Raw genomic sequence first — 72089 nt, forward strand, 5'->3', positions numbered from 1 at the left:
CTTTCGGCAAATCTATCTTGAGGTTGTTCTAGGAGAGTTGTTGGCAATCAGAAGGACTTCGGATTGTTCAAGAAAGAGGTTTTCAAGAGGTGAGTATTTCATCAGATTCACTACTTGCTGTGCAAGCAGTCAAGCAGTCTAGTGATAATTTCAGTTACGTAGGTCTATGTGCTTCAAATATTATTACTCTAGTTTTGGACCAGAATATATTATCGATTTTTTATGTTAGGAGAACAGCCAATATGGTGGCCCACTCTTCAGCTAATTTGGTTGTTTGTCTCCTACGCCATTTTGTTGGATGTCTGAGACTTTTTTTAGTTGGCTTGTAAATCTTGTAATATATGATATTTCGCAATGAAATTACATGTTTACGTCAAAAAATGATCAAGATGGTAATTCTAATATGTTCATGCATTATTATATGGTATTAACCGATCGTGGCACACACAATGGGTGTGTTCCATAAAAAATAAAATAATGAAGTATATGTGATTATTTTGATGTAGTTTTTAATCATTATTTAGATAACAATAATGAAATTATATTAAATTTGTAATTTGCTAAGATAATGTCAATTTTTGAAACTTTAATTTGTTGAGATAATATATGAATGTTTGAACTTTTGAAAGTAGATCAGATATGGTTGTTATGATTAAATATAAATTTACAAACAAAATTATAAAATAAAATAATTAATTTTTTAAGTTGACAAGAATATTTTATTTATAAGTAGATGAGATATAGTAATAATCAGTATTTCAAATTTTTTGTCTTCGTAAAATATAATGAACAAATTATTTGAAAGTTAGAGTAGAGATGTTAAAATGAATCGACTCTTCTCAACTTGCCATGAGACTGGGTGGCATGGGTTAGGCTTCCAATTCATGAGGGGTTGAAAAAACATCAACCCAGACCAACTTATCTTTGGTTGGTGGTTAGATGGTGGTAGCAAATAATTTATTATGAAATTATATTGTAAAATTGTCTTGTCACGTACATTACTTAAATATTTGGAAATTTTTAAAATATTGTGTTTATTGATGATATACTTATTTTAAAATTGTCTTTATTGAGTGGATTACCAAAATATTTGGCAAAAGTTGGAATCATGCATTTATTTATGGTATATTAGAAACGTCTTGTGCATGCATTTCTTAAATATTTGGAAAAAGTTACACTAATACAATTATTTATGGAAACGTTTTTCTTGCTTTCAATTCTTTATCATTATTGTTTAAATTTTCGGTTGAACAAGATATTGCGACTGAACATAGAGATAACATTAACATTATTAGGTTTTAAGTTTCGTATAAGACGGTATCACAGGCTATCTAAGAGATGAGTTGATCTCACTCATATATCTATACTTATTTATTAAGTAAGAATGTCTTAGAAAAACTAACATGGTCTCTTGGTATGGACCGTATGGTACCCTAATTTTTAAATTTTAAATTATTTGAAAGAAAGAGTTGGAAATAACTAATTTTTAATCTCAATATAATTCATTATCTTTTAACTATTCCTTATAGTTAATATTTTAACCCAAAAATCATTCATTTTTTGGTCCCAAAACTTTATTAAATTTTTTTGAAATTAATTTTAATAAAAAAATCAATTTTTTCGTCACACATCACAAGTGTGTGAAAATACGCTAGTATCTATATTGATCAAAAGTAGTTTTTTGGATATAAAAAAGTAGGATTTTTTTTGTTTTCTGTCTTGTGCAATTTTGTATTTTGTTCCACTACGTTTTCAAAATTTAGTTTGCGCACATTAAATTTTATTTTTCGGACATTTTGGTCCAGTTGCTGATGCAACACCAGAAATTGCTGACGGAACATCGAAAAAATAATGACGTGGCTCCCCAAATGTTGATATGCTAATTGCTTCTTTGTTTGAGTTGATAAAGTAAGTGAGCATTTGAACAATGATTATGAGTTCGATCGATTCTCCAAACTATCATCTTCTCAAGAAGAATATCTTATTACACGTCTTACCAAATGTGGTTTACCTTTGTTATAATTAAGCTTGATTTTCATTCTACCGTATTATCCCGAACGTACCTGGTGTGCGTCGAAGGGTCATGACATATTCTCACGTGACTAAAAAAAAGGAGAAAAGAAATTATATGCTAATTTTAAGCCTTGTTAATTGAATTAACCAAATGGAACTTATATAGCTAGATTCAACAGCCGAGAGATACATTTAATTTATATATGTTAGGTTTTCTGATTAACAACATAATATATTCAAGCATATAATCCACGATGGAACAGGGACATCATTGTTTATTTGAAATTTCAATGCGAAAAATACATGGTCTTGTGTAACTCAAATAATTAACTCAGAACACCTTCATCATATATAGTAGTAATTTGGTTGTGCACGTGCTTTAAAAAGTTGTCCACGTTGAAAACATGCGTAAAATGTATGTGTCCAAATAATACAACATATATAGTTATGATGAAATGACCAAATTATTACTGATCTACCTTAAAACTATAATATGGAAAAGCGAGATCAAAATGATATGTTTGTAAGCATGAGAAACGCGCAAGAACGAGTATATCAAAAACATGCCTTTGATTCTTTAAATTACAAAGATGCACGCAGATTAATATCTCCATCTTCTTTGACTCAATAGTTGTATTTAATTCCACTATTAAAATCTATGGTTTAGCAACAGAAATATAATAACAAGAAACAAAGAATTTTAAACAATTGAATCTCCAAAATTTTTCATTGACAACCAAATTGAAGAACAAAAACGACAAATGTCACAAAGTTAAAAATTTTGATAAGTTTGATTTTCGAAAATACGTGCAAATGTGCAACAAATCGAAACTTAAAAGAGAGAAAACTCTTATATAAACTCAAAATAATCTCTAAAATTAAAAAAAAAGAAAAAACATATATGTATTGTCTTGCAATGATGCAATATACATAGACATAATTAAGGTAGATTTTAAGCTCTCTTGTTGGACTAAAACTATAAGCTTTCTTGTTGGACTAAAGTCACCTTATACAAGATAACTTGGATATTCTACTGATCAATTACTTATTAACTAGTTAATAAATCAAACTTAGGACTCAAATGACTAAAAATTCGAAATTATAAAGATCTTCTTGGGCTTGAATAATGTTCACAACTCCTTAAAAATCTCCCATATATATATATATATATATATATATATATATATATATATAATATATATATATATATATATATATATATATATATATAATATATATATAAAATATCTATTACATCTATTACATATATAAATATGTGAGTTTCATTGTGAATTTACATGGTTGCCCTTGTCTTGTGTGTTTAATAACTTTAATTAATGAGTTTTTTTATTTCTATTACATATATAAATATGTGAGTTTCATTGTAAATTTACATGATTGCCCTTGTCTTGTGTGTTTAATAACTTTAATTAATGAGTTTTTTTATTACTTTATAATGAATTTAAGTTATATAATTTATGTTTAAACATTACTTGTATAAAACATGGTGAAAAAATTATTTTAAACTATTTATTTTCCCATTTGAATTATTATTTCTTATCTCTTTATAAGTAGTAGTTGTTTGCTAAAACTTATGTTTTCAAATACCCTAGTCTTGTGTGTTTAATAACTTTAATTAATGAGTTTTTTTTATTACTTTATAATGAATTTAAGTTATATAATTTATGTTTAAACATTACTTGTATAAAACATGGTGAAAAAATTATTTTAACCTATTTATTTTCCCATTTGAATTATTATTTCTTATCTCTTTATAAGTAGTAGTTGTTTGCGAAAACTTATGTTTTCAAATATTACTTTTATTTTTACTCTTGTCTTGTGTGTTTAATAACTTTAATTAATGAGTTTTTTTTATTACTTTATAATGAATTTAAGTTATATAATTTATGTTTAAACATTACTTGTATAAAACATGGTGAAAAAATTATTTTAAGCTATTTATTTTTCCATTTGAATTATTATTTCTTATCTCTTTATAAGTAGTAGTTGTTTGCCAAAACTTATGTTTTCAAATATTACTTTTATTTTTACCCTTGTCTTGTGTGTTTAATAACTTTAATTAATGAGTTTTTTTTTATTACTTTATAATGAATTTAAGTTATATAATTTATGTTTAAACATTACTTGTATAAAACATGGTGAAAAAATTATTTTAAGCTATTTATTTTCCCATTTGAATTATTATTTCTTATCTATTTTGTTGTGTTGTTTTCTTTGCTCGCAATCGCACGGGTTAAGTTTTAATAAAGGAGAGTCACTACAACAAAAATGCACAAACACAACACTTAAAAGACAACGCTTTTAGTGAAAAGTGTTGTCTTTTTAATCGTTAGGAAAAAGCGTTGTCTATTAACGTTTTTAAAAGTGTTGTCTATTAACGTTTTTTCCTATATATTACAACACTTTTTTAAAAAGTGTTGTAGAATAACTATTATTTTTATTTAAAACTTAAAATATAATAAAAATTAATAACACTATTTGCTTCTCAGATCCCCAAAATCCCCAAACTCCTCGATTTTCTTCTCCGATCCATTTCTCATTTTTCACTCTTTCAATTCTATAGCCTCATCTCTCAGAACAAAAATCCCCATCAATCGTCGCTTCTACCTTCGCCGATGAAATCAAAGAAAATGATTGAACCCTAAGCCCTTTTAATTTCTCTGCATCATTCCACAAAAATCTGCCTCCCGCTTCTTCGAGCTTTACCTGTGTCTCCAAACCCTCCTCCTCTGCCTCCGCCTTCCATGGCATTCGGATTTCGCATTTGTGCCCATCCCACATGTCCAGCGCCTTCTATGCTTGGGTTTCTACTTTTTCAATGGTGAAGATGGCTAAAAGAGACGAGGAATTGAAGGAAATATGAAGTATAAGTCTCCCGGTATGTAGATTTGACTTCTTTGAGTATCTACTTCATTTCTCTACTTTGTGCGGTTATGTGTGTGTCTCTTTCGATCGTTCTTATTTGGATGGGATTTCTACTGTGTGTAGAGGAAGTGAACCCCTAGGTTTCTGCTATTTAACGTTTCTTGCTTGCTGGTTTTTTTTCCGTGTTGTGTAGATGTAAATCAAGATTTGAATAGGAGACCTGAGCCCTAACTCGGGACATCCTCGATTCATCAATAACAAATATAAATACAATGGTATTCTCTTGTATCATTCTTCCATCTTCCGATCGCCTACACTTTTGGAATGCAAATTTTGGTGCAGGTTCGTTTCCATGGACTTTTTTGGTTCTTCTCTTTAACTACACATTTACAATATTCTTCTGTTTACATATTTTGATTAACACATCTGTTTTCCCTTTTCTTCTCATTTGATTTTAATTTTTTTGTCCATAGGTGCTTGTCGTCTCGCGTGATAGGATTCTGATTGGGATTGTAAAGCTCGGTGCAGGTTTATTTCCATCGATTTTTTTTCTGATTTTCATTTTGTGTCCATAGGTACTTATCGTTAATCTTCCGTTTCTCACTTTCTCTTCTCTCCTTTTTGTTCGTATACATGATATACAATGTATTTTTGTTTTTATGTGTTTTCCTTTGTCCATAGGTGGTTACTGTGAATCTGGTGTTTCTTTGTTTTTAGAACTGCGTTTTTGTTAGCCTAAAATTTTCTTAGATATGTGTTCTGCCTTGTTCATGAGTGGTTAACGGCTCTTTCGGCTTCTTCTTTTACGAGTGGTCGCCTTTTTTTTTATTTCTTTATAATGAATTTAAGTTATATAATTTATTTTAAGCTATTTATTTTTCCATTTGAATTATTATTTCTTATCTCTTTATAAGTAGTAGTTGTTTGCCAAAACTTATGTTTTCAAATATTACTTTTAATTTTACCCTTGTCTTGTGTGTTTAATAACTTTAATTAATGAGTTTTTTTTTATTACTTTATAATGAATTTAAGTTATATAATTTATGTTTAAACATTACTTGTATAAAACATGGTGAAAAAATTATTTTAAGCTATTTATTTTCCCATTTGAATTATTATTTCTTATCTCTTTTGTTGCGTTGTTTTCTTTGCTCGCAATCGCACGGGTTAAGTTTTAATAAAGGAGAGTCACTACAACAAAAATGCACAAACACAACACTTAAAAGACAACGCTTTTAGTGAAAAGTGTTGTCTTTTTAATCGTTAGGAAAAAGCGTTGTAGTTATATATTTTTTATTAATCAAAGACAACGCTTTTTTTAAAAAGCGTTGTCTATAAGCGTTTTTTTGGGTCAAAGACAACGCTTTCAAAAGTGTTGTCTATTACTGTTTTTTCCTATATATTACAACACTTTTTTAAAAAGTGTTGTAGAATAACTATTATTTTTATTTAAAATTAAAATATAATAAAAATTAATAACACTATTTGCTTCTCAGATCCCCAAAATCCCCAAACTCCTCGATTTTCTTCTCCGATCCATTTCTCATTTTTCACTCTTTCAATTCTATAGCCTCATCTCTCAGAACAAAAATCCCCATCAATCGTCGCTTCTACCTTCGCCGATGAAATCAAAGAAAATGATTGAACCCTAAGCCCTTTTAATTTCTCTACATCATTCCACAAAAATCTGCCTCCCGCTTCTTCGAGCTTTACCTGTGTCTCCAAACCCTCCTCCTCTGCCTCCGCCTTCCATGGCATTCGGATTTCGCATTTGTGCCCATCCCACATGTCCAGCGCCTTCTATGCTTGGGTTTCTACTTTTTCAATGGTGAAGATGGCTAAAAGAGACGAGGAATTGAAGGAAATACGAAGTATAAGTCTCCCGGTATGTAGATTTTGACTTCTTTGAGTATCTACTTCATTTCTCTACTTTGTGCGGTTATGTGTGTGTCTCTTTCGATCGTTCTTATTTGGATGGGATTTCTACTGTGTGTAGAGGAAGTGAACCCCTAGTTTTCTGCTATTTAACGTTTCTTGCTTGCTGGTTTTTTTTTTCCGTGTTGTGTAGATGTAAATCAAGATTTGAATAGGAGACCTGAGCCCTAACTCGGGACATCCTCGATTCATCAATAACAAATATAAATACAATGGTATTCTCTTGTATCATTCTTCCATCTTCCGATCGCCTACACTTTTGGAATGCAAATTTTGGTGCAGGTTCGTTTCCATGGACTTTTTTGGTTCTTCTCTTTAACTACACATTTACAATATTCTTCTGTTTACATATTTTGATTAACACATCTGTTTTCCCTTTTCTTCTCATTTGATTTTAATTTGTTTGTCCATAGGTGCTTGCCGTCTCGCGTGATAGGATTCTGATTGGGATTGTAAAGCTCGGTGCAGGTTTATTTCCATCGATTTTTTTTTCTGATTTTCATTTTGTGTCCATAGGTACTTATCGTTAATCTTCCGTTTCTCACTTTCTCTTCTCTCCTTTTTGTTCGTATACATGATATACAATGTATTTTTGTTTTTATGTGTTTTCCTTTGTCCATAGGTGGTTACTGTGAATCTGGTGTTTCTTTGTTTTTAGATCTGCGTTTTTGTTAGCCTAAAATTTTCTTAGATATGTGTTCTGCCTTGTTCATGAGTGGTTAACGGCTCTTTCGGCTTCTGCTTTTACGAGTGGTCGCCTTTTTTTTTTATTGTTTGTTTTCACATGCTCTATCATCTTCCTTCTGTCCATGATCAGTTTTTTTTCTTCTTTTTTGTGTTCACTATCCTAGGATTTCTCCATGCTGCTAGAATTATAGACCATATGAAACATTCATTCAATCCTTGTTATTGATCTCACACACATCTCATTAATTATACAATAATGGGCTTCGGTTCTTGACTCTTACAAACCTTTCAGCATCTCAATGTGTTGCTTTTGTATGCATTGAAACTATATTCACTGTTAATATTTGTTTTAGTGAGTTTTAACTTTTAATGTATAAGTTTGTTCTGGCAGTTATTTGCATGGAGTGATTGGCCTACTGATTGAAATTTATTTACATTTCCCAGGGATCAAGACTTGGATCATTATTTGATATGGATGGTTTGGCTACTAAATTTGCCAAGGTGAGCTAGTATATAACCGAAATTTGTCTAGCCAAATAAGAAACTGAAATTGGGGGAGCTTCATGTGTGTATTGAAGGACACTCCGATCCAATTCACATATGTATGTGGTTACAAGAAAAAAGGGTGAATGGCACCTGCTATACTATTGTAGATAGATTTACTTATGTACAGACACGACTGTTAAAATAAATTCATCTTTGTTTTTCTTTTTTTAAAAAAAATTCTTGTTAACTCGTCTACAAAGCGCTGCAATATTGGGATATCTTATTCCTCTCTTTGAAGAAATTGTTATCTTCAGAAAACATTTTAAGTTCAAAACCTGGATTAGCTTTGATCTTGTGTCTCACAATTTTATAACTTGCCGATTCCATATGGCAAGCTTTTAAATCCATAGCCTCTGTCGGCTTGCTATAATCTAGTTTACCTTACCGCCCTGCTTATTTTCTTTTTTTTTGCCCCATGACAATACCTCCTTGTGCTCTCATTTGGGCTCTTCGAAATTTTAAATAAATTGTTTGGCTGTCGTTATTATTTACTTCATGCTCATTTTTTGTTGAATCTAGCCACTTCTTCCTAAAATATTATGTGCCATGTCCTTGAGATACTTCATCTTAACTTTATTTGATGCTTCGTAAATGAGAACGGTAGTAACACTTAGTCTCTGGTCTTCCATTGCTTCTCGATTCAACTTTGAACCTTAATTGGTACTCTTATTACTGAATACAAAGAGGCAGCTAACAGTGCCATTCTACTTAATATAATACGCTATGGTGATTACTTGATTTGATATGAATGTGATGCAATTGAACTATAATCTGCATATGATAGTAAAAAAGGTTTTCAATCACCTTGTATCTTGCTGATATCTCACCTTCCATTTTCATGAATTAATATAGAAATGTCAAATCAGGAGCTTATCGATGCTGGCACACAGAGAATGGATGAAACTGACCAAGCCATTGAACGCTCCAAACAGGTAGATGAAAGTACATGGAGAATTCTTAAATATGGGTTGAAAGTCCTCTAAACTCTATGATTATTTAGGTTGTTCATCAAACAATCGAAGTGGAAACACAAACTGCTACTACTTTGAAGGGCCAAGTGAGTGAAGTTTTGTGCTTTCTCTATTTTATTGTCCTCAAGTATTTCATTGCCAAATCATATCTATCTTGTTGAATATTTGCAGAATGAACAAAGGGGCTGCATTGTCAATGAACTGGACACTATCCAGTTCTCTGTCAAAAAGGCATCCCAGCTAGTTAAGGAGATTAATTGGTAGGCAGGTACAATAGCTGGAATCATCAACCCTTTTTTCCTTTGACCATGTCACTTTTATACGACGTTATATGGTAACACTTTGGAAAATTTTATATAAAATGAAGCTGCCTGTCGGCCTGTGTCCACATGAGAGTCTATGGGTAGCTGCTATATGTGCAAAACTTTCTGGTCAAATCTAAGAAAATTGAAATTACTTTGAGATGCTGATTGGAAATTTTTAAAATATGGTGGTCTAGTTTTAGTTTTTCTCACGTGTGTAGTTCATTAGATTTCTCATTTTTATTGACTTTATTAATATCAAGTTTACTTGCTTTCCAGGTGGCAAGTGATAAATGCATCATGCTATTTCTATTTTTGATTGTATGTAGGGTTATTGCCATAATCGTCGTGAAGGTATTTTAATCTTTTCATTTTAAATTTGACATGAACATGATATTCATTTTTTCACCAGCAATACAAGTAGGTCTCCATTTATGCTACCCGTGTCACGTGGACATTTTAAATTATGTTTTTGCTTCTCTGCACGCTAACAATTCTTGAATCAGAATGCATCTGTGTAAGCCCTTTTCACCTGAGCTCAAATTGATATATAAATTTCTCTACTCCAATGTTGGGGTAAAATGTCTGAAGAATTGCTTCATATCGTGTTTTGAGCAGCACTTTCAACTGGTCTTTCTCTTTGTCGCAGAAAGGTGATCAGGACACTTATATTTACAGTGGATGGTGGTCTGTTTGGTGGACTAGTACATACAGTATGATTCTCTCAAACGCTGCCTTCTTACATAAGAAATATATCAACATGTACACTTACGAGATGCCATCTTCCATTCGAGAATATGTGACCAAGAACAGGTACTTATCAAACCATATATTTATTTAAAAACATTTTTCAGCTTCTCGTTTTTCAAATCTAACAGCTTTTAATCAATCACTACAAGGTGATCTTTGCATTGTTGTTCAGTCGTTTAGATGCCAACTTAAACTTTGGTTTCAAACAGTTGATATATATTTTCATTCTAGTTTTCATAACCAGTAGTATTCTTTGTACCATAGAAATTAGGTGGGTTCATAAATTGAAATGAGTTAAAATGATTTCCATAGCAGTATGTTCCATGTTAATGAGATTCATCCTTTTTCCTCCTTTTTTTAACAAGTAACTTGAATATTTACACTGCTAATTAAGCACCACAGTGATTTCTAATTCTAAAAATATGATTATTTTATGTGCTTATTTGAATTAATTAGAGAGTTTGGTAAATAAATAATCAGATTTTGGTTGTTTGTGGCAAATTATAATATCATTTATCGAACAATTTCAGCTTATATGAAATGGTGTATATTGATTTTTAGAGTTTTATATTCAATATTTGGGAGTTCCGATGCTATGGTGATATACATTGGAATCTTTAGTACGGTTCTTGGAACTGGATTGGAACTGGATTCGATGAATTATAAATTCTGTATAATTTGTGAAGTTTAAATCTTATTGGCTCTTTTTGGCACTTATGCAGGGATATGGCATTGAATATGGAACATTTGTTCCAGCTGGACAAACACGGGATCGTGAATCGAATCACTACTCTGCTTAATTTTACTCTTCTATTGTATTTAATTTTTTTATGTTATCGATATAATTTTCATTATTATGTTGTTTATGATATGATTAGGTGGCTTTCTTTCTTGACCCGGATTCCAATTGTGTGGTGGACTTCTTAAAAGATTTGCTGCAATGAATCAGCTCATTCAAGGTATGGGCAAGCATATTAAGTATCTTTTGCTGTCCTGTAATGAAAAAGTAGATGTCAAAACCAGAATTAAAATTCTTGTTTGCTCTGAAAGAGGAGGAATCCCAAATTATAAACGTGATCACCAGAAAGCTCGTGGGCTAAGTGCATGGAAACGTGGAGGTATCATCGGTGTTGTTGCACTAACTGGAGGAACCTTGATGGTTATTACTGGAGGTATACAAACTTTATCACTCATTAAATAATTGGATAACAAAGTCATGATTGTTAAATCTAGTATCTGGAAAGAAGCTATTTCCGCATTCCTTAATTAAATGGATCAAAACTTTATAATTCCAATCGCTTAGTGATAATTGCGTAATCTCTTAGTGATAGTTTCGTCATTCGTAGTTCATGTTCTTTTAGTACTGATAAATATGTCTTTGGTTTTACTTTTCATTTTAATATATTCATATTTGTTTTATGTTTGTTTTTTTAAATAATTTACAGTATGGAGATTCAAATTAAAGGAAAAGAGATTGTTGCGGATTTTATGAAAGTTTGGGACGCTAACATGTGCTGAAGGAAGAAATCAAATTTTTTCGAGATTAATGCATAGTTTTTTTCTAGTGTTCATTAATTTAGAATTCGATTATTTTTATACTTGAATGATTTATAATATTGAAAAACTTTATTAAATTTTATTCTACAAATTTTTGAATTTTGAGTGATTTATAATATTGAAATTTGTGAATTAATTTTTTTTTTGTTTTTTATTTGAACAAAGACAACGCTTTTTTAAGTGTTGTCTTTACCAGAAAAGACAACGCTTTTTTGAAGCGTTGTCTTTTTTAGATACAACGACGCTTAAAAAGCGTTGTCTTTGTCAGATACGACAACGCTTTTTATAAAAGACAACGCTTAAAAAGCGTTGTCTTTTTTAGATACGACAATGCTTAAAAAAGCGTTGTCTTTTCCAGAAATGACAACGCTTTTTCTGCGTTATCTTTGAGCATGGTCTTTTACAACACTGGCTACGACAACGCTTTTTTGGGGACATTAACAACGCGAAAAAAGCGTTGTCTTTAGCCGTTTTTCTTGTAGTGAGTAGAGTATCGTCCCACAGAGACTGAATATTTAATATTACACTGAATATTTGAAACTAGCCTGAATTAATCCTATTTAAAGCTACGAATTTTCAAGATTTATAAAACTAAAATTAATTCAATAAAATAAAGAAATAAATAGCGCAGCGAACAATTAAGGAGAGAATTCTAGAGGTGCGACTTCGTTCAACCTTCCACCATGTTTAATCTCTAAGATATCTATATTATAAATTTTTCAATTTATTAGCCTAGAACTCTACTATTATTTATCCCATTTCCCAAGTGATGACATATATTAATTATCTAATATAGATCGCAATATTCCTATTAATAATCTAATATTAAATAATATGATTTGCATAACATTCTTCAAGGCTTCGATAGAGTTATATGCTTTCCAGCAATATAAACACTAAAGATGTGTTTTTCTATGTCTTGTTTATAATTTCCTCTCCCGAGTGATGAATTTAAACACATAAAGCTATCAACCTATGGCCAGTAGAGTTGAAAGGCAATCGAATCAGAAGAACACAAATAAATTCAACGAAGAATTCAAAAAAAATAAAAAATATTCTAAACATGGTTTCCGGTATCACTACATCGTCCCTTTAGATAAAAAAATTAGTTCATGATGGAATGTAAAATAAAATAAGATATAATCAGAAAATATTTCATCCCAACAAAAATATTTAAGAAGAAAAAGAACAAAAATCTATATAGAGGATGCGTCTCCGTTCTCGGACGAAAGAAATCTCCGTCTTGTAATTTGTTCTCCAACCTTCAATCTTTTTCTCCCTTGTTCCCTCTCGTGTTCTTCCTTCAAACCTAGCCGCCCACCTTTTTCATTCCCCCTTACCAGATAATATCAATTATCCTTTTCAATGTTAAGAGTCCTAGCTTTCCAAAACTACCCCGAACAAGTAGCGTTGTGACGCCAAAAATCTGCGCAGCTGCACTTCATATTCTGATTTTTCTCTCGTTGAGCAGCGTGAAAGAATATATAAGGGTGCAGGGGCGCCTATTAAGAGTGCTGGTGCACTTATTCTTCTGTTTTCTTTCTTTGTTCAGTGCCTAATTTTTTTGGACAGGTGCAGGGGCACTAATTTCTTGCGCTGGTGCACTAGGCTTTCTGGTTCTGCGTTCATTCAATATCCAACAGTGTAGGGGCACTTCTTTTCCGTGCAAGTGCACTTGTTGGGCTGCCCAAAAACATCTCCATCTTCTATTTTCTCCTTTGTTGCACTTTTCACACCATATTTGGTCTTTTTATGCTCCATAAACATTTCATAAATATTACCTTGCCTCCTACAAACAACAAAAACAACACAAAACACATAATACCGCTCAAGAAACACAAAAATCCAAGTTAAAACTATGAAATATAAGTGCAATAACTTATCATCCTAATAAGTAGTAGTTGTTTGCTAAAACTTATGTTTTCAAATATTACTTTTATTTTTATTATTTATATATAAATATTCAAGTTTTATTTTGAATTTACAAATATCCCCTTGTTTGTTTAATGATTTTAATTAATGAGGTTTTTTTGGCTTTCTAATTAATTTAATTTATATGGTTTATGTTTATACATTACTCTTATAAAACATGGTGAAAAATTATTGTTAGCTATCTGTTTTTTTTTTCCATTCGTATTCTTATTTTTTTTCTCTTTATTTGTGGTTGTTAGCTAAAACTTATGTTTTCAAATAAAATTTTTTTGCAACCAATATTTTTTAGTTGAAATTTACAAATTAATTTAATTGTTTTTTATTTTCTCATTAATTATTTTGTGCATTGTTTGTTTGTTTTTTTTATAACACTTTATCTTTAACAAGTCCATTGATTATTTTTAAAATAATGCTATAATTAATTGTTTTGTTTTCATTTTCTCATTAATATTTTTTGGAATTGTTTGTTTGGTTTTTCATCACACTTTGTCTCTATATATGTCCATTGGTTATTTTAAAAATAAAGTTAGAACTTATGTGCTTAAATAAATTTTGTTACAACCAATCTTTTGTGGCGTCGACTACAACTATAATGTGTTTAAAAAAAATTTCTGCAACAATTGGTTGGATTACTTGTATAAAACATGGAGAAAAAATTATTGTGAAATATTTTTTTTTTTCTATTTGAATTCTTATTTCTTGTCTCTTTAGTTGTGATTTGTAACTAAAACTTATGCTTCCAAATATTAATTTTTATATATAAATATGCAAGTTCCATTGTAAATTTACAAACATGTCTTTGTTTGTTTAATGACTTTAATTAATGGGGTTTCTTTATGACTTTCTAATTAATTTAATTTATATGATTTATGTGTATACATTACTTGCATAAAATATAGTAAAAAAATTATTGTCAACTATCTTTCTCTTTTTTTTTCTTTCATTTGAATTCTTATTTTTTATCTCTTTAATTGTGATTGTTAGCTAAAACTTATGTTTTCAAATTAAAAATTTTTGGCAACCAATATTTTTTAGTTTAAATTTACAAATTAATTTAATTTTTTTATTTCTTATTAATTATTTTGTGCATTGTTTGTTTTTTTTCATAACACTTTATCTTTAACAAGTCCATTGATTATTTTTAAAATAAGAAGTCCATTGATTATTTTTAAAATAAGGCTAAAATTATTTTTTTTTTCATTTTCTCATTAATATTTTTGGCATTGTTTGTTTGGTTTTTTATTACACCTTGTCTTTATGTGCATTGATTATTTTAAAAATAAAGCTAAAACTTATGTGCTTAAATAAATTTTAGTGCAATCAATATTTTGTGGATTTGACTACGTACAACTAATGTGTTTAAAAAAAATTCTGCAACCAAAATATTTTAATTACATTTATCATTTACTTAAGAAAATATGATAAAAATATCATCTTGATATGATTTTTTTTAGATTTTATAATTTATAATCTCTTTATTTTACTTGTAGTAATTAGCCACGAATTATTTGTGTAAATATAAAAGTTATATGCTTTTTTTAGAGCTTTTAATTTTCTAAGATGATCTTTATTCTACAAGTGGTCATTAATCATAACTTATATGAATAAATTATAAATGATAATATCAACTATATGATGCTGCTTGGTTTTCGATATCTAATTTATTTTTTTTAAAATTTTATGGTTTGTATTTAAAAACTAATTAAATAAAATATCTTCAAAAAAAATAATGTGATAATTTTTTTGTTTAAAATTTTTAAATCATTTTTTACTTGTTATCCTACCGGGATCCACTACTAATAACTTGATAACCCTGTAATTAACTTAATTACAACATTAACACATAAATAACTGAAGATAACTGAAAGATCAAATTATAATAAAAGATAGAAATTTTCTTAAATTAAAACCAACAATACCCTATACTCTTAGGTCCTGATAACTGACTGAACATTGATTCACTTCCTGGACAACTTGCAAGTTGTCTCTTTGAATGAGGTGCCCTCAAATACTGACAGTAATCTTGGACAAACACTGTCATAGGTAACCGCACACGCTGCTTTATTGTCCAGTGGATGTCACACGGTTACGAGAAACAAGAGCTGAGTGATCCAACTAAACTATCTCAAGGGATATCAGACTCAACATGATTATCACATGTTCATCCATAATATGATAGGATAAAAATATATCATATGATAGATAATAATGCAATACATAAACATTCATATTCAGCTGGATACCAATGTCAATAGTTATGTTCCTCTAAAAACCTGGTTTAGGAGCACAAAGTCTAAGTACCAGCCTAAAGATAAGTGAATGTCATATCATTATTTTTTTTTACCCTAGAAGTATTTGGTAATCCAGTAGATAGTACAAATAACTATTAAGGATTCGGGACAATAATTCCATCTATTTTTAATCCGTAGAAGTTGAGAGTGCCTCAACTGGGCACAATTTCGCTACAAACTCGGTGGCACACTACTCTTTGCTAGCCCTCGATAATATGGTCAGAAACACTTAAATATAAACTAAATAACTTAGGAAACTCTGTTACACTTAGGAAGAATCTCATGTCTATTTGAACTTATGTGTTTAAATCAAAGTTTTTTGCAACTAACATTTTTTATTATTTTTATTTATAAATTACTTAAATAAAACAAAATAAAAGATCATTTTAGTATTATTTTTTAGAGTTTCTAATTTTATATTTGCAATAATTTTTTCAACCAACGCTTTCTTGTGGATTTATTTATAAATTATTTTAATAAAATATGGTGAAATACAATTGAGATAAACATATGACAAAATAAAATGATACGATAAAATCGGATATGAGAAAAAATTTGTGTATTTCAATGTTTTAATTTTTTTAAAAAAATATTTTTTTTCAAATTATTCACATATGAGTAATTAACATGAATTTTGAAATGTAATGTTATTTTCATTATCTTCCATTAAGTTAATTTAATTTTCGAGTAGATATTTTGTGAGACGGTCCCACGGATCTTTATCCTTAAGACGAGTCAATCATGTTCATACTTACAAATAAAAATAATACTTTTGACATAAAAATCAATAATTTTTCATGTGTAACTTAAATAAGAAATATATCTCATAAAATTGACTTGTGAGATTGTCTTACATGAGTTGTTCTTTTAATTTTCTTTCAAATTCTAATTACTCCAACGTATGTTCTTCATGTCCGAGATCCACTACTAATCATTCGATAAACATGTAATTAATTTAATAATTATTAGCATATAAATAACTGAATATAACAGAAAACTTGATAATTAATTATATAACCCAATCGAATTACAATAAAAGATAGAAATATCTTTAAATTAAAATCAATGGTGTCCTCTGCTCCTAGGTCCTGGTAATTTAATGAACATTGATTCACCTTCTGCCTGAACAACTTGCAAGTTGCACCATCGAATGTGAACTCCATGATAGAATCAAGTACGTGAGTGAAATTTTCAAGTACACAATGTATGAGTACACATGTTTATATGCAAGGACTCCTTTGGTTAATCAGGATTAAAAAATTGGAACTCATGCTTAGACTTTAAGAACCCCAGTATGAGCTCGATATTCCAAAAATCCATTGAATGCCACAAATATTGACCGTGATCTTAGACATACATTATCCTAGATAAGTACCGCACACTATGTTCTATACATCCAGTGGATGTCACACGGTTACAAGAAACAAGAGCTGAGCGACCCTACTCAACTAACTATCTCAAGGTATATCAGGCTCAACGTGATTAGCACATGTTCATACATACATTACAGGATAATCATGCATCATATCATAGATATCTCAGTCAATACTTATGTATCTCTAAAAAACTGGTTTAGTAGCACAAAGTCTATAAAGTCTCAGCCTAAAGATAAGTGAACATCATAACACTAATTTTTTTAATCTTAAAGTCTCTATTAATTCAATAGATAATCTCAATAACTATTAAGTATTCGGAACTATCTTTTATCTGTCGTTAGTTCACAGAAGTCGAGAGCCCCACAACTGAGCACAGTTTGGTTACGACCTCAGTAGCACACTGCCTCCTTGCTATCCCTCGATAATATGGCTAGAAACACTCAAATATAGAATGAATAACTCAGGAAACTCTGTTGCATGTATTTAGGTATGAGTATCTCACGTCTATGTTAACTTATGTGTTTAAATTAAAATTTTTTGCAACCAACATTTTGTTGTGATTTTTTTTTATAAATTACGTAAATGAAAAACAATAAAATATCATTTTGATATGATTTTTTTTTAGTTTCTAATTTTCTAATTTGTAATAAATTTTCCAACCAATGTTTTCTTCTGATTTACATTTATAAATTACGTTAATAAAACATGGTAAAAGATCATTACGATAAGAATACGACAAAATAAAATGATACAATAAAAACAGATATTTGAAAGAATTTAGTAGTTCAAATCTTTTTTAATTTTTTTTTAAAAAAACATATATTTTCCAAATTCGTTAATATGAGTAATTAACATGAATTGTTTTTTTTCGAGGGGGACTAGAACAAAACCTCTCAAGATTACTAGAATTACAATAATGAAACTAAGAACAACCAAAAAACCAAAACTAATTAAGAGTTATAAAATTTCGAGGAAGTACAAATATAAGGTAGATAAAAAATGAATTGTTGAAATTTAATACTATTGTTGTCATCTTTTGTTGAGCTAATTAATTTTAGAGTATGTCTCTTGTGAGACGGTCTCACAGATCTTTATTCTTTAGACCGCTCAATCTTGCTCGTATTTACAAATAAAAATAATACTTTAGGCATTAAATTTAATAATTTTTCATGGGTGATCTAAATAAGAAATCAATTTAACAAAGTTGGCTCGTGATATTGTCTTACTAGAGTTTTAGTTTTAATTTTGTTTCAAATTTTAATTACTCAATCACGTTTTCTAGTATATATATATATATATATATATATATATATATATATTAACTAGGGGGGATCACGGTGCGGTTTGACGGTTTTTCGTAAGAAATTCAAACCGAATTATCAATTGGAGTTCGGTTATATTTTATTTTTTTTAGTTGAGATTTTATATGTAAAATTGTTTTCGCTGTTTTCGGCGATTTTAAGCGGTTGCGGTTGGTTCGCGGTTTTTTTAATGATAAGTAAAATGAAAAAAAATTAAAACTATTCAAATTATTAGAATAACGAATGAAAACTATAATAAACAAAATAAAACTAAATAAAATAACAATCAAGCGACAAAATAAAGTTAATCAACTATAATATGTTTAGACAAGGTTGAAGATTAATATTAGTATAGAGATGTAGTGTATAGATTAACAAGAGACTCAAAGAGGGGAAATTTTTTTGAAGAAGAGTTGGGAGAGAAGAGAGTGGAGGCGGCATAAGAATCTATTGTGTATAATGTATATACAATGTGATATAAATATAACTCTAGCTAAATACAACTATATCGTGCGGGGCGGTTTGGGCTAAAAATTATAACCGAACCGTAATGGCGGGCCGGTTCCCATTTTTTTTAAAAACCGCGGTTATTTTTTAAAAAAAAGATATGGCGGTGCGGAGCGGACGGTTTTTGAAAAAAAATTGATCACCCCTAATACTAATTAACCTACATAAAGTAATTATAATGCCTTTAAATAGGGTAATTCTCGGCTCATATCAAATACTAATCAAATAAGCCTTAAAATTAACTAAATACACTAAATTGAGGCTCTTCACTTGATATATATGATTCTTGTAAGCATGACAAAAGCAAACACGAGTATATCAAACACGTGCCAATCTTCTTTGACTCCAAATTCGTATTTCCACCCCTAAACTCTATGGTAATAGATCAAATTTTAAACTTACACTTTATTAATTTACACATTACTAATAGAAATTAGAATGTATTTTAAATAACATCATTATTATATGGACTTAAAATCCATCATAATGAACATAAAATACTATATAAACATATAAAAGATGTATTTGAAGTTTATGGTCTTACTTCTCTAAACAACAAAAATACATTTGACTAGATTTGAATCAATCCATCCAAGTGCAACATGAATATTGAAAATAACATCAAGAAAATTATTATTATTGGTATTATTATTATTATTATTATTATTATTATTATTAAGTGATACGGAGTGAAAAAGATGATGTTAGAAAATAAAACAGAAAACACGAGAATGAATTCATCACTTGTGCAATTCCATAACCCAAATGCCATAAGCAGAGCAAATTTTGAAGAGTTTAGTGAAGCCAGCTTCATTGGACAAGGCTTCATATTGCCGCAGAGTCCTCTCTTTCCCACTTGGGCTGTACGCTAACATCATCACATCTGCCAAGGCTCCCACCGCATCATGACCGCTACCGCTACTGCTGCTGCTGCTGCTGCTATTGTTTAGAGTCTCGGATAATATACATTCCGCAATAATCACCTTCCCATTTTCTGGTAAAGCTTCATAGCAATTCTTCAAGATTTTTATGCTTTCTTTATCGTTCCAATCATGAAGAATCCACTATACATATTCACACATGTCCCGATTATAATTAGCTAGTGATATCATATAAATTAATAGTGAAAAAATGTGAATAATATAGCGTCACACCTTCATGAAAATGGCATCCCCTTTGGGCACACTGGCAAACATATCTCCTCCCATGTGTTGCACGCCTAATTTATTAATTGTACACACAAACACCCAAATTTTCTAAAAAAATCCAATGTGTTACTTTTCAATTTTAGAACAAATTAACAAGTACTATATATACCATACCTGGGTAAGATGGAGCAACTTGAATAACATGTGGCAAATCAAAATTGATTGCCTTGATTGAGGGGTACTTAGAGACGATCATATCGAGCGCGACTCCGATTCCGCCCCCAACATCCACCAGGGACTTGAGACCTTGGAATCCCTTGTATATTTCCACGATTTTCTTCATTATGAAAACAGAATGATTAGACATAGAGAGGTTGCAGGCGTTGTTGAACCTCGAATCTTTGGCCGCGTACTCGAATAATGTCATCCCATGTACTCTGTCGAATGGAGTTGTTGCCTCCAATATAGCATCTTTCAAGTGGTACCTGTCCTTAGTTATACCATGCATGCATTTCAAAATATTACTAAATAAAATGTCCACAAATTTATCGACTTGAGTTCCATACTGATCATATAAAAAGCTTCTATATATATAGACTTAAATAAATACCAGCTCTCCATCATGACCTTGTCTTGGATAAACAGAGACACAGGTGCCATAGAGACACCATCCTCGTTTTTGGTCAAGAACTCGCCCACCGGAGCTAAAGAGTATCGCCGCTCGAGACCGCCACAGGGCAGCGGTTCCGGCCTACTGCATTTCACGATGGCGTGCACGGCCAGAAGCAGGAGGATTCGGTCCAGCATTGTGGCTGCAAAGCCAGAGTCTTTGGTGGGAAGCTGGGATGCAAGTTCAGAAGCAGAAAGTGAAGCATTTGGGCCAGCTTTTCTGATGATTTCGAGAAGATCGAGTTCTATTGCTGCTTTAAGCACCATAGGAAGCACCGAACCACAAGCTAATTGCATGGTAAGAAAGCCAAACTCCTCTTCCGAATACTGATCATCATCATCATCCATTGAAATTCTCACTGATGATTGTAAGTATATTCAAGTAAGAAAGTATATGTATGATCAATATTGTTGTGTATATATAGCTACTATTGAAAAAAACTAGATTGGCGTATATACGTTATAATTAACACAAGCTAGCTTTAATTTGATTCAACGTGTTTAGAATCCAGAAGCCGGCTACATCTATGGCATCTATTTTGGACTATATATATTATTAAATAAAATTTGCATGTTTCTGTTGAGTATAATTACTCCAACGTCAATTAATTAAAACTGCTAATTAGTCAAACTCGAACTCCAATCAGAGCCAAACCAGGGGTTATTTTATCCAATTCTTTCTCTATAACACGGTCAAATGTTAGTTTTTCATTATCAACATATATGTCGTTTTCATAAAAATGTGAGAGACTCATGTGATCTAATCATATTGGAAGAGGGAGAGAAATATTCCTAGTGTAGCGTAAAGCGTAAATTAACCCATCAAACCAGTTGTTATTCTTAGTTTTTTTGGATTAATTACGTACACTACGTACGCTATGAAATCTCGATATTCCTAAAAACTCTCGGGACTATTAATTTTTTGTATTTTCAAATCTTGAGCATATATATTGCTTATAGGGTTTCGTGTACAACTTTGTATGCATGCGACCAATGGCTCAGGCCTTAATGGGGTGGACAATTTATTTTTTCCCAAGAAGTGGAAATGTGCTCACTCAATTAAGGAAACACTTTTCGAAATAACTACTATTTTTTAATCAGTTTTAAATGTATAAACAAATTAAAATAACCAATCGACATAAAAATTAAATTATTTAATGCTGAAATTTCCAAATTTATTTGCCTATCTAATAAATCTCATGAAACTGGGACGAAACATAGCTGGGTTTTTTTTTTGTATTAATTGTATCTTTATTATCAAATCCGAAATTCAAAATATTATCAGGATAAAGACTAGACGGTTTCTCAATTGGTTTAGCAAACTGGTAATTGAATCCATAAACAATTTATTTCACAAGGATGAATTTCAACAATTTTTACGTTCTCTAAAAATATTGGGTCTGATCTAACCCGAGCTCATGGCTTAAGGAAGATTCAAACTGATCACTACCCTTAACGGCCTCGAGGGGACTTATCTCGTAAAAGTTCAAACCTCGTATTGGTGTTAAGAAAATCCAAGTTGAAAGGAATATGACTTACCTTGCAAGACAAATTACTTGATGATTTTTTCCTAGGTAGTTTGAAAAAAATTGATTTTATAAGTTTTACCTTTCTAGATTGAATTATTTTCTAGATTCATTATTTTCTAGATTTATAAGTATCCTTGATTAATAAGATCTGATCGGTTATTCTCTTATCGAGATATGATATCTTTTATTTAAAAATATTTTATTCCTATTGTGACGTCTGGGGCTGACAAGAGGGTGGGGAGTGATCGTCGTTGTCAAGAAGTTGCACGGACAATAAGCAGCTCTTGGCAGGGGCGAAGGGAGACATGAATGAACCGATCTTATACCGGAATGAGAGAGATTCTGAGATTATGTATGTGATGAGTTATTATCCAATTTGACTTTCTCCCGGGCCCAAGCTCAGTGACTCAATCCATATGGGTCTCATATTATTTAGTTATTTATTTGGCCACTTTATCAAGGTCCATAAATTCCTAAAAGCCCATAAGAGGCTCAAGCCCATGAAAATCTCCGACTATCTATAAATAATTCAAGTTCTCTCATTCTTAAAGTACGCATTCTATAGTCACATGCTCTAGTTCTCTAAAACTTTTATTGGGCAAATACTAACTTGAGCTATTTATAGATATTCGAATAGTTTCACGGGCTTGAGCCTCTTATGGGCTTTTGTAGAATTCAGGGTCTGCTTGAATTAAATATATATAATATATAAATAAGTTTGGGCCTTAAAAATATTTGGAGTGGACTTTTATGATTGGGCTCAGGCCCAGTTGAATTTTTAGGTGTAACCCATCAGTATGTATGAGACTACACGGTTGAGGAGGGCATAAAAGATTTGATAAGTACTACTCATATCAAGAAGGTGCATATTTTTTTAGGAACTCATCATTTAAGAACTCCAATGTTAAGTGTGTTTGACTTGAGGAAATTATAGGATAGGTGAACTCTGTGAAATTTCTCACGGTGCATGTGAGTGATGATATAAGCACATTGGAAAGACTCGTCTTGATACCATGGGAGCAGTCGTCGAATCTGGGGCGTTACAGTTGTTATCAGAGTCGACCTCTCCAAGTTCGGTGTGATTTGGGGACGAACCACGCAGAAGCTGGTGGGCATGCGAGGCTCGGGGCAGACAAGAGGGCGGAGAGTGACCGTCGGTGCCAAGAGATTGCACGGACAATGAACGGCTCCTATCAGGCTTCTAGGCAAAGGGAGACATGAATGAACCAATCTTGTACCGGAATGAGAGGGATTTTGAGACTGTGTAGGTATGGGACTACACGGTTGAGGAGGGCTTAAAAGATTTGATAGGTACTACTCATATCAAGAAGGTGCACGTTTTCTTTTCGGGAGCTCATCATGTAAGAATAGGGCTGAGAAAAAATACCGATATACCAAAATTTTCGGTATCAATATCGGTATAGGATTTGCGAAATTTTGGTATTTCGGTATACTGAAAAAAATATAAAAAAAAGTCGGTATACACGGTATCGGTATGATACCATGTATACCAACATTTTTTTTAAAAATAGTTTAAAAAAAATTTAAAATTTCGGTATACACGGTATCATACTGATACCATACCAAATTTCGGTATACCAAAATTATTCGGTAAGAACAGTATGGATTTATGTCATACCAAAATTTTGGTATACCGAAACTTTTGGTATCGATATCGAAAATTTCGGTACTAAAATTTTCGGTACGGTATGCGGTATTAGTTGAATACCGCGGTATACCGTACCGAACCACCCCTATGTAAGAACTCCGATGTTAAACGTGCTTTTTGGGGCAATTTTAGGATGGGCGACCCCTGTAAAGTTCGAATCTCGGGCGTTACACCTATTAAACTCTTGTTTTCATCTTTTTTGGGAATCTAATCAAGGAATCTTCCCTAGGGTTACAAGGCTCTATAAATACATGATATGGGAAGATGGTTGTGACGGACACATAAATAAAGAGAAGACAGAAAATCGAAAAGAGCTTAACGTAGAAGAAGATTGAAGATTTTCTGAAGAAGTTTTTACAGTCGATCGTTGTTGTATTTCTGTGTTGCTATGGCGTGTTTAGAAATCTGAAGACAACACTTGCAAAATTTGTTGGAACGGTTATAGTTTTGGTGTTGACAAATGATATAGACAAAAATAATCAAGCGACTGAACTTGTCAATGACTGAACAAACTACTCAACTAGATGAGTCAACTACAACTAGCTAACTAGTCCACAAGCTAAACTAGATGAAAGGATGACTGCACTAGTCAAGCTATTCAGTCGAGTAGAGCGAGACTGAACAAATTGAAAAAGATTGATTGAAGCTCAACTGAAATTTATGAAAGCATCCCGTACAATGGATCAAAACACAGATGGCACAAGAACAGAGTATGGATTTTAGGAGCTAAAAGAAAAAGCAAAAATTGTATATTTGTTATTTTGAAGATCATGGTCGTTGCATTCCAAAGCTATTAATAACAGAAGAAAGATCGGTTGAGATAGACACGAGATACAACAACAGAAGCTGTTTGGGATCGATTCGGACTGCTCTTTAGAACTATATAGAGCAGTTCAAGATGAAAATATTCGAATGTTAGCTCAGTTGTTGTTAGCAACCAAACTCTTATCTTTCTTGTGTGTAGATGTTAATTGGTCAACAAATATATGTGCGGAAAATAGGCCAACTAACAGATTTAACTAATATATATAATGGCTGAACTGGTATGTAAATAACAAAGATATGTTTATGGATTTTCGGAAACTTAACTGCTCCTACGTCACCATTTCTTCCACGAGAGAAGGATTCACTAGAAGACTTTGGTTTATATAACGTCTTGTATACAATTTACTCCAATCGTAGGACTTATCCTTTACCTAGATCGAAACTCCTAGCACTCAACCAAGTTAAGACACCGCGTCCTAACTACGAAATACAATAGTGAATGAATCATTAGATTCAGATAGTAGATCAACTTCTTATAGACAGTTATGCAGTTGAGAGTTGATTCTTGGCTCTTGATGATCCTTAGAGATCTGATATACCAATGTGAGTGGGTGAAATGAGCATATAAAATGATCCTTTGGAATGCTCAAAAGATATTAGCAGGTTGATCTGTGTATATCTTATTGTTCTTGTATCTCTCGTATATCTTGTGTATGTTATGTATATCTTCTCTTTCGTATCTTCATTTATTTATATAAGCATACGTCTTTTCAACGTTTGACTTTGACATTAAAGCATGTCTTCTATTGCTTCTAGATCTTCAGTAAGTCTTTATGAGAGCTTTAAATAAAGTTGCACATATTTTCATAGAAGTTTCTGAATCTTGCAACGGCTCTTATATTTGAAATAACTTTGTAGATGTTTGAGCAGTTGGGTAATATCTACTTATCGAGAAGTTGGTCTTGTGCACTAGTATGTCCTATTGATTATTTTCTCGAGTAGTCTTGATTCTTGAACTGGTTTATTCAACTGGTCTTGAGCTTCATTTTTGACTGGACTGCTTAAACTTAAACTCCTTCGTCTTGACTTCTTGAATATATCTGTGTGTTTTGTCAAACACCAAAACTTATTCCAACAATTTATATCTTTTTGGTTTTTTTTACTAAACTTAGTTGTTCTTCTTTATTTTACAGATATATTTTTTTGAAAACCAAATGATTCTTTCAAACTTTCTTCAAGCAATTTCCCCTTTATGTGATATAATATATTCAACTATTTTTCTTGAAATCCTTCTTTTATTCCTTGTTTTCAAAGTATTTATTACGTCATTGGGAAAAGTCAGTATGAATGACTCTTTGTATTCTCAAAATAGATCTATAAATAGATAGAAATGCATAGATTTGATCATATCAGCAAGTACTTGGCAAAGTGATCATGGAATCAATTATCAAGGAATACGAAATAATTGTTGATCAAAAAGTGATGTATCTCGAGGCCAAAGTGGAAATATTAAAAATTCATAGAGTTACTTCTTATACACTAGTTGGAGCAGAAAGATTGGCTAGAATAGAAGCAAAATTCAAACAAAGGCTTTGTACGTCCAGTTCTGAAGACATCTTCATATCTGAAATTTTAGAGAAATTCGAGAAGACGGCGCGCCCGCGCAGCTCCTACGTGCGCCCGCGCGTTCCGGGGATTTTTGAAGAATGATTTAGCGTGAAAGAGGCGCGCCCGCGCATGTTACTGAGTGCCCGCACCGTCGCCTGTTCAGAATATAAGTGTCCGAGTTTTTATGGAAACTTTTGGGATTTTCTTGAGCTGATCTTGGACGATATTTAGGGCATATAAAAAGAGTTTTTCTGAGTGGTAAGTGTATCTCATTAGCCGACGCATAACACAATATTTTTTAGAGCACAACCTTGTGAGATTTTGGTGATCGTGACTTGAAGAATACTTGGAACAAAGACGAAGGCTTTTCAACCGGACACGGAAGAAAGACTACGGATTTTTTATTTTTTCTTTATTTATTTCTTTGACTATTGAATTATGTTTGACATCTTAAACATGATTTGGTTGTGTTTAAATTTTACTATGAACTAAAATTTTCTAGTCTAGAGGTTGACGTAGCTTGGTTGAGACGTGTTTATAAATAGTAGATTTTATTGGATTGAATTTTTCTATATTAATTGTGTTTCTAGATTTGAAAGTCTTTTCAATTTACTGGCCATAAATTGATTAGTTATATTTATTTAGAATCCGGCACTCGGGAGAGGGGATTTTGAATAGGATCGATAGAAACTACACTGTTAAATGTTTATATAGCTCGGGAGAGTATATAACTTTAATAGAACCTTGAAGGAACATCATTTTACACATATCACTGCAGTTAAATTTTAATAGGGATATTGAATTTGAACCATATTTATACACTCTATTTGTTGTTCGGGAGAGGGAAACAGAATAATTTAAGTGTTCTTGGTTATTACTTGAAAGAAATTCATGAAAATATGTTGATTAGGAATGAATATTGTCGAGAGCAGGTGAAATCAAAACCTCTAGACCATTTCTCTCTGCTTGATAATCTCTTAAGGATTGTGTATGTGTGTGCTTTACAAACTTTATTATTTATTTAATTTGTCTGCATATCTTTAAAGTTTAATTTTCTAAATAAAATTAGGACTATTTTAATTACAAGTATTGAATATTTTCATATTACTCCTCGTTGGATTGACACTTTACTCATTTTATATTAAAACTTGACAACCGTGCGCTTGCGAGCGTAAATTTCGCAACAGCATTTTTGAAAAAAATAGCTGAATAGCTACATTTTCTTCAACTTCCGAATTCCTTCTGTATTTAGTGAATAACATAATGTATTCATCTACTAAACAGATATCGTCAAATTCGAGACTATACAGAGCTTGAGTATATCTTTTTTCTTATCTGTATCTTGATTATTGAAGTAGTCCACTCTTATAAATTGTGCTTTAAATAGGGTAGTCATTCTTCCTTCAATATCACTTATGGATTCTCCTACTAAAACTGAATCCTTAGTCTCAGGCATTGTCATTTCTCACGCTATCTTAACCGATCCCATGAGACTCATTTCTAGCAGTTTAATGAATCCTTCTTTATTGAGATCTAAAGTTTCTGCTGCGATTCTCATAGCTGACGTCCAATCGTCTATAAGATCTTCTCTGTTTTTGAAATCCATAAATCGAGGTTTAACATAACCTCATAAGGATGTATTGGATCTAAAACAGTTTTTCATAAGGAGTTTGGTGGAGTTGGATTCTACTCCTTCTCGACCTAGTTCCTGCTGGATGATAATTTTCTCCAACCTGAAATTCACTATGTGGTTCTTCTGTTTTAACCACATATCTTGGAGGATTTCTTGTAGGTTGTTCACCTTCAGGAGAATTCATCTTTAAATCTACTACTTTAATATTTGCAAATGAATCTACAAGTTCTTGTAGATCCTCAAGACCTAATCTTTCTAAAGTAGTCATCAGATAGTATTTTTCTCTGATACTGCTTTTATAAGATTGATCATCATTTCTTCATCAGTCAAAAGTTTTTGTACCATTTTGGTTTTACTTTTCTGATGTAACAAAGGTTCAGTACCAAACGAGAGTGATAACCTTCCTCCTGTATTACCTTTTCTAGAACCAGAGATTTGTTCTAGAGTTTGGATTTTTGTTTGAAGATCCTTTAGAGTTGCCAGAATTTCTTCTTGCCTCTTAAGAATTTCTTCAATATGTCGAAGTATTTCATGCAGCTGATTGATGTAATATTGTACCGTCTTTTGGATTTCTCTAAGATCTCCGGAGAGTTTAGAAAAATCTGGGGTAATCTCTAGAAATTGAGAGTTAGAAATCATATTTCTTAATCCCTTCAGAGCCTACAAAAATCAGAGTCTTATTAATTAAGACATGTTGTAAAGAATCTATTTTAAATAGATTCACTTGTTTATAGGATTTCATATAATTGAAATCTCATCGGTTCAAACTTTCGTTTGAAATCATTTTTTGTTGAAAATCTCCTTCTCAACAACGAAAAGTATGATTTAAATAATAATATTATGCTTGAATAATTAACTTAAAGCTCTGATACCATTTTTACGGATAATTATTCGTACAATAATGAAGCACAAAATCTTCAGATTTTATCATAAAACCTTTAGATTTTAAGCATAAATTAGCATAAATCCAGTACAAGAATTAAACGTTTAATTATCCAAGTTTGGTGGTCGGAGTTTTTGCAAAAAATCTTTGAGTAGAGAGTTAGAACAAAGCAAAGTTTAAATTTGAGAATTTATCACCATTTTACCCTTAAAAAAATAAAAGAATATTTGAAAGAATATGGGTAAAGGCCATTTTATATGGACTAAATCCTGGGTGTTTGAACCCAGCCCATAAATACCGATCAACCCTAGAGTAGAGTAAAGATCCAATCTTTATACCTTCTTCCACGTAGCTAACTCCACCACCCAACTATCCTATCCTCTCCTGTGGCTGTATTCCAAATCCTCAACAAACCAGTCATGCCGGGACCCGTTGTTGAAGAAGTTGAATCCCAGAAAAAGATTCAGGTATCCTTTTGAAGTTTTCTGCTTTTCAATTGCATTTACTCTGAGTTTTAGGACTTGGGATGATTTTTCTTGATTTTCTTTTTCTAAGGATGAGCCGCTGGTGGAGGATGTGAAGGAAGATGATGAGAACGAAGATGAAGCTGAGGATTCTGATGATGAAGGTGATGATAAGGAAGATGGTACCCCAGGTTTGTGTTTTCTTTTCAGTGCTGTGTGAGGATTGTGTGTAAAGCTTTTGTCCAAGAATCTAGATTTGTTTGTTTGCTCAAAAGTTCTCATATTTTGTGATACTTAAATTGTATTATAGGGGTTAATTGGATTTTATTTACCTGAATTTGCCATGCTTCATGGGAACTTCTTCAGGAGACACTTGTTTTAATGTTTTGAATTATAGGCAACTAAATTGTATGGTAGAGTACAGTTTGCTTGTTTGTTTTTATTTTTGGCTTCTATGCTGCATCTATTTGTAGGCAATAGTCTATCTTGGACAATGTTGTTAGTTAGTTATTGCTTTGCTGTTACAGATCGATTTCTTTGTCATTTTTGGTCTCGAGTCTCTACTCTCTAACTAATATATTTTGTTAAGAATGAATTTCAAAACCATTCTTCATTTCGAGATACTTTTTTTACCCCAGCATTTGTTTTACCTTTTAGCTTGTTAAAAAATTTTGAGCTTCTGGTGTACTTGAGTCAAAGAGTTTCTTTGGCTGGAAAATTGAATAGGTTCTAAGCAGAGCAGGAGCGAAAAGAAGAGTCGTAAGGCCATGCTGAAACTTGGGATGAAACCTGTCACTGGAGTAAGCAGGGTCACAATCAAGAGAACCAAAAACGTAACCTCCTAGTACATTTGTTAGTTGTTCCCTTTTGTGATTTGCATTTTATGATGCTGGTATAATCGAGGCAGCCATGATGCTGCAGGTGTTATTTTTCATCTCGAAACCAGATGTATTCAAAAGCCCGAATTCTGAGACCTACGTCATTTTCGGGGAGGCTAAAATCGAGGATTTGAGCTCTCAGTTACAGTCACAGGCTGCACAACAGTTCAGGATGCCAGATATGGGCTCTGTGATGGCCAAGTCTGGAATAGGTGCAGCAACGGCTGGCCATGTTCATGCGGAGGATGAAGAGGAGGAGGTTGATGAGACGGGAGTGGAGGCTCGGGATATCGATTTGGTGATGACACAAGCAGGTGTTTCCAAGGCCAAGGCTGTGAAGGCTTTAAAGACTCACGATGGAGACATTGTGAGCGCCATCATGGAGTTGACCACCTGAAAATTCAGCCATGATTATTGTGTTTTGATACGAAGGTTGTATGCATTTTGTGGTGGTGATTTGGAGTCAATGGTACACTGTTATTTACTATATTAATTGGTTCAGTGGACTATGTCTGGCAACGGAAATCTTTTTTTATTTCCTCATTAGTTGCATCTAGAAAATGCCTCTATGCATGAAGATGACTAAGGTAGTGTTTGAGTTTGACAATGTTTTTAGAAAGCATTTTTGAGCTTTTTATTCGCAAAATAACACTATGTAATGCAACGTTTGAGATTACTTTCAAAAATAGCTTTTGACTCAAATATTTTGTGAAGCAATATCAAACACTACATCTAAGTCAACAAATCGAATCTTTGAAACTACAAGTTAGACTAAGTTAGTGATTGAGAGAATTTTTAAGAATTATTTTTCAGTTTTTTTTTAATAAAATTTTTCTAAACGTTGCTTAAATGTTTGTCATTCAGCCAATTAATAGAAATTGATACATGTAATTTCGAGTAGTGGGATCTCAGTCTCGTACAAATATGAAATAATGAAATGTTATCCAGGTGTAAGATAAAATCTCTCATTAGTATCCTACTTTCAAGCAAGTAAAATATTTGTGCAACGTGTTAATTCATTCATCACTTTAGAAAACAATACGATATATATATTTAAATGTACACTCACTTCACAACAAGGGGTGGTGGCGCAGTTGGCTAGCGCGTAGGTCTCATAGCTTACTGAGTTATCCTGAGGTCGAGAGTTCGAGCCTCTCTCACCCCAATTTTTTTTTATTCCCACGTGCAAAAACAAAAAATAATTCTCTTTTTCTTCCCACACGTAACAAAAAAAAAAAAAAAAAAAAAAAAAAAAAAAAAAACACAACATGTCATGTGGAACAAACGAAATCAAATGATATCCATCCGTTATTATACACTAGCGCAGTTGGCTAGCGCGTAGATCTCATAGCTTACTGAGTTATCCTGAACTCGAGAGTTCGAGCCTCTCTCACCCCATTATTTTTTTTTATTCCCACGTGCAAAAACCAAAAATAATTCTTTTTTTCTTCCCACACGTAAAAAACCAAAAAAAAAAAAAAAAAAAGTCAAGTGGAACAAACGAAATCAAATCATATCCATCCATTACTATACACTAACGACCGAGGTATATGCATTGCGTGTGCGATGTTTGTATAAAAATACTAAATATATCATGTGTAATAATAAGTGTGCTATCACCCCATTATTATTTTTTATTTCCACGCGCAAAAACCAAAAATAATTCTTTTTTTCTTCCCACACGTAAAAAACCAAAAAAAAAAAAAAAAGTCAAGTGGAACAAACGAAATCAAATCATATCCATCCATTACTATACACTAGCGACCGAGGCACATGCATCGCGTGTGCGATGTTTGTATAAAAATACTAAATATATCATGTGTAATAATAAGTGTGCTATGAACTAAATTGATATAATGGTTGAAAATATAAAATTGTCGAGAAAAGTGACATAGTTTTGTCATAAATTAGAATTGCAAAAAAAAATCATAACAAAAATAAACACAATGAATGTTTAATACATGCTCATAATTAGGGGTGCAAATGAACCGAACCTGTTCGTGAGCTTTTCGAGCTCGCTTGTTAAATATTTGATTTGTATTCGAGTTTATGGAACTCGAGCCGAATTCGAACATGTTCGAACTTTTTTTCGAGCCGAGCACGAGCCAAAATTACTCTGTTCGATAGTTCGCGAATAGTTCGTGAGCCTTAATATTTAATTAATATAATATAATTATATAATAATATATATACATTTCGAGCTTTTCGAACCATAATATCCGAATAGTTCACGAATAGGTTCGAATATTTCGAACCGAACTCGAACTTCATTTCGAGCCGAACTCGAGCCAAAATATTTGAAATTATCGAACTTCGAATCGAGCTCGAACTCGAATATACTCTTATCGAGCCGAATTCGAACCTTAAAATTTTATCATTATTCGGCTCGATTCGGTTCGTTTGCACCTCATAATTCCCAAAAATATTTGCAACATAACCAAGATCTACTGGGGAAAAATTCGAAGCATGTAATTCATTGAAACGTATTTGAGCTAAGATTGTAATATTTTATTTTAGATTCAAGTAATTTGAGAAGGGAAAAAAACAACGTGGATGGGACAGGGGCTATTTTGGGTTATTAGAAAACAGACCAAGACACCATCAATTTTTATATACTACCTAAACTTAATAAATAGTAAAAGATGACTGTCGTCCTAATAAAAATTATACTTCTAGCTTCCCCAGATACAAAATTCTAAAGGAAGTTAGGAAGATGAAGCTACTAATGTTCGTGCAAATCCCATCAAGTTACAATAATCCTAGAGTCATATTACAAAAAAAACGGTTCTCGTCTATGATTCATAATTTAAGATACCACAATGCCCCAACAAGTACGAGGACGAGACTCGTGGCGACGACTATCTTGGGCATATACAAATATGGTGCAATCCCAGAACGTTGTAAGCAGACAGAAGGAGCAACTTCTCCATGGCTTCTTTCGAGATTCTTGGATTTGGCTCTTACAACACTTCTGCTGAAATCATCAGATTGTTTGTTTTGATTTCTTTCATCTGATGTCGATTCCTCTGAGATATTCGAGGGATGCAGATTCATAGGATCGTCGTCCTGTAAAAAACCAATCTTGTGAACAAACATAGTTCTTATAATGGGCTTTCGTGTTAAAATTTGGTCAATTTATATGGCACGAGTCATCTCACCTCGGTCACCGCTGACTCTTCCTCGTATTTTACTTTTATGTCATTTGAATCTCCACGAAGGAGACACTGAACAGGCCCGATCTCCAATTTCGTCTGCAAATGCATTCTCTTAGGAGCAATTCCATGTTCAGCAGGATCATGGACATGCACTTGATTCGATGTTCGGCGTGTCCTTAACATGATTCCAGGTCCGAGAGAGCTATTTCTGTCCACTACAGGGCTATATACACCAGATTTTTCTACATTTGGCATGCAGCTCTGCTCCTCCGGATCATTTAAAATCGAGTCCAAGAAGATGTCAATATCAGTAGCATTTGTTCCATAGTGGAAAGGAATAGCATTTGGGTCGTCGTTGATTTCCCCAGAGAAGCTGTCGGTACACAGGTACGGGCTTCCGAGCTCCATTTGCATCTGCGAATCCATCGGCGAGAAGATTTTCCATTCCACTGGCTCCTGAACAGGAGGACACAAGCCCAATAATTTTTCCAAGTCTGGGTAGGGCTGTAGAAAAATATTATCAAAAAGCAAGCATTAAAAGAGTAGCAGTGACTCAATTATCGATCACTATCCAGCACAAGTGAGAAGTTGGGTTTCAAGTATGGTTGTTTGGCTTACTGGGAAAGACGACGAATCTGAATTTGTAATTGGAGATTTTTCATCAGGCGGAGGTCGCATTTCAGCGCTGTCGCCACAGGCTTGTATAACAGCTTCTGATTGTTCATCCTCAGCTAAAGACTTGTTGACAGTGGGAGAAGAGGCAATATCCTCAGCTTCTTCAAGATTCGAGCTTTCGGCAGCATCATCTTGCTTGAGATCATCCTTTTTATACAGACGGCAGAGTACAAAGGCACCCTGTTAAAGAAATTCATCCAACAAACCATCAAGACTTGTGACATCTATTCATCTAGAACTTCAAACTAACGAAACTTTATAACAAAGCGATTCAAGGGATATGTTGATCGAATGAAATATTCAAGATTTCATTCCCCAATAGTGAAGTGATTTTAAATCAAAAGGTAGCTAACATCTCAAATTCTCAATAACAACACCACTACTCCCCCACCATCTTGACTAATGTGACCCTCCTAAAAACACAGGAAACATTTCTATCATATCCAAACATCCAAAAAATATATCGCAAATAACGACGGTCCGAACCTGACCAGGATGGGTTCCATCCAGCGATTTATCGGTAGCACGATACTCATGAATCACCCAATGAGTCCTCTTGCCGTCCGGCGCGCGGCCGCTATAGAAGACTAGAGTCTTCTTCATCCCAATCTTTGCTCCCTTCTTAGAAACTATGTTCCTATCTTTACCAGTAGCTTTCCAGTACCCTTTCTCGGTGGCACGGTTCGATCTCTGGCTATTCTGATACTTTCGATCCTTTGGGCAGAAAAAGAACCACTCGTTGTCAATTGACGGAATCACCGACAAATCTGCAAAAATCGACAGCAACCCATATTCCTTACAACAAATTTATCTGGCATTTAAACTCCTCCTCCAGCTTCACACAAAAATTCATATTTATGTAACAATTCAAGAAAGCAAGAAAAGGTTAGGTCCCAAGAAGCTTATCTTACATAAAGTACAGAGCTTTCGATTATCATCCCAACATCAACTTCTTGAGCTAAACAAATTTAAAAAAAATAAGAGAAGGAAATTAAAGAAAGAAAAATCACCAGGTAAATCCCAAGGTTCCCATTTACAGACATCAAGCTCACGAATAGCAGAGACTTCTTTGTGACGTCCATTGATTTTATTCCTCAAATAGTAATCGATCAACTCCAAATCCGTCGGCCGGAATCTGAAGCCAACCGGTAAAGCTTTCAACGGAAGAACAGCCATTAAATCAAACTCAAAGAAAGCAAAAGGGTAAAGCAGAGAGCTTTTAATAAAGGAAAAAAGTTGAATAAATAAACCAAATACTATAAAACAGAGAGTTGGGATTCAAGGAACTTGATGACATGCATTATTTTAGTCATCCTGTGTATATACCGTGTGCCAGAGAATATAATCCGTGTGTTTTAGCCTCATCAGTTCATTTTCTAGAAAAAATTTTTTTTTAAAAAAAACATTTATATTATTAATAATTTAATATATTAAAAATACGATGTTATTACATTTTTTTAAAAAAAATTTTGCTATTTAAATTTATGAATCATGGGAACGCGTGGTCGAATGCAATAAAGTCAATCCCTTCCTGCTTAAGGCAAAGGGGGAGTCCTTTTTTGTATCCTTTTTTTGCTTCTCTCTCCTTTGTTTACATCAACTTTTGGAAATTAAGATCAGATAACTCCGTAGGATTTAATTTTGTGGGTTTTTCTTGTTCCTTGTCGAAACTTTGATTTATTTTTTTTATTTTCTTTTCGGAAATAATTAGTTCTTTTGATGATGGGAATATTTGTGATAAGCAGACAAGTTTTCTTTATTCTATTGGATTTGGTTGCATCATCTGCTACAAAAATAATGTGTTTTTTTTTCTTTTTTATTGGATACAAACAATGCCGTAAGGATATATATCTTTTAGGACAATATATCTTTTAGGACAATATTATATGTACTATGAGAGATATATTTTAAGTAATCATCATTATACATATTGCACGACTATATATTTTGACATCAACTCTTATAACAAGTGACTTGTAGGTCAGTCCCATTTTTCATACTAAAATACAAATACACACACCACATTGATTTCTTCTTAAGCAAAACGAGTTTTCTTTATTACACATCCCATACTTGATCAACCATATATGGTCCCAAGTAAAAAATCAGTTTCTTTCGCGACGTCTATCTATCAAGTTTCCAGACACACGACGTGTACTAGCTCCTGCATGAGCAGTCTTCATATACATAGTATACATACATACAACAAATATATATCAAAGAGTAGAGGACCTTCACATTCACTGCAGCAACAAGATATATATCTATATATATATATATCGACAAGGAACAAGGGCGCGCAGGAGCAAGATTTCTATTGTCTCATGTTCAGCACCACGTGCATGGTACAATACCAAATCACTGTGTCTCATGGTTTCATCTTAACCCTGGCTCATCACCACCTCGATGGAGACTTGAAGCTCATGTTGACACTTGTATATCCGCAACCCACACTTCTCTTGATACTCTCATTCATGATGTCAATCTAGAGCATGGCATTTTCACTGGTGAGAATACCACTGTGAGTCGTGCGTGATCTGAAAGCGAGTAATCTTCAGGCCATGTTCCATTTTCTACCTCAGTAGGGAAGAGAACCGCGTTTTTCACTTTAAATCCAATAGTTTGCTCCATCTCATTCACCATCTCGTCGCACACCACTTCTTCTCCTTCTTCCGAACAAGAGGTGTTCCATATTCGTTGCTGTAGTACAATCACAAGAATTATATTCCTCTTATATGTTTTTGTAAGAGAGACATTTTAGAAAGATCATAGATTTTCATTATCAAGAGTGGTGTCATCCCTTACCTTAAACTCTTTATAATCAAGAACACCATTTCCATCAATATCAGCTTGAGTCCACAGGTCCTTAATCTCATCACTACTCAGTCCATTACAGTGTCCAATTAAATTAAGCTGTTGGAGCATCGAAAGCAAATTAAAATACACGGTTATTTTCAAAGATTATCACTCCATAAATAAGAGATTTCAAATAAAAACCATCTATCCAGATTAGGCTGGTACCTGTCGCAATGCTTCGCAGAAGCCAGAATACGTTATGTAATCACCAGGGCTATCAGCCTTCAGAAAGGCAAATGCATCATCCTCGTTGAGAGAGGCTCGGCTAAGTTGGTACTGTGAAGACAAAAACAAACCGAGAATACATTACCGAAGTGAGAAAACATTCAAGCTAGAGCAGATTTTAAACATGCAAAACTAATTATTGAACTTTAGTTCCTACCTTGAACATCCCAAGCACCGCTTCACTCCAACTTGTTTTGAGTAGTTTCCTGTACCTATTTGGATTTAGAAGCCATATGAAATCTACACCACAAATGTTCCCACGATGATTACGGTGGCTCACCCACTGCGTAGAATAATATGGAATCAGAAACACAAATCTAATCGAGAAAAAAGATGATTTAAAAAACAATAGCATGAATCTATCCGTACTAAATCACCTTGTGAGCATCTGCATCCGTGTACTGATGGGCAGTGTCGTATGAGGACGTAAATCCCTGAGATCTAAGAAAGTTGTAAACATGACCCCTCTTGCTGCCATTCCAGTCACTGAAGAAAACAAATGCATACAAGATCATATCATCATGTAATTAGCATGAGAACGCTACATGCCACAGTAAAAGACTTGAAAAAAGGCATACCCACAGAGTAAGATTGGCAGGGGATTGAGTTTATTCTCTCTTTGATACGATTCCACGTGCTGCAGAATTTTGTAGACCTATCAAGCAAAACACGAAATGCGAATTTGCATGAGCAACCGATACAAAATAAAGCATTTCTACCAATGACGTGAACAAAAAACTGATCAGTTCAACTTACCTGACGTAGTCTCTCTAAGCACAAACTCGAATTATGCGGGAACAATAAGTGGGTATTCACTATTAGAATTTCTTGGCGTATATCACTGTTCCGACATTGTGAGAAGGGGGCGATCAGTTCGACGTGCAGTAGCTGTGCCACACGGTCTCCGAAATCATTGAAAAGCAACTCTCTGTGGCTAATGATCTTGAAGTAGTCCTTATGCACGGCAGTCAAGAGACCTATCAAATTTCAAGAAAGAACAACTTATTACAGAACAGGCTGAGATTAAAAAATCTTCTTCTGAACTTATTTGAATGTATTGACGCTGCTGGCAAAAGGTCTCCTACAATCTTTCTTTCCATCTTTTCAAATACTCGCGACTTCTATCTAACTCCTAACTCCACTCGCATTCGATATTATGGTGTATTGTCCAACAGGAATTGATACACAACACAAATACTCAAACCGAAAATCGGATCACACATGCATCAAACTAAAACAAGAGGACCTATTTCTAAGATCTATAATCTCTTCCAATTCATGAGACCAATAGAATGTTATCCAACAGCAATTATAACAATCAAAAAGCATAAAAATCAAGAATTTCTCATACCATCACCGCGATTATTCGTCCGAGCGAGCTTGAAGTTTACATAACCAGCATCCTCCAGCCTCTCATCATAAATTTTCACAAGCTCCTCATTCCCAACCCAGAATTCCTGCAACACCCCAAAGACCATACATCTTGAATAACATCAAATATCACATTCTATTAATTAATACAAATTAAAACCACAGCGGAGAAATTCAAAACCTGGAGGCAGATAATAGAAGATCTTTCATACATTAACCAATCCAAAATCCTCTGGTTCCTATTCAGCCAATCATCTTTAACATCGCTTTCTCTGCAACTGGGATCCTGCTTTCACCCGTCAATACACAAATTACGGGAAATAAAAAAAAGCCAGCAAAATTTCGCCCATATACAAACAATAACAAAACATATGCGTATATTTTACCTCGTGATTGAGTCTTTTGTAAATAGGAGCAAGAATGTTAAAAGTTGTGCAAGAAACACAAAGGGGGTCATTGATCGACGAGGCCACTGCGTAATTGCCAATTCTTGGAGCCTTTCCTCTGTTTATTCTCCTGTTCCTCCTTCCCATTATACGCATATATATTGTACTTACAACTCCGATAATGAAATTAGTCGATGAAGAAATCGATGAAGGGATCAATGAAAATTCAAGAAACCGCAGAAAGATTGAAACTTTTGTAGGAATTCAAAAACTTGTAATGACTAATTTATTGGCGAATGAATTTTCACTCTGCGATGCGAATACGAATACATATATCAGAATTTTGCGCGTAGTTTTGTACGTCTGTCTGGGCGCTGTTCCACATATTTTTATTCTCCTTCCACCAAAAATATCTTATTTTATTATTATGATTAAACACCATTTTTTGGAAATTAATGGGGAAAAAAATATTTTGGCCAGTTGCCTGAAGAATATACTATTGATTACATATAATATGTATTTTTATCATACTTCATGTCGGCTAATAAAATTTTTAAAAAAAATTTGTGGTTTACGTAAATACAATAAATTAGTGGAAATGCCAGCATTTGTTTGCAACAAAAGGGACCACAGATTCTTCAAATTATGTTCTATATTAAAACATTAACTGTTTCATTAGAAAACTTTTAATGTTTATTTATGTTAGATTTCTTTATTTTATACATGTTTAGTGAAAACAATAATAATGGATGTAGGAGTATCTCGATATTAAGAAGAAGCCAAAAGATATATTATGATGTAAGAAATTTTTTTTTTTTGGTTAAGAAAATGCATTTGAAGTAACTTCATTAATGATTTAGAATTTGAACCTTCCCATCTCTATGTCAAAATTTTAATCAATTTTTGTTTATTTAATGCCAGATTGTTTTTTTAAAAAAAAATTTCTCCAAAATGCAAACAATGTAATAAATATTAGCATGTGCCGCTGGGTTTTGTCTATGCTAGCACATGGGCAGTGCCCATGTACTGCATCCAAGGGCTCATATTTTTTGGGATTTAATATAATCTCATTTGAAATGAGATCATATCAAATCTCATAAAACATGGACCGTTGGATTCTCATCCAGACACTGCCCGAATGGAGTAGCATAGACAAAACCGTGCGGTTGTTGGCCTACAGATGATATTGTGCATTGAAAGTGCAATTTGCATGGGGATGACCAGTACTGTTCTTTCGGTTTTTGGTCAAGGGTTAGACGTTGGTTTATAAGTTGTATTTAAAGTTACAAAATTATAAATACAATAACCATCAAAATTGTTGAAATTAATTGTGTTGCTAGCCTTGGAATTTATATATACTAGTGATACGTTGCGTGTTTTTGTCGTATTTTTTTAATAAAATTTGTTTTTTTATTTATGGTTTGGGAGAAAAGAACGTTTTTTTGGGAGACACGTGATAGTGACGTGAGATGAAATTAAAATTATAAAAGTTGTCAAAATGTTATTTTGGCATTTGCCTTAAAAAAAAAAGGAAAAATGTGCAGCAAACTTTAAATGAACAGAGGTAAAATAAAGAAGAAAATTGGTGTCATCTTGATACATCAAAAATAGTTATTAAAGAGTGCTCATATTTTATATAATAATATAGACAAGATGTATAATTTTCCATAGAATTTAAAAAGTGCTTCACGCGAGACATGAGTGACATGACATAAATAACAACAATATATTTGGCTTGTGAATGTGACCCAACATCAGCAAAAACCATAATAAATCCACGACAAGTTACCCACCAATCCATCAAAAAGAAAAATAGATATGTTTTATATAATAAAATAAAATATATTTATTTGAAAAGTAGAGTGAGTTGTACCCACGGGCGGTGGAAGATGGAAATCCATCCAGCCGACACCCGGACAATATTTGCAACAGACAAAAGCCTATTCAGAAATGGCATGATTATAAGATCCAACGTCAAAGTACAAGGAGTCGAGCACGTCACGCGATGAAATGGGCTTCCTCGACTCCGTTGGATTTGAAGGGGCAACGAAACCACACGAGGTTCTCATGTGATGTTGTAGGTGGGCCTTTTGTGTAAAAGAATTTAATTGAGTCGAATATCACTAAAAATTTAATGTTTAGGTTAGATTCGAATTAAGCATATTTGTCATTTGAGTTCGAGTTCGATTTAAAGTTCAATAAGTTTTTATTTTTTATTTGAGTTCAACTCAAAATGAAGTTTGAGTTCGATTTTAGCTTGAGATCTCTTATTCGTGAGCTATTCAAACTATTACTTGAACATTAAGGTTCAATAATGAAAGCTCGGAGGCTCGAAATGTATATATATATATATATATATATATATATATATATATATATATTATTTTAATAAAATACAAAAGATCCGGAGCCACTCGTGAACTACTGAATTAAATAATTTTGGCTCGACTTCGGCTTGAGAAAATGTTCGAGTTCGGCTTGAGTTTGATAACTTTTGAGTACAAATCAAATATGTATATCGAGTCGGTTCAATAGATAAAAATATGCATTTCTTCAAAAATCGGTGCAATCATTGAAGAAGGAAATATGTATATTTAAGACATTTTTCATTCAACGTTTCACCATTCAATTCAATTCATATACATAATACGGTATAATCAATCGATTCTAGTTAACTAAAATTGATAAACAATCGTTCATTTTATTTTTAGTCATTTCATGTTTATATTGGTCAATATCATTTCATTTGTGAAGCATCTACCACTGTAACATTGTGACGCAACTGTCACCGTAGCTAATTTGTCTATAAGCCACATAAATTGTAATCAATTATTTTCATGTCAAAATATCAATATCATCAATCCTTTAAATGACTTTAGAGCATACTATACGCAAAATAAATGGTTGAATACTATATCCAAAGTCATTTCATGTCCTTCTACTTTGACTTGATTCAACAAGCACAATGACATGCATACGATAGCTACGTATACCTCATAATCAATCCATTTCATTCCAAATCAGTTGAAAAATATAACTCATGTAAAAAGCAAGAAGTGAACCCAACTTACACTCCAAGCATAATAACAATGGTTAGCTCAGTTTTCCTTGATCCTAGACTGTCAAATACATATACATAATAATCTCAATCAATAACACCATTCTAATCTATATTTCGAAATTATGCACATGTTTTGGTTTTCATATCAAGAACTCCTGAATTGAATGAAAATTTACCAACCTAAATTGCAATTTCTGCGTAGAACTCGATTATAACTTCGATTCGAGGTGAAGACGGATGTTTGTAGGTGATTATAGGAAGAAGTCTTGAAAAAACCTGAATTTCCTCTGTTTTTTCGAGGTTTAGAAGTTGAAAAATGAAAAGAATTCACTGCCCTCACGTTTTTAATAGTCGGCCAAAAAATCTACAGACCAGGCGCGGGTGTGCCTTGTTCCTAGCGCGGGTACGCTTTTTGTTTTGTTCTAAAGGTTATTTTCCGTTCAAAATTAGGAAAATTGGTCAACATGAAAATTTTAGCTCTATGTTTTGACTTTCATTTGGCTTTGAATTCACCCAATTGGAACATTTCAATGAAAATTTATGCTCGTTATACCAAAATATGTCAGTGCAGAATATTATAGTACACATGACAAACTTCGGGGTAGTTTTGTCCATTCTTCCTTAAGGATTTGCACAAAACTCAAAACATGAAAATTGTATCCATATGACTTAGCTTTCTAAATAAATTGGTCTTATTTCATTTGAATTAGTACACCATTCTTTTTCCTTGAAATCGTAACTGATGTCGCATGTCGCTTATCATAAAACTCACGTTTCTAACCTCTACACTCGCAACATTTCCTTATTGCTCACTATCTTACAATAATCATGTCAAATAAGTTTTAAATCATTTGTAGGAATGACCAGGCATTACAATTCTTTCGTCCTTCAATAAATTTCGTCCTCGAAATTTGACGTACCTCATAGCTTTGGATATTTATGTTTCATTTATTCCTCTCTCTTCCAAGTCGCATCCTCAATTTCATGATTGCGCCATAATACCTTTACCAATTGAATTTTTTTGTTCCTTGGTCTTTTGTTTTTCAGTCAAGTATTTGGACCGGTCGTTCTTCGTAAGTTAGGTTCGATGCAAGCTCCAATGGTTCATGACGAAAAACATGTGATGGATTGGTCAAATACTTTTGTAGCATAGAAACATGAAAGACATTGTGGACACTTGAGATATTTGGTGGCAATCCTGATAAGCTTGTTCTCCAATATTTTCCAATATCTCAAATGGGCCAATAAACCGAGAACTTTATTTTCCTTTCTTACCAAATCGTAGAATGTCTTTCAATGGTGATATCTTTACAAATACATGATCACCAATTTGAAATTCCAACTTTTGAAGTCGAAAATCCGCATAACTTTTTATGGCGACTCTGTGCAGTTTGCATTCTTTAACGTATTTTTATGACTAATTCTGTTGTCTGCTGAACCAATTATGGACCCAACAATTTTCTTTCCCCAACTTCATTCCAATGTACCAGAGATCTACATTTTCGGCCATACAGTACTTCATACGGTGCCATACCAATGGTGGACTCGTAACTGTTATTATAATTAAATTCTGCCAAAGACAATTTACTATCCCAATTACCTAGAAAATCAATAGTATATGCCCTCAACATATCTTCCAATATATAAATAATTCGCTCTGATTGTCTATATGTTTAAGGATGGAAAGCTGTACTAAAGGATAATCTTGTTCCTATGGCATTATGCAAACTTTTACAAAATGCTGAGGTGAACTTAGGAACACGATCAGATATAATGGACACGAGAATTCCATGTAATCTGAAAATTTCCTTGATGTAATCCTCTGCATATTGGTTCATATTATATGTTGACTTTATTGGAAGGAAATGAGCTGATTTGGTTAAAAATCCACAATCACCCAAATAGAATTATATCCTCTCAAAGTATTGGGAAGACTAACAACAAAATCCATTGTTATGTGTTCCCATTTCCATTTAGAAATAGAAAATGGTTTCAATAATCCCGCTAGTCTTTGATGTTCAGTCTTTATCTGTTGGCACATCAGACATTTTGCCACAAATCGAACTACCTTCATTTTCATTCTTGGCCATCAGAAATGGTGTTTCAAATCTTATACATTTTGGTGCCTCTTGGATGGATTGAATAAAGTATAATGTGAGCATCAACCAGTATGTCCCCCTGATGTTTCCCTGTTTTGGCACACATAATCTACCTCGATACATCAATATTCTTTCTCCATTATACTCAAATCAAAACCTCAATTTTCAATTTCACTTTGCCTTAGTTTGTTTAACTCTTCATCTGAACTTTGATTTGCTTTAATCCTTTATGCTAATGTAGGTCGTATCATCAAAACAAAAAGATTTACTCCAGCACTTTTAGGCACTATCTCAATCTGTAAATTCTGCAAGTCCCTCAATACCTGCTTTTGTACATTCAAATTGGCCATGGAATTTGACTTTCGACTTAATGAATCTGCCACCACATTTGCTTTCCCTGGATGATAGTTGATTATACAATCATAATCTTTCACAAGTTCCAATCATATTCGTTGCCTCATATTAAGCTCCTTATGTATGAAAAAGTATTTAAGGCTTTTGTGATCTATGTAAATCTCGCATTTTTCACCATATAAATAATGCCTCCAAATTTTTAATGCAAACACAACAACAGCCAATTCAAGATCATGTGTTGAGTAATTCTTTTCATACTCTTTCAGCTGTCATGAGGCATAGGAGATAACTTTTTCATTTTGCATTAAAACTGCACCCAGCCCATGTTTAGAAGAATCACTGTATACTACAAATCCCGTTCCTTCTAAAATTGCAAGGACGTGTGTTGATGTGAATTTCACCTTTAATTCTTGGAAACTTTGACCACATGCCTCATTCCAAACAAACTTCACATCTTTCCTGGTCAAAGTGGTTAGTAACAATGATATCTTTGAAAACCAACTATGAATCGACGATAATAACCAGCTATGAGTTACTGTATATTCCAAACAAGTTGTTAGTCGATTAATCTGTCTAAAAAAAGGATAAATGTCGTTTGAGCTTGAAGCTAGCAGTTGTGATGTTGTATACCAAGTCTCATTGGTAATGACATAGAGATGTTCAAACATACAAGATGAGTGCTCATTTGATGAGTTCGCTGAACAACCATAGGACTTACCAAGTGGTTATTATTCATCGAGTGGATAAGTCCGTGATTATGGTAGCACACCATTAGTCCTTATGACCAAATGAAAACATCTTGGGCCCAAATTTACACCATAAAATACCGATGTATTTACACAAATTAGATATTAGAAATAATTATAATTTATTAGGAAAATAGTTTGTTCGTTCAATTAAGTTGTCCATTTTTTTATTTTGGTTTATTATGTTTTCAAAGTTTGATTTTGATGCACTAACTTTTAGTTTTCGGTAATTTTGGTCAAACTGTTGTCGTTGAACCGAAAAATACTGGCATGTCAAGTTGTCACATCAGCAATTGAACCAAAATAGTCGAAAATTAAAAGTTAGTGTATCAAAATCAAAATTTGAAAAGTTAATGAACCAAAATAAAAGAACAAGTTAATAGATTAAAAAATAATAATAATTTCCCCACTTTATTTATCCCCGTATTTAAAAAAATAAAATAATAATTGTCATCGTGATATCATATACACGAAGCTGCAGCGTCAAACTAGATGTATTACAACTAGTGATGAAACCAAGATTTTTCTTATACGCTTGCAAGACTAAAGCTCCCACGAAAGAACCGAAAAATTTCGGAGTGGCTTCGGGAACCATGTTTTTGGTGAATGTATACTGATATCCTAGTAGGATACCCTGGATGGCTATACCCCCGGGTGATACCCTACAACCCGGGTGGTCGGGACAGCGGAGCAGGTCCTAGCCCAACTATCTTTAGGGAGTGTGGTGATATCCTAGTAGGATATCCCGAGTGATACCCTACAACCCGGGTGATCGGGACAGCGGAACAGGTCTGTAGTGACCCAACCCGGATCCACTACCTAATAAGAGTTATAGTAAAAGCGCACGCAATAAAAGCTTAAAGTGTAAAGTGCGGATAAATTAAAGTACAACAAATCCAATCGGCAGAATACAACCGACGCTACCACAAGTGTATAAATACTGTTATACAAACAAATCGAAGGTTCAGGGTAAATAAATCCCTACCCTCTACAACCTCGCACTCCCCAAAGCTCAATCCTGCTGAGAGCCGCCTGGACCGTCCAGCCTCAAACCTGCCCCGCCACAAGGTACACAATACCCAAACACAGGGGCGTGAGCTAGAACGCTCAATACGAAGCAATGATATAAATATAAATATGCGCACACAGATGATTTAAAACTCAAGTGAAAATACTTGCTCATGGCGCCGAGAATATACAGTACCGGCTAGAGAGCTACTCTGCGGGGTACTCGTATATTCCATATCAGGGCTGAGCCAACCCCATCCTGACCCGAATCCAAAATAGGATACAAGTCCCATATGGAAACTGTCATACCTGACTCGAGTCCAAAATGAGATCATTGTTTCCTATGGAGACTGTCAATGACTCACATCTCTGCGAATGCAGTCACACGTAAAATCATGTATGTGCTAAGATGGTAAAACATGCTAAAACATGATAAAACATATAGCACATACTCATGCAACATATAAGCAAGTATATCATGCCGGCTATCTTGGTCAGTACTTACGTACCTCTAACACTGCTGGTCAAACCTAGCTCCACTAACCTAGACTCCAAGCCTACTAGTCCAGTCTACTGCTACTACAATGCAAATATCCATGCATCAACAATTAAGCTCTAAAAGCCTTAATTAAGCTATTGCATACTCCTAAATATTTTTAGGATGCCAAAGCTATACCTGCGTCCGTCGTTAGTCCTTTGCTGTCGATAGCCTCAAAACTAGGCCATAGCTCCGTGACGACGTCTAGATCACTAAGCCACTTCCCCGTAGGATGCCTAGATCTCCCTAGATCTGAGTTAGAAGGCTTAGAAATCAGAGAGAAGAGAGGAAATTGGTGCGAGAAAATGAATTCTCGGACCCTCTATTTATAGGCAACGTTCGGAGCCTCCGAACCTGGTTCGGATCATCCGAACTCGATCGAAACCTCCGATCGCACCTTCGGAGCTTCCGATTGCTCAATATTACGTCATCCATGATGTCACCTTGCTGACGTAAGCGATGACGTGTGTCTGGCCCAGATCGGAGCGTCCGATCTCGATCGGAGCCTCCGATCCTGGCACGGAGCTTCTGATCCACTTCGGATCGTCCGAACTCCTCTTCGGATCGTCCGATCCTCCTGAACCAATTCAACTAATTCGAGTGCTCTGAATCCATTTTTGAAGTTCGTTATCCCAACAGGATCTTACTTAATCATGTTTTACTTAATCTAAATATGATCATGTGATTAATTACTCATTAATCACTAATTAGAAATGCGGGTTACTACATTCTCCCCCACTTAAGAAATTTCGTCCTCGAAATTTAAGTCTTAGAGGAAAACATAAATAGCCAACCAAATGTTCTTTATTACAACTGAACAAGTACAAACTCGATACAAAGAAGTACAAAATCTCAAAATAACTCGGGGTGCTCGGCTAACATCCGGCTCTCCAACTCCCAAGTAGCTTCCTCTGTACCTCTGCGCTGCCACTGTACCATAACCAATGGTATGCGCTTGTTACGAAGTACCTTGTCCTTCCTGTCAAGAATCCGCAGGGGTTTCTCCACATACGATAGATCTCGATCTACCTTTACCTCGGTCGTATGCAAAATATGCGACTCGTCCGCCACATACTGCCTCAACAAGGACACGTGGAACACATCGTGGATCTCCGAAAGATCGGGCGGCAAGGCCAGACGATAAGCCACATCCCCAACCTTCTCGAGAATCTCGAAAGGACCAATAAATCTAGGTGTCAGCTTACCCTTGCGACCAAACCTCATCACCTTTCGGAAAGGTGACACACGCAAGAAAACATACTCTCCTACCTCAAAATAAAGTGGCATGCGGTGGGTGTTCGCGTAGCTAGCCTGTCGATCCTGGGCTGCCTTAACCCTGCGTCGGATCAACTCTACTGCATCAATCATCTGTTGAATCATCTGAGGACCCTCAACCTGACGCTTGCCAACCTCATTCCAAAACAAAGGTGTACGACAACGGTGTCCATAAAGAGCCTCAAATGGTGCCATGCCAATGCTGCGATGAAAACTATTGTTGTAGGCGAACTCCACCAAGGGTAAATGATCATGCCACGCTGGACCAAAATCCATCACCGCCGCGCGAAGCATATCCTCTAGAGTGCGAATAGTATGCTCCGACTGTTCGTCCGTCTCTGGGTGATAAGTCGTACTCAAGCTCAAAGTAGTACCAAGGGCTCGCTGGAAACTACCCCAAAACCTCGAAGTGAATCTCGGATCTCTATCGCTGACAATGCTCAACGGAATCTCATGAAATCGAACAATCTCCCGCACATACAATTGTGTCATCCTATCAAAGGTGTAATCGCGGTTATAGGGAAGAAAATGCGCTGACTTCAACAACCGATCCACGACAACCCAAATAGCATCACAATTCCTGGAAGACATAGGCAAGTGGGTGACAAAGTCCATCGTCACATGCTCCCACTTCCATTCAGAAATCTCTAAGCTGTGAAGTAACCCTCCGGGTCGTCTAAACTCTGCCTTGACCTGCTGACACACAAGGCATCGGGATATGAATTGATAAACACTGTGCTTCATCCCTTTCCACCAAAATCGAGTGCGAAGATCCTTATAAATCTTCATGCTGCCTGGATGTACAGAGAATCAACTGCGGTGAGCTTGCGATAAGATCTCATCCCTCAAAGCAAAATTCTCGGGTACCACTACTCGACCAGAAAGACACAACATACCGTCTTCTTGCAGATGAAAACCAGAAGTATTATCACCTTGAGCCAAACGGGATAACTTCTGAGTCTTCAGGTCAAAATTCTGAGCTTCCCGAATTTGTCTGTATAGCGCTGGCTCTGCAAGCACAGAAGAGACATGAATCCCTTGTTGTTCTTTCTTATGACGGAACGTGAATCCCAAAGAACAACACTCCTCCACTGCCTTCGAAACCGAACTGGTACGAAGGGAACTCAAATAAACCTTGCGACTAAGCGCATCAGCAACGGGATTTGAAGAACCTGGATGGTACTTGATCTCACAATCGTAATCCTTCAACAGATCCATCCAACGACGCTGCCGCATGTTCAACTCAGCCTGAGTGAACATATACTCTAAACTCTTATGATCGGTGAAGATCTCAAATCGTTCTCCGTAAAAATAGTGACGCCATATCTTAAGAGCAAAGACAATGGCTGCAAGCTCTAAATCATGTACGGGATAGTTCTCCTCATGAGTCTTCAGCTGTCTGGAGGCATAAGCAATCACGTGGCCATTCTGAGTCAACACGCACCCCAAACCCTGGAGAGAAGCATCAGTGAAGACTACAAAACCTGATCCAAACGGTAAAGAAAGAACTGGAGCTGTCGTCAGACGACGTCTCAACTTACGAAAACTGTCTTCACAAGCATCAGACCAAACAAAAGAAACGTCTTTCTTTGTCAACTGAGTCAAAGGCTTAGCTATCTGAGAGAAATTCTCCACAAAACGACGATAGTATCCTGCTAAACCAAGGAAACTACGAATCTCAGAAGCTGTAGTCGAACGTGACCAATTCAAAATAGCCTCTGTCTTGCTAGGTTCAACAGATACGCCCTCCTAAGAAATGACATGACCAAGGAACACAACTCGATCAATCCAGAAGTCACACTTACTCAGCTTCGCGTACAACTGTCTTTCCCTCAAGACCTGCAGTACAGTATAGAGATGGTAGGCATGCTCATCCATGCTGCGAGAATACACCAAAATTTCATCGATGAACACCACCACAAACTTATCCAGAAAGTCGCGGAAAACTCTGTTCATCAGATCCATAAAAATAGCTGGAGCATTCATCAAACCAAACGGCATCACTAGAAACTCATAGTGTCCATACCGCGTACAAAATACTGTCTTAGGAACATCCTCTTGTCGAACTCGCAACTGATGATACCCAGACCGAAGATCAATCTTCGAGTAGACAGAAGTACTCTGTAACTGATCAAAGATATCATCTATCCGCGGAAGAGGATACTTATTCTTTACTGTCACCTGATTCAACTGACAGTAGTCGATACACAACCGCATCGAACCATCCTTCTTCTTGACAAACATTACTGGGGCTCCCCACGGCGAAACACTGGGTAGAATATAGCCCTTATCAAGAAGATCTTGTAATTGCTTCTGCAGCTCTTTCATCTCTGATGGCGCTAAACGATAAGGAGTTCTGGAAATTGGTGCAGTCCCTGGCACTAACTCAATGCCAAACTCAATCTCCCTTACTGGTGGCAAACCTGGAATCTCCTCTGAAAACACATCTGGAAAGTCACGAACCACTGGTATCTCTCGGATATCTGGCTCTCCTAAGGATGCGTCAATGGCGTAGATAAGGTAGCCTTCTCCGCCAGAATCTAAAGCACGCCGGGCCTTCAGAGCTGAAACCACTGGAATTGGGGGTCGCGCTCCCTCACCATAAAAATACCATGACTCATCATCCTCTGGACGAAACTGAACAAACCTCTTATAGCAATCCACTATCGCTCGGTAGGTAGTCAATAGATCTATCCCAATGATGCAATCGAAATCCTCCATTGCTAGAATCATCAGGTTAGCACTAAGCTGATGTCCCTCGAAATCCAAAACACAACCCACAACTAGACGCTTGGCTAAAACATCGCTCCCCATAGGAGTAGAAACCACTAGCAATACGTCTAAAGGAATAAACGGCAATCTATACTTCTTAGCAAAACGTGCTGAGACAAAAAAATGTGATGCACCGGTATCAATTAAAACATATGCAGGAAAACCACATAAACTACAGATACCTGCAATCATCCGATCGCTGTCAGCCTCCGCCTGCTCCTGGTTAAGCGCAAAGACCTGACCCTGGGTACGTGGAATGACCCCGAGAAGGAGTTTGAGTAGGCTGTCTCTGAGACTGCTGCGGCTGCTGGCGCTGCTGCGAATACTGCTGCTGGAAAGGTGGCTGCTGGTACTGAAGTGGCTGAACAGATGCCTGAGAACCTCCGGAACCACTCGCTGCCCCAATCAGCATAGGACAATCTCTCTTCATGTGACCCTCTTGGCCACACTGGAAACACGCAGTGGTCGATCGACCACACTGCCCTGGCGGATGTCTGCGTCGGCACTGACAACAATGGTTCGGCCTTTGGCCACCAAAGTTATGCACTCCACCAGATCCAGAGGAAGAAGAAGTACCTCCTAGCTTCTTGAAAGACTGCCCCCTAGGGCCCAAAGCACTAGCACTCGCTGGCCTGGAAGAAGAAGAGTAAAGTCCCCTGTTCCTCCGAATACTATCCTCGGCCTGGCGACAACGGTCCACCAAATCCTCGTAAGTCCCATCGCCGCCCACAGCAACCATCCGATGAATATCAGGGTTCAACCCCTGAAGGAAGTGATCAAACTTCGCCATAGAACTATCAGCAATATGATGACAAAAGGGTAGCAGATCAAAGAACTTTTGCTGGTACTCCTCGATCATCATCGTCCCCTGTCGCAAACTCAACAACTCACTGGCTTTCGCCTGACGAAGAGCTGGAGGAAAATACAACCTCTGATAGGTAGTACGGAACTCAACCCACGTAGCTGCGCCTCTAGCTGCTATGAACGGTGCGGAAGTAAATCTCCACCACTTCCTCGCTCTGCCCTCAAGCATAAAGGCAAGAATCTCTATCCTATCCTCAGCCGTGCAACGGAACTCCTGGAAGCACTGTTCCATCCTCTCAAGCCAATCCTCCGCCTCTTCGGCTGACTCACCACCCGTCAAAGGCTTTGGGCTAACCTCCTTGAATCTGCGCATACTCACTCGCCTGCGCTCCTTGGGCTGTCCCCGACGTCTGCGATCATCCGGATCGCCCCAATGGCTGTCGTCTATGCTACCGTGGCTCTCGTCATAATCTGCCATCAGTTGCACAAGAACAGATAATTACTTAATCCTCTTTATGATATTCCCAGTGCAATGCGTCGCTCTGATACCAAAAATATAGTGACCCAACCCGAATCCACTACCTAATCAGAGTTATAGTAAAAGCGCACGCAATAAAAGCTTAAAGCATAAAGTGCAAATAAATTAAAGTACAACAAATCTAATCGGCAGAATACAACCGACGCTACCACAAGTGTATAAATACTGTTATACAACCAAATCAAAGGTTCAGGGTAAATAAATCCCTACCCTCTACAATCTTGCACTCCCCAAAGCTCAATCCTACTGAGAGCCGCCTGGACCGCCCAGCCTCAAACCTGCCCCGCCACAAGGTACGCAATACCCAAACACAGGGGCGTGAGCTTGAACGCTCAATACGAAGCAATGATATAAATACAAATATGCGCACACAGATGATTTAAAACTCAAGTGAAAATACTTGCTCATGGCACCGAGAATATTCAGTACCGGCTAGAGAGCTACTCTGCGGGGTACTCGTATATTCCATATCAGGGCTGAGCCAACCCCATCCTGACCCGAATCCAAAATAAGATACAAGTCCCATATGGAAACTGTCATACCTGACTCGAGTCCAAAATGAGATCATCGTTCCCTATAGAGACTGCCAATGACTCACATCTCTCCGGATGCAGTCATACGTAAAATCATGTATGTGCTAAGACGGTAAAACATGCTAAAACATGATAAAACATATAGAACATACTCATGCAACATATAAGCAAATATATCATGTCGGCTATCTCGGTCAGTACTTACGTACCTCTAACACTGCTGGTCAAACCTAGCTCCACTGACCTAGACTCCAAGCCTACTAGTCCAGTCTACTGCTACTACAATGCAAATATCCATGCATCAACAATTAAGCTCTAAAAGCCTTAATTAAGCTATTGCATACTCCTAAATATTTTTAGGATGCCAAAGCTATACCTGCATCCGTCGTTAGCCCTTTGCTGTCGATAGCCTCAAAACTAGGCCATAGCTCCGCGACGACGTCTAGATCACTAAGCCACTTCCGGATTCCCCGTAGGATGCCTAGATCTCCCTAGATCTGAGTTAGAAGGCTTAGGAATCAGAGAGAAGAGAGGAAATTGGTGCGAAAAAATGAATTCTCGGACCCTATATTTATAGGCAACGTTCGGAGCCTCCGAACCTGGTTCGAATCGTCCGAACTCGATCGGAACCTCCGATCACACCTTTGGAGCTTCCGATCGCTCAATATTACGTCAGCCATGATGTCACCTTGCTGATGTAAGCAATGACGTGTGTCCTGGCCCAGATCGGAGCTTCCGATCTCGCCGACGGAGCGTCCGATCTCGATCGCAGCCTTCGATCCTGGCACGGAGCTTCCGATCCACTTCAGATCGTCCGAACTCCTCTTCGGATCGTCCGATCCTACTGAAACAATTCAACTAATTCGAGTGTTCTGAATCCATTTCTGAAGTCCGTTATCCCAACAGGAACTTTTATCATGTTTTACTTAATCTAAACATGATCACGTGATTAATTACTTATTAATCACTAATTAGAAATGCGTGTTACTACAAGGTCCTAGCCCGACTATCTTTAGGGAGTGTGGTGATATCCTAGTAGGATACCCCGGGTGATACCCTACAACCCGGGTGGTCGGGACAGCGGAGCAGGTCCTAGCCCGACTATCTTTAGGGAGTACCCGGGTGGTCGGGACAGCGGAGCAGGTCCTAGCCCGACTATATTTAAGGAGTGTGGTGATATCCTAGTAGGATACCCTGGGTGATACCCTACAACCCGGGTGGTCGGGACAGCGGAGCAGGTCCTAGCCCGACTATCTTTAGGGAGTGTGGTGATATCCTAGTAGGATACCCCGGGTGGTCGGGACAGCGGAGCAGGTCCTAGCCCGACTATCTTTAGGAAGTGTGGTGATATCCTAGTAGGATACCCCAGGTGATACCCTACAACTCGGGTGGTCGGGACAGCGGAGCAGGTCCTAGCTCGACTATCTTTAGGGAGTACCCGGGTGGTCGGGACAGCGGAGCAGGTCCTAGCCCGACTATCTTTAGGGAGTGTGGTGATATCATAGTAGGATACCCCGGGTGGCTATACCCCCGGGTGATACCCTACAACCCGGGTGGTATCACCCTACAACCCGGGTGGTCGGGACAGTGGAGCAGGTCCTAGCCCGACTATCTTTAGGAAGTGTGGTGATATCCTAGTAGGATACCCCAGGTGATACCCTACAACCCGGGTGGTCGGGACAGCGGAGCAGGTCCTAACTCGACTATCTTTAGGGAGTACCCGGGTGGTCGAGACAGCGGAGCAGGTCCTAGCCCGACTATCTTTAGGGAGTGTGGTGATATCCTAGTAGGATACCCCGGGTGATACCCTACAACCTGGGTGGTCGGGATAGCGGAGCAGGTCCTAGCCCGACTATCTTTAGGGAGTGTGGATATCACCACACTCCCTAAAGATAGTCGGGCTAGGACCTTCTCCGCTGTCCCGACCACCCGGGTTGTAGGGTATCAGTCCCGACCACCCGGGTTGTAGGGTATCACCCGGGGTATCCTACTAGGATAAAAGATGTTTCCACTGTGGCCGTCCGAGGGTTTGTGCGATAAGACCATAGCACACCGGGGACCTCCTCCACCCAACTCTTACCAGCACCAAAGAGCCGGGTCTGCAGAGATTGGACGATGGTCCTGTTAGTTAATTCCGTTTGTCCATTGCTCTGCGGGTACGCTACGGAGGTGAACTCCTGCTTTATCTTCATCTCTGTGCACCAATCCTTCATTTTCTTTCCCTGGAATTGCCTTCCATTGTCCGAGACGAGCTTCTGGGGCAAGGCTCTACAGAGGCCATAGAACACTGTTCATCTTAAGTCGTATTATTCATGAAAATGCAAGCTCTCCTGTAAATTATGTTTCTGCCGGTTATATAAATAAAAAGTATGTTTGTATCTATTGTAAGCATAGAATTTAAGTCCAGGTGATCCGCCACCCTGGCACCCCCAAAAAACCCAGGTGATCTGCCACCCTGGTACTCAAAACGCCCGTGGTAATTCACGAGAAATATAAGTTCAGGTGATCCGCCACCCTGGCACCCCAAAAAACCCAGGTGATCTGCCACCCTGGTACTCAAAACCCCGTGGTAATTCACGAGCAATATAAGTCCAGGTGATCCGCCACCCTGGCACCCCAAAAAACCCAGGTGATCTGCCACCCTGGTACTCAAAACACCCGTGGTAATTCACGAGCAATATAAGTCCAGGTGATCCGCCACCCTGGCACCCCAAAAAACCCAGGTGATCTACCATCCTGGTACTCAAACGCCCGTGGTAATTCACGAGCAATATAAGTCCAGGTGATCTGCCACCCTGGCACCCCAAAAAACCCAGTTGATCTACCACCCTGGTACTCAAACGCCCGTGGTAATTCACGAGCAATATAAGTCCAGGTGATCCGCCACCTTGGCACCCCAAAAAACCCAGGTGATATGCCACCCTGGTATTCAAAACGCCCGTGGTAATTCACGAGCAATATAAGTACAGGTGATCCGCCACCCTGGCACCCCAAAAAACCCAGGTGATCTACCACCCTAGTACTCAAAAACCCATGGTAATTCATGAGCAATATAAGTCAAGATGATCCACTACCCAGGAACTCAAGAACTGATGATAGTTTTAGGCTAAAAGACAAAAGGTTTTCCAAAGCATTACAAGCCCATAAAAAAAGAGGAATGCAAAAGTAAAAATATTATAAAATAAAGAAAAGTCTGTCATTCCTTAAATAAAAGAGTGCTTACAAAAGGTAACTTACAAAAAGCATCTACTGGAAAAGAAAAATAAAAGCCTAAAGCCTAAGATCTAGGGCAAGGCTGCTCTCTCCCGAGGTTCCTCTCCCTCGCCCATTGACCCGAAGGGCAGAGAAGCAATGGCCTAGTTAAGATCAGGAACCCCCTCCTGAACTAGCCCGGACTCTTCATATTGCGCCGCACAAAGATCAAAGCCTTGTGTAAAAAATTCAAAAGACCTATCTATCACTATTTTCTCGAACTCTTTGGAAGACAGGAAAGACTCTTTCCAGTCAGCCTCAGAACTCGAGCGTTCCTCCAAGGCTTGAATAGTGTCCGAGGCCAGAGAATGATACAGATCCGCCTCTGTGCGGGCCATGGTCAGCTTATCCTGCATTTTCTCTGCAGAGAGTTGGAGTCTTTCCGTCCTTTTTTGAGCCATACCTTTTTCTTCTCGGGCCCGGCGTAGGTCTCCCGAAGTATCCTCTAGTTGGGACCGAAGGGATTGAATTTCCTTCGAGTAGCGGTCCTGGGCATCAGTTAGCTTTTACTTCAACTCCTCCTGCGCTTGAGTAGCCTCCGCCCGGGAGCTCTCTAAAGCAGAGCGCATCTCTGCTTCATGCATCTCCTGTATGCTGGCAGCTCATAGGCAGAGTTGGGCCATGTGCTCCTCGAAGGCATCAGTCTTTTCTCTTTCCCGGTTAAGGGTGGAGTTCGTCTCCTCTAGGGCGCTGGCCAGCATGCATAAACCCTGTAGAAAAGAATAAAAATAAAAACCAAAGGAAGAGAAGGGTGGTGATAGAGCATTAGACCTAGACTCACCATATAGGTATGAGAGATGACTTCCGAGAACTTGGAGGTAGTGTTGGAAAACTGTGTTCAGATCAATTAGAATTGATACCCGGTGCAGTGGAAGTTTAAAAATTTATTTTATTAATATGAAACGATTCCATATTTGGGTATCAAAACTTTTACGATTAAATTTGTGTAAGTAAAATAAATAATCACAATTAAATATTTTACCTTAAAATCTCGAAGTGAGATTATGGACACCAACAGAATTTAATCTGCTCTTGTTGTATATCCCCGGAACTGATGAACGAACGTTTCTTCAATCAGGTCCACGAATAGAAAACAAAACCCTCTGATTGACTGCACTATAAATCAATCAGAAGTTTGCGTAGAGAATAAACAGATATGATCTGTTAATCCAGATTGTAATTTTTCATAAAAATCACAAGCCGAATTTTCTCCGAAAGGGATAGAAGATTTCGAAAATCCTCTTGAAATATTTTGTAGTGTTTTTCGAAAATTCTAATAATTAATTGCATGCAATTTTCGAACACTGCACATATATTTATAGATAATTTCTAGTTATAATTGTATCAGGACTCTAACTCCTTAAAGCCCACAATCCATAACTTAAGCCCAACAAGTCAAGCCTGTTGTTGTAGAAATTAATATAAAATTCATCGTGACTCCGATTGATAAACTGATTTCACCATTGTGCACAGAAACCATTTCTGCATCTTTTAGAGTCAAGATAATTTTTCTGAATCCGAATTCAGTGATTTCCAAAAATGCCCATCCCTATGTCATTTTAGGAAATCCCACTCCCTTTAGTTAAGAAGTCCAACTTCTCTTTCATTAAATTTAACTCTTTAAATTTAACTCTACGGGGTTTTAGTAATCCATTACTTGTGTAACCCTCAATGGTTCAGGAATACAGCTAGCCGTGGGCTCACAACTCCTTGTGACTCGGAACAATAATTTTCGACTTACCCATCGAATCATGGTAAGAGCGCCTAACAACATCGCCCCATAATTCCTTAGGTATTACTGATAGTGCCTGCAAGAACCAGTAAATTTTGGTTAGCGTACAGTACGATCCCTTTATCCAAATATCCCGATCGAATCAACAACAATTGGTATATCGAGAGTCGTTCGAGATTCGATAACTATGCATAACATCTTGGAGATCTATTAGTGACATCGCATGTGTTACCATAACCCATTAACCTAAAACACATCATGTACTCTGGCCAGAGATTCTTCACACTAATATCTCCTCAGATCGCATAGGATATCCACACTCGCAAGTATGTGGTGAATCCTTAACAACAAAGCATCGACTCCTATATGTGTCGTAACTGTACCCAATCCCGACACCTGATGATCCCAATAGAGTCGGTAAACGAGTCAAAGTACAGTACTAGCATATAGAGTCTCAATGATGTTTCAAGTAATAAGGACTAATGGTGTACAACCAAAACCGCGGACTTTATCCACTCGATAAGTGATAATCACTTGGAAAGTCCGAATAGGGTAGTTCGATCATTCATCATATGAATATCCATTTGCATGCTTTGAACATCTCTATGTTCCATACCAATGAAACGTGGTACTCGGCATCGCAAATGCTAGTCTCAATCTCGAGCGATCCTTATCCTTATTTGCGGACGGCTCAATTGACTAGGAACATTTTAGAATATACAGTGACTATAAGATGTGTTTCATGATAGCCATCCCCATGTGCTACCACATCTTACATACACTATAGTATATTCAAGGTCTTTATCAAAACAACAATAGTATATCATAATATAACAATATGAAGAAAGATAAAGTCAATGCCATTATAAAAGTGTAAATTATATTAAACAAAAGATTGTTTTACATAGAGTCATAAAAGCCCTTAGCCACAAGTTGGCTAACAGGGCACCCACTCTTTCAATCTCCCACTTACCCTAAAGCCAACTAGTCATACTACGTAATCCCATTGCTTCGCGATGTTTGTCAAACAATGGTCCTGGCAAGGGCTTAGTAAGCAGATCAGCGATATTGTCTGTAGAGGCCACTCTCTCGACACTGATGTCTCCTCTTTCCACGATCTCCCGGATGATGTGGTATTTCCTCAGTACGTGTTTGGACTTCTGATGAGACCTTGGCTCCTTTGCCTGAGCAATGGCACCCGTGTTGTCGTAGTACACCGGGACTGGACCAACAGCTTCAGGAATTACACCCATAAACCATGAACAAATTCTTAGTCCTTCGCAAGTACTTAAGAATATCCTTCACGGCTTTCCAATGCATTTGACAGGGATTGGCTTGGTATCTGCTCGTGACGCTCAGAGCATAGGCCACATCCGGTCTGGTAGATATCATCCCATACATGATACTACCTATGGCTGACGCATATGGCACGTGTGTCATCTTTTCTATCTCTTCGTCAGTCTTGGGACACATAGACTTGGATAGAGAAACTCCATAACACATAGGTAGATGTCCTCTCTTGGACTCATCCATAGAAAACCTTTTCAATATGGTGTCGATGTAGGTTGATTGAGTGAGTCCTATCATTCTTTTAGATCTATCTCTATAGATCTGAATTCCTAGAATATAGGATGCCTCACCTAAATCCTTCATCGAGAATCTACCTGATAACCATATCTTTGTTGACTGCAACATCCCTACATCATTCTCCATGAGTATGATGTCATCAACATAAAGTACTAAGAATGTTACCGCATTCTTAACTACTTTCTTGTACACGCATGGTTCCTCCGGGTTCTTGATAAAACCAAAATCCTTTATCGTTTCATCAAATTTCTGGTTCCAACTTCTTGATACTTGTTTGAGGCCATAGATTGATCTCTGAAGCTTGCATACCTTATGCTCGCTTCCCATGGATGTGTATCCCTCAGGCTGCGTCATATAGATCTCTTCCTTAATGTTTCCATTAATAAATGCAATCTTTACATCCATTTGCCATATCTCATAGTCATACCATGCTGCTATGACAATAAGGATTCTTATGGACTTGAACATTGCGACTGGTGAAAAGGTTTCATCATAGTCAACTCCTTGTCTTTGAGTATAACCTTTTGCCACCAATCGTGCCTTGTAGGTCAATACCTTTCCATCAGGCCCAAGCTTTCTTTTGTAGATCCATTTGTACCCAATTGGAACAATTCCATCGGGAGGATCTACTAAAGACCAAACTTGGTTAGAATGCATCGAGTCTATTTCCGATTGCATAGCTTCAAGCCATAAATTCGAATCCGCATCAGAAATTGCTTCCTTGAAGTTTCTTGGATCACATCCAATGACGGGTTCACTTTGATCCCCTTCAAGAAGAAGACCATATCTAATAGGAGGCCTAGAAGTCCTCTCGGATCTCCTAGTAATAGGCGTGTCTTGTGATGATTCTTGAGGTGTAGGATCGCTATTTTGTATCTCGGGTTCTTCTCGAATTTCTTCGAGTTCCATCATCTTGCCTTTCTTATCTAATAAGAACTCCTTCTCCAAGAAGGTGGCATTCCTTGAAACAAACACTTTTGTTTCAGCAGGATGATAGAAATAATATCCGATTGAATTCTTCGGATACCCTACAAAATAACATAAAGTGGATCGACTATCCAATTTATCTCCCACTGTCTGCTTCACGTAAGCAGGACATCCCCAAATTCTAAAATACGAATACTTAGGAGCTTTGCCATTCCATAACTCGTATGGTGTTTTATTTACTGCTTTAGTGTGGACGTTGTTTAACAACAATACCGCCGTTTCAAGCGCGTAGCCCCAAAACGAAGGTGGGAGCTCAGTGAAGCTCATCATGGATCGAACCATGTCCAACAAAGTTCGATTGCAACGCTCCGAAACACCATTAAGCTGAGGTGTCATAGGAGGAGTCCACTGAGAGAGAATCCCATTCTCTTTTAGATAGTCCAAAAACTCGGTACTTAAGTATTCTCCACCTCGATCCGATCGAAGTGCCTTAATACTTTTACCTAGTTTGTTTTCTACTTCAGCCTTGAATTCTTTGAACTTTTCAAATGCTTCAGACTTATATTTCATTAAATATAAATACCCATACCTAGAATGATCATCAGTAAAGGCAATGAAGTAGGTGTTGCCACATTTAGTACCAATCCTAAATGGACCGCAAACATCTGTATGGATCAAATCCAACAGATTTTGACTACGCTCAGGTTTCCCTTTGAAAGGAGATTTAGTCATTTTTCCCTTTAGGCAGGACTCACAAGTAGGTAGAGATTTAATATCAGACATATCAAACATGCCCTCTCCCACTAGCTTGTTCATCCTCCTTGAGAAAATATGACCTAGCCTAGCATGCCAAAGGTTTGCCGGGTTTTGACTATCGTCCTTTCTTTTAATTGTTGTTACCGGTTTATCAACATAATTAATTGGAACGTCTTTTAATTTTAAGCTATATAGATCATTTTCAAGTTTTCCATTTCCAATCAAACATTCATTCTTGTAAATATTGCAAATCCCATTCACAAAATTGCAAGAAAAACCATCTCTATCAAGTATAGAAATAGATATAATGTTTTTGACCAAATCCGGAACATATAAAACATCTCTCAAAAATAACTTAAAATTGTTCTGCAAAACTAAATAAATGTCTCCTATAGCTTTGGCTTCGACTCTAGAACCATTCCCGAGCCTTAGCTGGGTCTCACCCATCCTTAGCTTACGACTTCTTGTCATCACCTGCAAATCATTGCAAATGTGAGATCCACATCCGGTATCCAATACCCAAGAAGAAGTATTAAGCGAAACATTTATTTCAATGTAAAACATACCCTTTGCAGTTCGCAACTGTTCGAGGTATTCCTTGCAGTTACGTTTCCAATGACCGGGTTTCTTGCAGTAATGGCAAACGTTTTCATCTTTTATCTCAATTGAAGCCTTGGCCTTTCCCTTCTTATTTGGTACAATCTTCTTGGGCGGGGCAGAATGTTTCTTACCCTTTTTACTTGGTCCTTTCTTAGAGTTAGAAGAGGAGCCAACCAAGAGTACCGGTTTATCCTTCTTTAGTGTGGCTTCATATGTGACAAGCATATTGACCATCTTTTCAAGGGTGGCCTCTATCTTGTTCATATTGAAGTTCATCACAAAACCGTCAAACGATGAAGAAAGTGATAGAAGCAACAAGTCCGCGCTAAGTTCATGCTCCAAAGTCAAGTCGAGTGTTACCAACTTTTCAATGAGCCCAATCATGCGCACCCCATGCTCACGGACCGAAGTCCCATCTCGTATACGGCTCGTCATGAGCTCTCTGACGGTGGCATACCTCTCCGATCTTGATTGAGCTCCAAAGAGTTCCTTGAGGTTCTTGTGAATGTCAGCAGCATTTACGGCATCCTCGAATCTCCTTTGAAGATCATCAGACATCGAAGCCTGCATGTAGCATTTGGCCTTGATATCATGGTCCCACCATAAATCAAGTTTGGCCAACTCTTCCGGACTTGTATTAGCCGAGGCTTCCTTCGGAGGCGGCTTCTCTAACACGTAGAAAGCTTTTTCCGAAGTAAGAATAATTTTCAACTTACGGAACCATTCCATATAGTTTGCGCCAGTCAATTTGTTTTGTTCGAGAATTGAAAACAGTGGATTGCGAGAAGTCATTGTAATATAATACTGAAGAGGAAACAGACAATAATCAGTGATTTGTTTAATTAATTTACTAAGACATAAAATATGGCAAAATTTAATTTTATGAATTACACTCCCACTATTTTAACGATTTCACTACCATCTAGTGAAAACGGGAAACTGTTTTCCTTAGTGAGAACATGGAGTCCAATTGACAAATCATGATCCCGAATAATATCAGCCAACCATAATTTTCAAAAGGTAGAGCCCAATTACTTCCAAAGTAACCCCCATGTTTTTACCTCATGTCCAATAAGGGCCCAATAATATGACGCCGTTTATTGTGACATGTCAAGATAACCCATCAATATTAAGTTGTGATGGACGATCGCCATGTGGATCCCCAATAATATGAGCCAATCCCGTGGGAGTTCCACCCAACTTACAACATGTGTCGATCCAATGTACAGCTTTCCGACGAACGGGCCCCCCCCAATAATATGAGCCGGACCGTATCCGCGGGTAGCATCTCATACATTGATCGTTGATGGAAGGTAGGAATATTTAAACAATATTTAAATTTCCTTTTATTAATCTTGATATCAATTTTAAATCATATTTAAAATGAGGGATTTTTAATTTTGAAAATTTGTCTCATCATGCAATTTATGTATGCTTGCGGGATTCATAAAATTTTGTCTAAACATGCATACATCAATAATATCATATATTATTTAAGGATGATCGATCCCATTAACTAATCGACCCGTGGTTGCCAATCACGAGTCTAAGTCCAATCCTAGGTGATATGCAAGTATGCAATGCAATCCTATTACATTGAGCCTCCAATTTACATTTCTTCGGTCTTCATTGTCTGCTGAGCCCACCTTTTCTTCAAAACATTATCTCCCACTAAGTCTAATAAATTTATAATAAATTTCGATGACAAATATGGGATACATTTTGGGGTTGGGAACGGGCCATAAATCAGGTCCACTTTTATTACATATGACAATCATATTTGGGCTATAAACCAAGCCCATTAATAAACAACAAAAACAATAAGACAAATGTAAATCACCTAACATACACCTAAAATATTGGTCATGGCAATCGATAATCATTTTATCCAATAATTAATTCAATAATTAAAATAATTGGATAAACATGCAATGCCATCATAATTAAAAGATAAAATCATATTTTATCTTATCCATCCATAAGATCATATCTTATCATCAATTGTACCAAAATAATTAATTTTATAAAATCTAATTTAACGGATAAAATTTATAAATTTTCCAAAAATTCAAATTTATCCAAAAATCAATTTTAAAAATTTCGGATTCGAACAATTCGATCCGATGCCTCGTGATCTAATCAAAAACAATTTTCGATCGGATCAAACACTAGAATTTCAAAAATTCAAAATTTTTTTAAAAAATAAAATTTTAATTTTTCGGGCTGCCCGGGACAATCCCGGGCAGCCCGTGCCCCGACCGGGGCTCGGGCTGGGCAGCGCCGTGCTCTGCCCCGGGCAGCGATCCGATCGCTGCCCGTGTTTTGCCCGTCAAAATTTTGATTTTAAAAAATTTGTTTTGTTTCAAAAACCAAGGCTTAAAAATTTTGTACAATCGATTAATTTAATCGTTTGATCTGAGCAACCTGGCTCTGATACCACTGTTGGAAAACTGTGTTCAGATCAATTAGAATTGATACCCGGTGCAGCAAAAGTTTAAAAATTTATTTTATTAATATGGAACGATTCCATATCTGGGTATCAAAACTTTTACGATTAAATTTGTGTAAGTAAAATAAATAATCACAATTAAATATTTTACCTTAAAATCTCGAAGCGAGATTATGGACACCAACAAAATTTAATCTGCTCTTGTTGTATATCCCCGAAACTGATGAACGAACGTTTTTTCAATCAGGTCCACGAATAAAAAACAAAACCCTCTGATTGACTGCACTATAAATCAATCAGAAGTTTGCGTAGAGAATAAACAGATATGATCTGTTAATCCAGATTGTAATTTTTCATAAAAATCACAAGCCGAATTTTCTCCGAAAGGGACAGAAGATTTCGAAAATCCTCTTGAAATATTTTGTAGTGTTTTTCGAAAATTCTAATAATTAATTGCATGCAATTTTAGAACACTGCACATATATTTATAGATAATTTCTAGTTATAATTGTATCAGGGCTCTAACTCCTTAAAGCCCACAATCCATAACTTAAGCCCAACAAGCCAAGCCTGTTGTTGTAGAAATTAATATAAAATTCATCGTGACTCCGATTGATAAACTGATTTCACCAATGTGCACAGAAACCATTTCTGCATCTTTTAGAGTCAAGATAATTTTTCTGAATCCGAATTCAGTGATTTCCAAAAATGCTCATCCCTATGTCATTTTAGAAAATCCCACTCCCTTTAATTAAGAAGTCCAACTACTCTTTCATTAAATTTAACTCTTTAAATTTAACTATCTCTACAGGGTTTTAGTAATCCATTACTTGTGTAACCCTCAATGGTTCAGGAATACAGCTAGCCGTGGGCTCACAACTCCTTGTGACTCAAAACAACAATTTCCGACTTACCCATCGAATCATGGTAAGAGCGCTTAGCAACATCGCCCCATAATTTCCTAGGTATTACTGATAGTGCCTGCAAGAACTAGTAGATTTTGGTTAGCGTACAGTACGGTCCCTTCATCCAAATATCCCGATCGAATCAACAACCATTGGTATATCGAGAGTCGTTCGAGATTCGATAACTATGCATAACATCTTGGAGATCTATTAGTGACATCGCATGTGTTACTAGGATAACCCATTAACCTAAAACACATCATGTACTCTGGCCAGAGATTCGTCATACTAATATCTCCTCAGATCGCATAGGATATCCACACTCGCAAGTATGTGGTGAATCCTTGACAACAAAGCATCGACTCCTATATGTGTCGTAACTGTACCCAATCCCGACACCTGATGACCCCAATAGAGTCGGTAAACGAGTCAAAGTATAGTACTAGCATATAGAGTCTCAATGATGTTTCAAGTAATAAGGACTAATGGTGTACAACCAAAACCGCGGACTTTATCCACTCGATAAGTGATAACCACTTGGAAAGTCCGAATAGGGTAGTTCGATCATTCATCATATGAATATCCATTTGCATGCTTTGAACATCTCTATGTTCCATACCAATGAAACGTGGTACTCGGCATCGCAAATGCTAGTCTCAATCTCGAGCGATCCTTATCCTTATTTGCGGACGGCTCAATTGACTAGGAATAGTTTAGAATATATAGTGACTATATGATGTGTTTCATGATAGTCATCCCCATGTGCTACCACATCTTACATACACTATAGTATATTCAAGGTCTTTATCAAAACAACAATAGTATATCATAATATAACAATATGAAGAAAAATAAAGTCAATGCCATTATAAAAGTGTAAATTATATTAAACAAAAGATTGTTTTACATAGAGTCATAAAAGCCCTTAGCCACAAGTTGGCTAACCGGGTACCCACTCTTTCAGGTAGCACCCCTCACCGACAGGGACGTTCGTTCATCGAAGGAAAGCAAACTTTGGACCGCAGCAGCCTTGGAGGAGGTGGTCCCTGTCAGAAATTGGGGAAATCGAGAGTTCCAGGTAGAAGGCTCTATTCGGTTTCCCCAAGCACAGCCCAAGTGCTCCATACTGGTCGATTGGGTATCCCAATTCGTTACCAGGGGCCTGTCTTGCTTGGCTGGGAGAGTTAGAGAGAAAGAGCCGGGGGCGACAGCGTCTTCTGCATCACTTAGAATTATCATATCTGGCTCTCGGGTAGCTTTCCTCTTGCGCTGGGATAGGGGTATCTCGTCCTCCAAGTCCTCTGCGGACAAAGACAGCTGCGAGTGGGATTCCAACTGGGGAGAAGTCAATCCCATAGCTCGGCCTTCTGAGACTCCCTTGGCCATAAGAAGAGGCAGAGCAGCGGGAAGGGTGGTTTGGACCGGGAGAAGGGTTGGAGGGATCGGCAGACGCTGGGGGCCGGAGAGGATAGCGTGGCTCTCCTCTTCTTCCCTGGCTTTTTTCCTCCTTTCAACCAAGGCCTGAGTTTTCTCTTTAGCGGCTTGCCTCTCCGCAGCCCGGCGAGCAAACTCCTCCCTCATCATATCGGACGAATCTGCAGCAAAAGAAGCATATCAATATCAATATATCTAGAAAGGGATCAAAACAAATAGGAGTAGGTGAATCACAAGTTACCAGGTTGAGCTCCCGGGGCACCGTATGTGTCGATCACCTGGTTAAGGAGATCTTCCACCCAGGTACTCAACCCGTAAGCTATCATATTCTCGTTTGTTAAAAGGATAGGAGAAGAAAAGTTTTTATTGCCAACTAAGGCCAGGCTGCGAACATAAGGCTCCTCGACTTTATAATGGTCAGGGAGCTCAGGTTGCGAGGGGAGACTGGACAAGAACCCGGTCCTAAAAGTAAAAGGGGCCGGGGGACGGATGAAAAAATACCTTTCTTTCCATCCCTTCAAAGAAGAGGGGATGTCAGAAAGAATGCGGGTGTTCAGCCAGGCAGCTAGGGAAAAGGCCCCTTCGTTAAATCAACAGGTAAAAAAATAGTGAAGCACGAGAGGGGTGATAGCTAAATTGTGCATTTTAAAAAGAATGTAAGTGGAGGCCATAATTCGGAAAGAGTTTGGGTGGAACTGGTTGACAGGAACTCTAAATAAATCGGCAACTGCCAGGTAGAAGAGAGGAATAGGAAATCGAAGACCACTGCGGATTTGGTCTCGAAAGAAGGTATAACAACCTGCGGAGGGGTGTCGGGGGTGCTCCCTGGTAAAGGGCGAAATAAAGAATACGACAAAGGGATTTCCCCTGAGCCACGCAGTTCCTCCGCAGCACCTTGGGATAAGGTGCTGGGAAGATAGGTATACCAACCTAGGGCTGAAGGGGCAGATGCGAGGGGTGTAGGGTTCTTCACTTTCTTTTTTCCTTTTCCCTTCACGTGGGAAGACAAAACCGCGGAAGTTTTAGGACGAGAGGTTTTTCTAGAAAAACGGGGCCGGGAAGGAAGAGCAAAGGCGGAGCGAGCATCGCTCGAGCTACCGCTTGGCACTTCATCTCTGGGCGAGCCTTTGGCATTCGCCCCAGAGGTGAAAGATGTACCGGTAGACATAAGGGAAGGAGGAACTTACAGGTTAAAGAGAAAATAAGAGAGTGCAAAGGAACGAGTGATGGAAGCAGGAGAAAGGCGCAGGAAACCAGAGGACAATCGTGCAAGGAGGAAGACGGTGAGTAAAAGAAGGAAGGGTCACGTGGATTAAATACTTGAAAAGGCCAAAGCAATCTGAGCAGTGTATTTTGAATTGAACGACACAGATACTCAAAGCGTGCTCCAGAAGCTGAAGCGACCTCTGACAGAATCTTTGACATACGCAGTACGAAGCGGTTAGGGCTGACGTAAGGCTAGTGTCACCACCCGGGGGGTTTCGGATACCGGGGTGATATCCTAGTAGGATATCCTGGGTGGCTATACCCCCGGGTGATACCCGACAACTCGGGTGGTCGGGAGAGTGGAGCAGGTCCTAGCCCGACTATCTTTAGGGAGTGTGGTGATATCCTAGTAGGATATCCCGGGTGGCTATACCCCCGGGTGATACCCTACAACCCGGGTGGTCGGGACAGAGGAGCAGGTCCTAGCCCGATTATCTTTAAGGAGTGTGGTGATATCCTAGTAGGATACCCTGGGTGATACCCTACAACCCGGGTGGTCGGAACAGCGGAGCAGGTCCTAGACCGACTATCTTTAGGGAGTGTGGTGATATCCTAGTAGGATACCCCGGGTGGCTATACCCCCGGGTGCCAGGAGTATCTCGGATGATGATATAACCCAGGGAGTCTAAGCACTCGGGAGACCCCGAGAGCTCTGGGGAGAACCCGAGTAAGAGCAAAAGAAAGCAAAGCTGGGGGGGGGGGGGGGGGGGGGGGGGGGGGGGGGGGGGGGGGGGGGGGGGGGGAACAGCCACGTCTGCTTAGAGTGTGTCAGGATCAAATCCCCGACCAAATTATTATGGACCATGCTCCATAGGAGTGGGCTCTTTCTTTAAACTATGGGATGTCTAAATCACGTTCCATCACCCTAAAAGCCGTCAGTTAGCCCATATCCAATAATCATTGAAGGCCCAAGCGGGCCATTATAAAAGCTAAGGGAGGGTTGGATAACAAAAAGGGGACTCACTCTCTCAAATATATTCACCTATCTTTTTCGCCTGGGAATTTACTCGCCCCCGCGTAGTCATTTTATGATAATCGCATCATATATAGTATACTGTACAAACTTATATAAATGCATAGAAAAGCTTTGAAAAATAATGCAGAAAATTAAAGGTGTCGGGTAAATGTACATTTGGTTAATAGTTAGTTATTGAAAAAGGAGAACATGATGTAAGAGTGACAGCAAGTATAGTGGGGAGGGGTTTTGGAGTAGAAAGGAAGCCATTTCAGATTCATTATCATCATTATTATTATTTAAATTTTTGGGTGTAATTGGGTTTCAAACTCAACATCTTCTTTTTAAATTTAAAACATTCATATCAAATGAAGTAAATTTATCAACCCTTAAATTATTTAAGTGTAACATTAACCATTTCTTATCTTATTATAAAAACGGAGAAACTATATTTTTGGACCCTAATGAACTAATATTTTTTAGTTAAAAATAATTCTCTCACGGTTATCGTGTACATATGTCATTTCGATGACTCATGATCAGGAATTTTTATCCATCCATCATATGAAGAGATCGGCAAATGGTGCAACCAACTTGTTAGCGGGTTTTTTTTATATTTAATTTAAAAAAAAATTTAATTTCAAAAATAAGTTGAATTAAAAACGGTTGCACATATACCCAAAACGCCACTATTAATAGCGAACGCTGGAAATTTAAATTCCAGCGTCCGCTACTCAGTATCCGCTCCTCAATGCAGCGGACGCTGCTTAATAATGCATGGGGACTCCCATTTTCGGAGTCCCCATGTGCATTTCTTTTCTTTTTTTTTTAAAAAAAATAAATTATGAAATTAATAATATTTTATAAATTATTATTTCTTTAATATTAATATGAAATCTAAACTTTAATTTTAATGTTCGAATACTCTCAAAAAAAAAATATTTTTTGAATTTGTTAATCATGTTGAAAAGTTTTTTAAAAAAACAAAACAAAAAATTTACGGTTAAAAAAATTAGATTGATTAAATAAATTTATTTTCATAAGATATATTTATAAAACATTAGTTAACCTAAATAATATATTTTCAATAAATTTATTTAATATTATATTTTTAAATTTAAATTTTATTTTTGACTTAAATTTTAGTTAGCATATTCATATATTTTTATAAATATTTTTATAAAAATATTTCTCAATTATATAATTATTTTTTTCAAAAAAAGAAGACCAGGATATATATTCGAATTAACTCTCGAGGTTTATTAATAAAACTGAAAGACCTCCATAAATCCAAATAAATTAAAATAGAGAGTTAATTCGAATATATATCCGAGTCTTCTTTTTTTTTTTTTTTAAAAATAATTATATAATTAATAAATATTTTTATAAAAATATTTATAAAAATATATGACTATGCTAACTAAAATTTAAGTTAAAAATAAAACTTAAATTTAAAAATATAATATTAAATAAATTTATTGAAAATATATTATTTAGGTTAACTAATGTTTTATAAATATATCTTATGGAAATAAATTTATTTAATCAATCTAATTTTTTTAACTGTAAATTTTTTGTTTTGTTTTTTTAAAAACTTTTCAACATGGTTAACAAATTAAAAAATTATTTTTTTAGAGTATTCGAACATTAAAATTAAAGTTTAGATTTCATATTAATACTAAAGAAATAATAATTTATAAAATATTATTAATTTCATAATTTATTTAAAAAACAAAAAAAAAAAAAAGAAAAAGAAATGCACATGGGGACTCCCATTGTTGGGAGTCCATGCATTATGCAGCGTCCGTTGCATTGAATAGCGGACGCTGCCTATGTTTTCAGCGTCCGCTAATAACAGTGGCGTTTTCAATTTAATTTATTTTTTAAAGTAATTTTTTTTTAAAAATTAAATATAAAAAAACCCCTTGTTAACCCGAAACACGCTTAAGTTTAATCTTAATTCTGTTTGGTTTCATGGTGGTTTTCCACCTTGGTTATTAGAAATTGTAAAACTTAATGTAATTTCTACTTAGTAATGGTAATGTTTTCATGTTCAAAAAAAAAATGTCATATGAGATAGGCTCTTTTTTTTTTTGGTTAAATGTTTGAGTGAGCTTTTGGTGAGGTTTAGCCTTGATATCTTATATATTAAAATAAATAAAGCCCAATATATAGAACAAAAAACAAGGCCTAATGAAGAATATTAATATGATTGGCCCAAGAAATGTGACACATAAACGAAGGCAGCTAGGGTTTCTGGTGTGGTTGAGGCGAAGATGAAGACCATTCTGTCGTCGGACGCCATGGATATTCCGGAGGGCGTGAAGATCAAGGTGAAGGCTAAATTGATCGAGGTTGAAGGCCCGAGGGGGAAGCTCTCCAGAAATTTCAAGCATTTGAACCTCGATTTTCAGCTCATCACCGATGAAGCCACCGGAAAGAAGAAGCTCAAGATCGATGCTTGGTTTGGATCGCGGAAAACTTCCGCCGCCATCCGCACCGCCCTCAGCCATGTCTCCAATTTGATCAAGGGAGTCACTCTTGGCTACCGATACAAGATGCGTTTCGTCTACGCCCATTTTCCCATCAACGCATCCATTACCAACACCGGAAAGTCTATTGAGATCCGTAACTTCCTTGGGGAGAAGAAGGTGCGTCTTTTCCTGAGTTTTTCGATTTGATGTTTTTGTTGAAATTTTTTTACTGGGTTCGGTTTATTATTATATTTTTTTGCGCATCCGAATGTGTAACTTCATTGTGTTTATATCAACTTGTTGTAAGTAAAAGTCTTTTTGATGATGATTAAATGCTCAAATATGTTATTTAGGAATCTCGGACTTTATTTGCTTATCATGCTGTTGTTTTCCCTTTCTTGGTTTCGGTATCAGCAATTTTGGAACTTGATGCTGGAGGGGATGCCACTATCACCTGCGTAAAGAAAAAAATATCTTGCGAAAAATTTAATCAAAGAGCCAGTATGCTAAGATGTCTGCAGTTGGGTTTAATCGAATATATGTAATTTCCATATTTGGACTTGGTTTTATACAAGTCGCTGATAGAAACTTAGTTGAATCCCCCGTTTAACTAGGTGAAATATATAAATGTAAGCCAATGGTTGCATTATACTTTTAATTGTTCTCACCAGGTGAGAAAGGTTGATATGCTCGAAGGAGTTTCAATTGTGCGGTCTGAGAAGGTCAAGGACGAATTAGTTTTGGATGGCAATGACATTGAGCTTGTTTCTCGGTCTGCTGCCTTGATAAATCAGGTATACAATCCCTCAGTGAATTTTATTTTGTGTTTCAAGTTACTTGTGTGTGTTATTCATTATGGCTTGCACCCTCTTACGTATCTGGACAGAAATGCCATGTGAAGAATAAGGATATCCGAAAATTCCTTGATGGTATCTATGTTAGTGAGAAGGGAGCTATTGCTGAGGAAGAATGAATAGCTAAATGTTTGGTTGCTAGCTCCCTATTTTGAATGCCTTGTTCTATCGGTTTAATCAAGTTTATTTGGGACCCTTCTTC

General features: G+C 36.2%; 5 protein-coding genes and 1 non-coding gene across 6 annotated transcripts in view; 3 read left to right on the forward strand and 3 right to left on the reverse strand.

The window, feature by feature from the left end:
- Positions 1-19794: 19794 nt before the first annotated feature.
- Positions 19795-21168, reverse strand: LOC140866745 (caffeic acid 3-O-methyltransferase-like). The gene is made up of 4 exons (XM_073271780.1): positions 20813-21168; positions 20377-20687; positions 20209-20273; positions 19795-20118 (listed from the first exon to the last, which is right to left on the reverse strand). The coding sequence occupies exons 1-4, from the start codon at positions 21166-21168 to the stop codon at positions 19795-19797; spliced, it is 1056 nt and encodes a 351-aa protein (XP_073127881.1).
- An 8091-nt stretch (positions 21169-29259) lies between these two features.
- Positions 29260-30843, forward strand: LOC140864467 (nascent polypeptide-associated complex subunit alpha-like protein 2). Its single transcript, XM_073268666.1, has 4 exons — positions 29260-29425; positions 29514-29613; positions 30149-30255; positions 30344-30843. The coding sequence occupies exons 1-4, from the start codon at positions 29378-29380 to the stop codon at positions 30695-30697; spliced, it is 609 nt and encodes a 202-aa protein (XP_073124767.1). The 5' UTR covers positions 29260-29377; the 3' UTR covers positions 30698-30843.
- A 536-nt stretch (positions 30844-31379) lies between these two features.
- Positions 31380-31465, forward strand: TRNAM-CAU (transfer RNA methionine (anticodon CAU)). The gene is given in 2 exon segments: positions 31380-31417; positions 31430-31465. It is a non-coding gene; the product is annotated as a tRNA-Met (tRNA).
- Positions 31466-32786: 1321 nt separating this feature from the next.
- LOC140863912 (NAC domain-containing protein 91-like) lies at positions 32787-35423 on the reverse strand. The gene is made up of 5 exons (XM_073267700.1): positions 35141-35423; positions 34617-34897; positions 34074-34310; positions 33459-33959; positions 32787-33366 (listed from the first exon to the last, which is right to left on the reverse strand). Exons 1-5 carry the CDS (start codon positions 35304-35306, stop codon positions 33100-33102), a joined length of 1452 nt encoding a protein of 483 aa, XP_073123801.1. The 5' UTR covers positions 35307-35423; the 3' UTR covers positions 32787-33099.
- A 707-nt stretch (positions 35424-36130) lies between these two features.
- Positions 36131-39321, reverse strand: LOC140863209 (uncharacterized calcium-binding protein At1g02270-like). The gene is made up of 10 exons (XM_073266486.1): positions 38969-39321; positions 38764-38868; positions 38563-38668; positions 37968-38188; positions 37790-37866; positions 37589-37697; positions 37369-37494; positions 37152-37262; positions 36936-37043; positions 36131-36830 (listed from the first exon to the last, which is right to left on the reverse strand). The coding sequence occupies exons 1-10, from the start codon at positions 39122-39124 to the stop codon at positions 36603-36605; spliced, it is 1347 nt and encodes a 448-aa protein (XP_073122587.1). The 5' UTR covers positions 39125-39321; the 3' UTR covers positions 36131-36602.
- A 31454-nt stretch (positions 39322-70775) lies between these two features.
- The window catches only part of LOC140865208 (large ribosomal subunit protein uL6-like), a 1575-nt gene continuing 261 nt past the window's right edge, over positions 70776-72089 (forward strand). The window contains exons 1-3 of the mRNA XM_073269771.1: positions 70776-71210; positions 71705-71827; positions 71920-72089. The exon at positions 71920-72089 is cut by the window's right edge and continues 261 nt beyond it. Of these exons, the coding sequence (XP_073125872.1) occupies positions 70836-71210; positions 71705-71827; positions 71920-72006 (585 nt within the window). The 5' untranslated portion in view covers positions 70776-70835 and the 3' untranslated portion in view covers positions 72007-72089. The remainder of the gene's footprint in view (positions 71211-71704; positions 71828-71919) is intronic.

The sequence above is a fragment of the Henckelia pumila genome, chromosome 4 (genome assembly GCF_033568475.1).
Source record: "Henckelia pumila isolate YLH828 chromosome 4, ASM3356847v2, whole genome shotgun sequence".
In the NCBI taxonomy this organism is placed as follows: Eukaryota; Viridiplantae; Streptophyta; class Magnoliopsida; order Lamiales; family Gesneriaceae; genus Henckelia; species Henckelia pumila.

Excerpts from the sequence above, each read along its gene's own strand:
- LOC140866745 (XM_073271780.1), bottom strand. The coding sequence starts at position 21,168 with ATGCAATTAGCTTGTGGTTCGGTGCTTCCTATGGTGCTTAAAGCAGCA. Across the intron at positions 20,274-20,376 it reads AGTTGCTCCATCTTACCCAG|GCGTGCAACACATGGGAGGA; the intron begins GTATGGTATATA and ends TTAATAAATTAG. Across the intron at positions 20,119-20,208 it reads GGGATGCCATTTTCATGAAG|TGGATTCTTCATGATTGGAA; the intron begins GTGTGACGCTAT and ends GAATATGTATAG.
- LOC140864467 (XM_073268666.1), top strand. The coding sequence starts at position 29,378 with ATGCCGGGACCCGTTGTTGAAGAAGTTGAATCCCAGAAAAAGATTCAG. Across the intron at positions 29,614-30,148 it reads TAAGGAAGATGGTACCCCAG|GTTCTAAGCAGAGCAGGAGC; the intron begins GTTTGTGTTTTC and ends AAAATTGAATAG. Across the intron at positions 30,256-30,343 it reads CAATCAAGAGAACCAAAAAC|GTGTTATTTTTCATCTCGAA; the intron begins GTAACCTCCTAG and ends ATGATGCTGCAG.
- LOC140863912 (XM_073267700.1), bottom strand. The coding sequence starts at position 35,306 with ATGGCTGTTCTTCCGTTGAAAGCTTTACCGGTTGGCTTCAGATTCCGG. Across the intron at positions 34,311-34,616 it reads ATGGAACCCATCCTGGTCAG|GGTGCCTTTGTACTCTGCCG; the intron begins GTTCGGACCGTC and ends TTTCTTTAACAG. Across the intron at positions 33,960-34,073 it reads CAGATTCGTCGTCTTTCCCA|CCCTACCCAGACTTGGAAAA; the intron begins GTAAGCCAAACA and ends ATTTTTCTACAG.
- LOC140863209 (XM_073266486.1), bottom strand. The coding sequence starts at position 39,124 with ATGCGTATAATGGGAAGGAGGAACAGGAGAATAAACAGAGGAAAGGCT. Across the intron at positions 37,263-37,368 it reads CGGTGCTTGGGATGTTCAAG|TACCAACTTAGCCGAGCCTC; the intron begins GTAGGAACTAAA and ends TTGTCTTCACAG. Across the intron at positions 36,831-36,935 it reads TTGATTATAAAGAGTTTAAG|CAACGAATATGGAACACCTC; the intron begins GTAAGGGATGAC and ends ATTGTACTACAG.